The following is a 72,089-nucleotide window of genomic DNA, read 5'->3' as shown; positions in this document are numbered from 1 at the left end:
CTACCTGAGTGACCCTAAGCAAATCATTTACCCTCCCTAAGCTTTAGTTTTCATGTCTGTGAAATAATATTTGTACTGCCTGTCTCATAGGTATGTTGTGAGATCATGCATGTGTAGCAGTGATGTTTGCTATACACTGAACCAGGGATCAGGAAGGCAGGATCTTCAGTCTTGTTTATTCATTCTCACCTTTCTCATGGATCAGCCTACTCCTTCCTTGTGATGGGACTTTCTCTCCAGTCACCCCCTCAGTCCCTCCTTCTCTGGAGCAACGGCTTTCCTTAAAGGCAGGCTGAGGAAACAGTCCCTGCTTGTCTCAGAGCCAACCCAACCAGTCACCAGCTGCCCCAGCAACTGCATCCAACTCACTAGCCTACTGAAGCTCCAATAAGAGAATTCTCTCCACCCTGGGAAGTTGTAAAAATGAATCAACAACTCTCTGTGCTATATTTCTAAGCCCCCAGCCAGACATCCTGCTCTGGCAAAATACCACAGTTCTAAATCTCCCTCTCTCAGCCTTCCCCAGGTGGTCTCAATTGTCCCCCTGCCATTGCATTCAAATAATAATGTACAGGTGGTTAACAGTTTTATACATAATACATATACATAATAATAATAATACAAGGCAGGTGCTTAACAGTTTTATTTGCCAGTTTAAGAGAAAAAGCAAGTGTTTAAACATGAGAGGGTAAATGAACTTTTAAAAAATAGGATATACCTCCAAGAACCCAGGGAAGACATAGATTCAGAGCCTCTCAGAAGAGAGAAAGAAAAAAGGGAAAGGGAAATCAAGGCTCATTGTCATAATGGACTTGAAGTTATGATGGTGTTTCAACCATTCGTCTAGCAGCTGCTGTGGGGGTGAAAAACCAACACACGCCCAACAACAGGAATGCTGCAAGCTCAGGGTCTTTTGATCTGCTTTACTAAGGAAAGTAATGTTAAGGGGTTAACAATCTTACTTTAATCCAGCATACAAATATCATTCACTTAGCTCAGGGGAAAAAGCCAGCACCCTGATCTTCAGAGCAAATACAAGCAAGTTACAAACATCAACAGACAGACCTTGTCTGAATCAAATCTCAATGCATAGTTACGAGGGTTTAACAAAGTCCGAAAATCTGGGTTTACAAGCTGGAGGGCTCTTAACTACAGCTGCCCAGAGTCTCCGCCTCAGCACTCTGCCAAGAGTAAGAGCCCTAAGCAAATAGCTCTGTTCTCTTTTTATGTACTCTTTAGCCTTCATCAAACATCATCTGAGCCATATGAGTGACCAGAACTTAAGCTCTTACTATTGCCTCTGGTCTTAGCAACTCCCATTAGGACCCTGGGGGCTTCACACCCACATCGGCTTAGCACCTAGTAGCTAGAGGTTTTGGGCCTACTTGGGAGCTAAGATATAATCAGAACTCCCTTCATTGGCCCCTCCTGGAGCCCCACCTTAGTTACCAATGCAGATGGATTTCAGCAACTCTACAATGACATATACTGTGCATGGTTTGTTCATGGTGCCTTGGATCCAAAATCCCACGCTGACCAAGGAGTATACTGGGGTCAGCTCGAACTACCTGATAAGAGCCTGTTGATAATTTTTGGTGTGAGCACTTATATCTCAGAAATCAACAAACAATACAAATCAGGCCTTGACTTACAATTTTGTTAGTTGCCTAGTCTCAAGAAAGTGATGGAGAGAAATGTTAATGATGTCGATTAAATTTAATAGTGTGTCATGCCTACTTTTTTTTAGGTGATCCAGTTGTTAAACATTTACCAGCACACCCCTTTCACAAGTCAGGTCTCTTGGTCAGTCTCAAGATCAGGACAAAATTCCTTAGGGAAGTGGATAAAGGAAGATACTGAAGAGATTTCTACCCCCAAGCCATTTCTAATGACCTGATCTCCTTGGCAATGCCTGGAAGAGGTCTGGTCAAGACAACTCTTCACATATAAAGTACAAACTTTGCAAACTTTAAAGTTCTTTATGAATGTTAGCTACTTATGAGATCACAGATCCACCAACATTCCATTTCAATTCAATTTAATAAATATTTATTGAGTATCTACTATATACAAGGTTATCCAAAAGATATAAAGAAGAAAAGGGTATGGTCCTTGCCATGTGGACTTAAAGTTTTGTGATCTGTTATCTAATACAACCAGGAAATGGGGTATGCTAACTAATAAAGAGTTATTATCTATATCAAACACAGATTCCTGGCTTTCAAATAAAATAAAATAAAATACACATGAGCACATGAAAAATGAGTGACTTCATCAATGCTGAAAATTCTCTATATCGGGGCAGTTCACAACCAGCCATGATTTAGTACCTACAAGTGATACTTAGAAATATCAGAGACAAGATTTGAATCCAGGTCTTCCAGATTCTGAACCCAGCAATCTAGCCACTATGTCAAACTGCCACAGGATAGGCAATGAGATAAAATACATTAAATATTGATATTACATGTGATTATAGTATATAATCAAACATAATTTAGTATCTCTGATGAATGAAAAGGCGCTTGAGGAACTTGCATCGACAACATTGATTATCATCAGCACAGTGCCTGGCACAGAGTAAGCACTATATAAATGTTAGCTAATATTACTATTACTGTTGTTTGTTGTTGTTACACTGTAGATGTAGAGGAGGGCCCCTGAACAAAGATTTCTAGATAAAAGTATGCCGCTATGTATGCACCGTTCATCCATAAGCAATACCATATGGGGGTATGTATAAACAGTCTTTCTCCTAAAATGTGATTAATTTCAGCCAGTGTCAACCAGTGGAAAGATTGATCACCAAACTTTCTAAAACTGTTTCCAATTTCTCAGACCAAAGCTGCTGCCTAAAGGAGATCAGGATGATCATAGAACAAATACTGAGGGAATCGCCAGTTATCAATGTAAAGGGTCTCATCTCTGAGGATCTCCATAGGAAACTTAGAGCCCCTAATCAGCCCTAGAGTAGTCATCTAGTAGCTTTATGGTGGCCCTGGGTTAAAGCTAGAGCTTTGGGCAAAGGTGAGGAATTGGTAAAATGTCCTGTGGTATTCTCTGACCTCCATTTCCAAAGGCCTTCACCTTTTCTGGCGTGCACTTGCTTCACAAACTTTATTCTGGGACTTATCCCTGTAGAGCTTTTCTTTCAATTCTGAACTAATTCCCTGCTAAGGTATTAGCTGGTTGTTCCATTTTTATAAGGGTCTTTTGAAGACGAAGGAGTCTTCTAAACCCAAAGGCTTCATTGTCTAATGGGTGCGTTTCTAGCCATAACAAACAGAGCTTTATAGAGTTACATAAACGTCAGCTATTGTTCAGATGACATATACATTGGCATCCAATTTCAATTCGATTCAATAAATATCAAATGGTGGGAGAAGTATTTAGGCAGAAAAGAATCATTCCTTGGTAGGAAATGTTTAGGCAACAAATAATTCTTCTTTGAGTTCCTCCATTTCTGCCACATGGGTGGCCATTTACTTAACCCACCCATAAATCCAACCCCAGTTGGAGAGGGATATAAGGCTCCTTGGTCTCCAAAAGGCCCTTGTTAAAATGGGGTACAATTCCATAAGAATTAACAATCAGGCCTCAACAGGGAATCAATTAAAAGCTGAAGATGGTACCAATTTGGTTCCAAAATTCTCTACATCTGCTCCATAACTTTCTCCAACCTTACGAGTCTTAGGACTCTCTCAATCCCAGCCCAGTACCCAAGTTGAGTGGTATACATTTCTGTTTCTGCATTGCAATATATGTCTCACCACCCTGAAATATTATCCTAAGCAATACAGAAAGGAGAAGAAATAAGTAACAAATACTCGGGGCTTGTTAACAGCCCAGATTAGACCAATTTGTGAAAACATCTTAAAGCAAATTTTCTTCCTAATGTACAGCAAAAACTACAAAAATGCTATACTTCATACCAGAGAAGGCAAGCAGAAAGGATATGTAGTCAGATTCATTGGTAGCCAAGAAGATGTGTTTTAATACTACACTGAGTCAGTCAATAAACATTTATTAAGCACCTACTGTGCGCCAGGAACTAACTTCAGTGGTTCTTTGCTCTAATTAATATTGGTACTGCATCTGCCAATGGAGATCACAATCTATCCATGTCCTCTCATTCTACATGACTCTTATCCATAAATTTTCCATAAATCCTCCACTTGTAGTCCCTATAACATGCTGGTAGTTCTATTGACATTCCATGGCTGTCCCTTGCTCTGACCACATGACTGGCCCACATTCTTTTCCAGTCATACATCTTTCTTTGATGACCTCCTTTATAATGTTTCACTTGTCAGTACTTTGTACCACTTCATGGCCCATTGAGTGACACTTCACCTTAATTTTCCAAAGACTGTACTAACCCATACTAAGAAGACACAAAAAGGAAACAAGGATACATTGGTTAGAGTGCCACAAAGTCTGGAATATATGTGAAAACAAAAAGAGCAAGGAAAATGAGACAGATGATCATGAGCTTGAAAATAGAAGAAAAAGCAACGAAAATTGTGATCCATCCCTAAGACTATGACTCACACAGGAATTTCCATGATGAATGACAGAAACATAGACAAACATTCAAATGGATAGAGAGTCAAGAGCCAAGATATGGCAGCTTGGAGAGTCACTATGGTTACAGAAACTAAGATAACATGGAGGAAAGTCAGTAGATGAAGTGATAACTTAGGGAAGCAACTTTTAACATGACTTGTAAGTTTTCATATGTGCTTAGAGGTTTTACATTAACAGTAGGCACATTCTAGTTTATTAGTCTTTAAATAAAGATTGGATGACCAGTCAGAGGTATTGTAGAAGGGACCTTTTTTTCAGGTATGGATTGGACAAGAAGGCCCCTGAGGTTCATTTCAAATATAAAGTTTTGTGATTCTATAATCTTGTAGTGGAAACTTACTCATTTCCTATACTCGTTTTGGATGTCGGATTTGGAGTAAGCGTTTGAATTCAAATTCTAGATTTGCTATTTGCTACCTGTATGACTTTTGGCAAGGTCTCTAGGCCTCAGTTCCTCATTTCTAAAATGAGGACATTGGATTAGATGGCTTTTAAGGACCCTTTAAGCTTTCATTCCATTATCCCATGTGTTTATTCATTCAACAAATAGTTCCTGCTAACCTGTTCTGTGCATTATTAAATTGTCCTAGGCACTGAGTTGTAGCTAAAGCTGCATCTATACCTAACACTGAATGTGGTGAGGGACAGCATGTCTTTAAGTGATTAGTATTTTAGTGAGTCAATGTGCCACTTGCTTCCAAGGCAACGAAAGTATTGCCAGGGACACAACTACCACTGAACTTGTGATGCAGTGTTAACATTGTGCAACCCTTAGGTGAACTCTGTCTCCAAACCTCAAGCCCCTTATAGTACAAACCAACAAGTGAGACATTCTCATTTAGGAGAACACAGCACCAATACAAAGGGAAAGATAGCCCTACTCCCCACAGTTTCACTACCCTGCCACAATGGGGTCTCATCTAGGTCTCTTGCTCCCTCCTTCCAAAATTAAGCTCAACCACCACATACGGAGCAGACTAACATGGGCCCAGAGGTTAAAGGTCTCCCTACTTTAACATGTAACCTCTGAAGGAGGGAGTGGGGGCAGGAATACCAATGGAAACCGGTAGCCTTGATAAGATTACTGGCAGTAGCTGCTGCTTCTCTGCCCCACAAACTAATTATGGTGTTTTCCTGAGTGTGGAGAAATCAGAGTTCCACTTAGCAATAGACCTTTTCCCTATGACACTGTAATCAGTCCAGCGTTCTAATTCCTTTTTTGCTCATTTCTCTTATTTTCATTGAGACTAGCAAGTTTTCCTGCTGTTTATTTGCATCATCATACAAAAATTACTTAACATCTCTAGCTTGTTTCATCTGCAAAGGACAGATGATTTTACCTATAGCATCTACCTTAGTATGACTCCTTGAGTATTATAGGGACTTAGAAGGAGTTTCTCCAAATGATATAGAATTCTTGGACCAGACCAGGAGTCAACAAACCACAAACAATCTGACCCAATACTTTTTTTGTATTTAATTAATTCAGAAAACAATAATTTAATTAACAATTGTAAATTAAAATGTAAAAACCATTCTTAGCTTACCAGCAGTAGGAAAGTAGGCAGTGGACCATATCAGATTTTAGTCTGCCAGCCCCTGGGCCAGATTGTTCATAGGCTATTAGAAGGGCTTAGTTTGGGGGTTATCATTGTTGTTGTTGTGTGTGTGTGTGTGTGTGTGTGTGTGTGTGTGTGTGTGTGTGTGTGTGTGTGTGTCTGTGTCTGTGTCTGTGTCTGTGTCTGTGTGCATGTAGGAGCGGACCCATTGGCCTTGAGAAATCTCATCCCCGTATGTCAGGACACCAGTAGGGAAGCAGAAGGTAATAGCAAGTTATAAACAGATAAGGACCAGCTTTCAAGAAGAGAGAAGATGGGTTATATAACAGGAGTAGATTGGACCTGAGACCAGGACAAACCAGCAAATGTGATGATTATGGTAGCTGGAGAGAGACATCATTCAATAACTCCTTTCTTTTTCTAGTTTACCTAGAACTTTGTAGCATTTCTCAAATGGTGGGTCGTGACCCCATATGCCGAAATTTGGCAACAGTAAAAGGTTCTGAAAGCGCAACAACTAAAAAATTAATTAAAAATCAAATGCATAATGAATCTGAGCTGTTTGCAGCAGCACTTTCATGGAACTTCACGGCAGCCTTGGTTCTGAACACACAGCATGCGCACTTTGCACTGCGCAAAAAGGGCTTGTGAATGAAAAAAGTTTAAGAAGCCCTGACCTAGAGTACAGCACTGTGGAAATTTCTACTCTAAATTTAGATCTAAATCCCTTTCTTCAGCAATTCTACCTCTGATTGGCTGGAAAGAGAGTGATAAGGAATCAGAAAGAGGTCCCCTTGACTGTGAGCCCTGTCATAATTTTCTATACTTTGTTTAAATATTTATTTTCATTTCTATGTCACTTCAAACTGATAATAAATTACATGGCCATTAATAGTTATGTTGTTGAAGCTGAAAAATCTGTGAATAGAAATTGAGTGAAAGGAAGCTAGCCCATGGATGAAGAATTTTCTCTGGTTTTACTCTGATGTGGGGGTCAAGCTGATTAGAGAGAAGTTCATTTGAATTGACCATTCCTGAGCAGATTTACTAGACTGCTTTTGAGCCCAGAGAGAGAGAATTAATAGAGAGATGAGCCAGTTACAGAAAGAGATAGGGGAGGAAGGTGGGCTACTTAGTACACCTAAGAGATACTGCTCACACCCTACCTTGCTATGATGGTATTATAAATTCCCCCATTGGACTGTAAGTTCCTTGAGGGCAGGGACTGTCTTTTGCCTTTTTTTGTATCGCTGGTGCTTAGCATAGTGCCTGGCACATAGTAGACACTTAATAAATGTTATTGAATTAAATTGAACTGGACAGTATCCAGGGTTGCAACCAAGATAGTGAAGAGCCTCAACACAAACGAACGGGATTTTAAAACTGAGGCTGTTAGGCTGAGAAAACAGAAGATACAAAAAGCAAATGATAGCTGCCTTCAAGTATTTGAAGGATGGACAAGTCAACAAGTATTTATTAAGCACTTACTGTGTGCCAGGTACTGGGGATATAAAGAAAGGCAAAAGAACCTCACGGTCTGACTGAGATGAAAATATTAAGAATAAAAAAACCAACCCTGTGCAAACAAGATAATGCAGAAGAGAGATTATTAGACTTATTCCATTTGTCCCCGAAGAGTGGAGCTAGAAGCACTAGATGAAAATTTCAAATTTAAGTGAGAGGCCAGGAGAAACTTCTTAACAATTAGAGTTATCCCAAACTGGAACGGACCTTCTGGGAAAACAGTGATTACCCCTTCACTGGAGGCCTCCAAACAAAGTCTGGATGAATCCCTGTGGGATATGAGGTAGAAGGAGCTTCTTTGGGGGGAATAGGTTAGACTAAATAGCCCCTGAGTTCCCTCCCAAATCTGAAATTCTTTTATCCTGTGGCATTATTGTTATTATTTCTATCTAACGCTCATCTTTTTTCAATGGGATTTGGATGGAAATGATCCTGGGACAAATCATCCTCCTGCTATTATTCTTTTATATGTTCTATGGACTATTGCACATATTGAAAAAATAACTGCTTTTTTGTAGTTGAATGAAAGTATTAAGATACAAACTCATCTTCTATAGACTCACTGAAAACATCCTTGCTACCACTCTATTAAAAGAGTTCTTATTCCTCTCATTCCCAGTTCTCCTTAATCTTAGTGTCTTGCCTCTGAGACTACCCCCAATTTAGGCTGTATATATCTTGTTCCCATGCAGCTGTCTCCCCAATGAGACTGTGAGTTCTTAGAGGGCAGGGACCCTATTGTTTTGCCTTTCTTTGTATCCTCAGGATTTGGTACAATGTGTGGCACATAGTAGGCACTCAATAAATATTTGTGGACTGACTATTCAGTTCCTACATGATTTTGATCTCCTCTCTTAAAGCTCTGTCCTGAAATCTTTTTGTTCCAGGTATGCACATCTGGTACAGTGACATCTATTTACAATGTGGTTCTTAAGTTGTCATTTCTATTGTCATCTTGCTCTCATTTGTTTTAGATGGGTAGCTTGTGGAAACAATTCAATGACAAATTACTATCCTGATATTATTCTATCTAATTTCCAATTATTTTACAGGTGTAAAAAATAACTGATTTTTTGTAGTTAAATAAAAGTATTAGAATGTAGCCTCATCTTCAATAAGTTCATTGGAAGAATCCTCAGTACAACTTCAGTGGCAGATTTTTTAAAAAAATTAGGACTTTTCTTCACCTTATTCTGTTTCCACATGATCTCGTACTTTGGCCAGAACTCTATACTTTGAATGTTTTTCATTTCTTGTAACTTGGAGATCACGAGTATTTGGGAAGATGTTTGTGAATCTTGAATCAATGGCATCTAAGTGATTGTGGACAAGAGTTTTGTCTACAATAAAGATTCAAATTCTAGTACAGTTTGTTGGGTTAGTTCCCTAGGATACTTTGAGGTCTATGTTTATATGTGGAGTTTTGTCACCTACCAGTCCATGAAAGAGAGCAAACTTCTAAAGTATAATTCCAGTCCTGGAGTCATGCCTTACTAGGTATACAACAGGTATTAAATTTTTACAACCTTAAGTGAAATATTGCAGTCTTTGCCCTTTTCTTGTATAATCAACACTGATCACTCAGTAAAAGCTTCTTAAGAACAACCCTTCTTTAGGCTTTAGGGGTGATGACCTGATCCTGAATGATCATAATAAATACCTCCATTTCCGTGAACAAATCTGCATGACTCAATTATTTGTTCAATGATTCTTTTTGATGTACTGTTGGCTGAATTCATTTAAATGATGTTCAAGGAGGTTCTTTTGATTAAACTCTTAGATCTTAGTGATTTCAGAGGCTCCATCATAATTAAGCTGCTTTTGATTACATTTGGCTGATCCAGTGCCGCATCCAATGATTATCATCACTTACTATTGTTTAATGAAGTAATATCTGCTATTCAAAAAATGTTTCTATAGGTTTTTGTCTTGCTTATTATTTGTTCTAAGAATATTTATCTATCCCCTTCCTCTTTTTTAAAGTGGAAGCATTAATTTTCCTATAGCTGCCTTTGGGTGAAAGATCCTAGGTTTTATTAATATTCTAACGGTTTTTGTCAGGGTTCTTTCAAAATGTGTTATAGTCCATTTTACAATCCTGAAAGTATACTTTAAGACTAGTTTTGTGTAGGTGTTAATTGCTTCAAATATGATCATCCCACTCAGCTTTGATTTCACAACACCACTAAATGTCTTAAGGTAATCAGTCATGGTTTTCTCCTTGGCATCTTTCTGTTCAACATGGCTTGCCTGAAGACCAATGTATTTAAAAGTACCACCCTCATGCATTGGTTCAATGTGACCACTAAATTCAAATTCAGATCATTCAGTCTCTATTTTTCTTTAACATACACTAAGAATTTTACTCTCATTGATTCCAAATGACATTTTGATATCTCTGGAGAAAGATTCTGTGAGATAAAGGTAGGACTTTATAACTCGATGTCATTTACATATGCCATCTGGTTAATAAAATGTTTGGGTTTGACTCCTTTTCTTTGGAAGCCACATTTAGTTCCATTTAGGAGAGATGATAATGGATTGAAGACTAGAAAGACCAACAAAATAAGTTGCCTCCCTGAAAAGTGCCACACTTTATATGAATTGTTCTTGGATTATTGGGTCAGTGGCATAATTTAAATGGAGAATAGTTTTCTATGAAGACATCAAGTATTCTAGCACAGTCACCATCCCTGCATCCATTTTATATCAATATAGGTAGTATATTTATTACAGCACTTTCAGGCAGCTCATTCAATGTTGTTGTTCATTCTTCATTTTTGAAAAGGATCAATGACATTACAAGGTGATGTCTTGACTTGAGCATGAATTGGATTTAAGTGAGGCAGAGTTGTGCAAAGTCATCAGCCTCACTCTTTCTTCCAGAGTCATGAAAGTTCAGTGGCAAGACAAAAGTCAAGATGACTGTCAGTGGCCCAGGATGCAGAGAATGACCTTGGCATCTTCTGTGTCTGACCAAGCTGTAAGGCACTCCACAGTGCCTGCTTCAGCCACCCTCATGACTATTGGAACAAATTGTTCTCATCTACCCATTCTACTGGGGGAAGTCTTCACATACTTGGGCAAGACATTCCCCTAACTCATCAACAGGTTTTGGGCCTGTTGGTTACCCTCAATCTGGTTTAGCCCATCTGCTGAGACAGTTTTACCAGGGTATGGCCAATGAACATACTACAGCTTCTTGGAGCCATGGGTCAGAGTTGGGTGACAGGTAGACACCAAAAGTGGATGAGCAGCTCTGAGATGGGCTCAGCAAGCTCTCCTACCAAAGGTGCTACCAAAGGGTTGGGAAACCTGTGGCCTTGAGGCCACATACAGCTTTCTAGATCCTTAAGTATGGCCTTTTGACTGAATCCAAATTTTACAAAACTTTCTTCCTGAAAACCTTATATACCCTGCTTATTTAATAAGTATCAAATCAATGGTTAAGTTGTTCTTTCTATCTCTGGGACTTTTGAGGATCCTTTTTTTGCTTCCAACCTAATACATTGTTATATTGTGTTTATAGATTTTTTATCATGGTACAATCTACAAATACTTTCTAGTAAGTACACAAATACATAATTGGCTTATATTTAGAGGACTCTCTAGTGTTCTAATTCTTTGGTAATAGCTCCATGATACTTTCTTTGAAGAAAGGTAGATCTTTCATCCAAGAGGGAACTAGTCAAGTTCCATGCTAGTAATTCAAGCACCAAAGGGAAGTCTTTAAGCCAATAATTGTGAATCTTATGAAGTCTCACCATTTTCCAGTTTTGCAGAGAGACTACAGTTTTATTTACTTCCCTTTACATAAGTATTCTGTCATTTATTACATTAATGCTACATGTCATTTCAGTTGCTTCTTTCATCTAACTCCTGTTTTCATTTTCTAGGACTCCTTGTGACCATAACAATGACAACAAATTTTCCTCATCCTCCTTCATCGGGGATTCTGTCTTATCCTTGATTCCTTTACTTCCCAAGAATCTGCAGGAAAGTTTTGGATTGATATTGAATTATTTCTTGCCATCTTTGCATTGCTTTGACTCTTTTCTCACATTTCTTTAACCTTTGCATTTTTTCATTCTCTTGCTAATTAAGGCAACGTAGAATTTTCAATATGCTTTTGTTTTCTGGATTACATTCCATCGGTTTCTATTTTATTGACTTAATTAGACAATGTGGCATTCAAGCTTTTATTGCATGTACCAGCTCGACTTAAAGTCCAATCCCTTTCTACAGATCCTCAGAGGTAAAGAGGAAGAGCATTATAGTTATGGGAGCAGTCAATGAAAAGGCCTGAGAGTTTGGTGATGGAGTACCATGTGTAATGAATAAAAGTGGTCACTACAGTTGAATCAGAGTAGGTGAAATAAAATCAACAAGCATTTATTAAGCACTTGACCTTTGCCAGGCACCATGCTAAGTGGTAAAGATACAAAGAAAGGCAAAAACAGTCCCTACCCTCAAGGAGCTTATACTCTAATGGGGGAAAACAACACATAACTGTGCACTAATTTAATAATTACACATGTGTGTGTATATATAAATGTATATATATATATTATATATATATATGGAGAGAGAGAGAGAGACACATAGAGAGAGAGAGAGAGAGAGATGGAAAACTAGAGGTAATCTCAGAGGGAGGGCACTAGAAGTAGGGGTGGTTGGTAGGTTTTGAGCTGAGTCTTAAAGAAAGCTAGAAAGTAGAGATGGGGAAGAAATACACTCTAGGCATGGGAGGTAGCCAGTGAAAGGCATATATGGTCCAGAGATGAAATGTTTTGCTTGACCATAAAGTACAAAGAAGCAAATAAAAGGTAGGAACCCTGGGAAGGTAAACAGTGGTTAGGTTTTGAATGCCCAACAGATAATTTTAATATGTGACCCTGGAGGTAATAGGGAACTACTGGAGTTTACTAAGTCAAGGAGGGGTGACAAGGTCTGACCTGTACTTTATTAAAATTACTCTTCTTGGACAGCAGTCATGCCTGAAATGTCTGACCTCTACAGATAGGAAGTGTCATTCAGGTCATGCCTTTGGATGCCCCGCGTGGTTCAATGCCTCACTTTTCCCTTAACTTGACCACCTATGTCCCTCTTAACTTTTTGAAATTCAATAAAAATGGAGGCTAGGAATCCATGCATTCTCTGAAAGCTGCCTGTGCCTATTCTGAGGCCAGCTGGTTCAGAGACATGGCCACAACCAGTGAGGGTTTTCCAGGCTACCAGTTGGCTGACTGTCAGTTCCCTGAGTCTCAAGTCCTTTGGTGCTTAAATCTCATTTCTTGAAAGTCATCTTCAAATGCTAAAGCTCAATAGGGGAAATCACAAAACTCACAAAGAGGGAAATCACAAGAATACAGGTTTGCTCTGTACATGTTTAATGAACTCCGATTACTCCAAAAGAGCATGTGACTTGGACAATCTTTGTCTGCATGAAATTGTAGAGTGGTTTGAATAGAGCCCAGATGCCACGGAAAGCAGAAATGGACTTTTTTTTCTCAAATTGAAAACATGTAATGGTTGCCTAGGACAGAGATAAAAACTTGGCTGATGAAGTATCCCAAATTGACTTGTAAAACTCGAGAAAACAAACAATTTTTCATTATGCATCTCGTTTCTCATCCCCAAGCTTTGGCAGGGTGACATTCGCTCTTGGGAGGGTGGGTCCAATGAAGAAAGCTCAGTTTCATGAATACTCTGGCTTATGTTTACTAAATTTAATGGGAAGTCAAAATAAGAAGAGCCTGGTAAGAGTTAACATATGCAGAGACTGCAAAAAAAAAATCCTCCCAGGATTATTAATAGATAGGATGAGAACCTTGCCTATTCTCCACAGAATCTTTTGCTTCAAAGTGAGGCAGAGTTGGTACTGCCAGCAGATGTCAGTGCCATGCAGAGTGGAGATAAATTTAGAGAAAATGATTTCCCAGTTAAATAGGGACCAACAGAGAGTTTATAATAAAACAATTTGCACACAGTTTGGAATATGACAACGGCAATTGTTCTTGTGTTGGAAACAAACCATTAGGGATGTATGCCTAGGGCCCAACAGGATGACTTCTAATACTACCCTGCTTGTCCCCATACAATATCAGGGTATTTGGTCCACTACAAGATGCCTCTGCCCAAATTGTCTGGTAACATACCATGGACCTAGCAGAGCCCTTGCCTCCGGAGTTTGCCATTCAAACTGTAAGCAAGGCAATCACAGGATCACAGAACCACAGAGCTGGAAGGGACCCTAAGAAAGCAACAAGTGCGACTCATATCTGAAAAATAATTCCCTCAAAAACATACCAGCCAAGTGTCCATGCAGCCTTTGCTTAACGACTTCCTGCAAGGGGGGATCCACATCCTCCAGAAGTCATCCATTCTACTTTGGGATAGTCCATGTTAGGAAGTGTTTCTTTCCATCTTGCTTAAATTGGCTTCTTTGAATTTTCCAAATGTTGCTCCTGATTTCACTCTCTGTAGCCAAGAAGAGAAATTCCTCTTCCATTGATCCCTCTTCCATATAGCCCTTCACATACCAAAAATCACCATCATCCCTCTCCACTCCAGCCTTCTCTTCTCAATCCCAGAAGAAGTACAGCTCTCAGTGAAGAACACCTTGGTTATCAGAATGGCATTGGAGGGTTGGTTGGTCTTCTGAACATTTGAAGCTGCTTGAATTATGATAAGGAATCAGAGGTGTTCATAATAGTTTACATCTGTGAAAGATAAATATGCCTCCAGGTTTCTTAGGCCTTGCTCAGCAGTATCATAATGGATACACATACATATCACCCAGCAGACAATTTTTAGAGGGAGATTTATATTTATTAATGGCCCAGTACTGGCTGGGCTCCCTGCTAGACTATAGGTATACAAAAATAAGAAAGGACACTTGTCCTTGACTACCAGGAGTTTATAGTCAACTAGAAGAATGTGATGTACATAAGTATGATACAAGGTATATATAATGGGAACAAAGGAGAGAGCCAAACAAAATGTACTGAAAAACGTAACAGAAAAGAAGAATTTTAACAGAAATGAGAGCTTTTAGAAATGAAGCTGACCTTGAGGCCAGAAGAATCTATTTATAGATGAGTAAGTCAAGGCACAATATCAAATAAAAGCAAAATAACTTCCTTTAATATTTTTCCACACAGTAAGCATTAAGTACTGTGCAGTCTTTTCCTTAACAGGAAATATGGTAGCATTTCATTGCTGTCCTTCAGTCATTTTTCAGTTGTATCTAACTCTTCCTGACTCCAATTTGGGGTTTTCTTTGCAAAGATACTACAGTGGTTTACCATTTCCTTCTCCAGCTCATTTTTACAGATGAGGAAACTAAGATAAACAAGGTGAAGTGACTTGCCCAGCATCACAGTTAGTCAGTGTCTGAGACTGGATTTGAACTCCTAGAAAATGCTTTCCCATAGTGAAAATAAAGCATTGGGAAGATAAACCAAAGGACATGTGAGCTCTATGAAAAATGTTAGCTTCTAGCCTGTTAGAAACAGCACCAACATCTAATTCCAAGACTTCTCTGACTCATAGGACAGTTTCAAAAGGTACTTTAAGATGAGAGAAACCAGTAATGGTGACAAGCTCTAAACCAGAATCTCCAGATATTGTATGACCATGAACTAATAGACATGACAAGCTGAAGAGTTGTAAACACATCGGCTTAAAATCAACTACATCCAATAGGAAAGATAATCAACCTTGTCAACTAAAACTCAAACACTGCTGCTGATCTTCCTCCCCCACAGCAGCACCACTGATCAGATCACTAGACCATGCTGCCACCACCAAGCAGACTTGTCTTTTTTTTCCTAAGTGAAGGGTTGGACTTTAGCTCAAGCCTTTGTTTATATTGCATGTGGCAGGCTCGCTCTTAAAGAGTATTCAATTACTTGTTTGTTTTCTTGCACAGACTTTACATTTTGTTCACTAATTCTGTAAAAACCAGAGCAGAAAGGATTGTATTAATGAGTCCAGTATGCTGAGGTCTTTGTTGGTCTTTGTTCCCATTTGCTTTGAGTTTCTATCCTAATCAGTGTATGAAGTCCAAAAACAAACAAAAAAAAGTACTATGGGATGAAAAGAAGGGAAGAGAGATAATAAAAGAAAAGCAGAACTGACCTAACTCTGTAGAAAAATAAAAGAAGAAAATTGAAAAGACAGTAACAGCATTTATGATGACTAACCTCATACCTTTAAAGGCTGATCATGTTACTAATTGCCAGTCTGAATTCTGTTACTGAAATTGTGTTGAACTTATCCATTCACTCAGTATGTCCTTACTGGGTCCCTAGTGCATGAATATCATTGTGGCAAACAATAAGACAAACCAGAGTGCACATGGAAGGGGCCAGACAACATGGTATAGAGCGTCAAAATCATGCTATCTAAGGATCAGTTGAAGGAATTGGGGATGTTTAGCCTATGGAAGATAGGGTCTGCCTCAGTTCCTCAGTTAGCTAAAGAGCAGTCACTTGCATTAATTAGACTAGAGGTTATACCCATTCCACCCCCAACTCTGAAATCCAGCCAAACTGGCCTTCTCTCTGTTTCTCCCTCATGACACACCATCTACCATTCCCATTCATGCACAGCATTCACTCTCTCCTGACTTTTGCCTTATAGAGCCCTTCTCTTCCTTTATGACGTGACTCAGGTACCTCCTTCTAAATGAAGCCTCTCCAGAGCCCCTCATCTTGTAGTGCCTTCCCTCCCAAACTTGTATTTAATTATATGTGTATATCAAGTCATCAACAAGCATTGATTAAGCATCTATTAAGCATCAGGGACTGTGCCAAGTACTGGGGATAAAAAAAGACAAAAAATAGTAGCTTCAAGGAACCCATAGTCTATTAATAATTTATTTCTGATATATATATATATGTATACATATATATACATATATATATACACATATACATATATATATACATATATCTTTATATGTCCTTGTCTCCCCTAGCAGTGAATAGAGTGCTGGGCCCGGGGTCAGGAAGACTTGAGTTCAAATCTGACCTCACATACTAGCTATGAGACCACGGACAAGTCATTTAACCATTGTCTGCCTCAGTTCCTTAACGTGAAATTCTAACATTCTATGATAATTCCAGGGGCTTATAATGCAATTGAGAAAATAAGGCATGAAGTGGTTAAATAGCAGGTAAGAACATAGGTGATTAAGTACTCAAAAGCATGGGAGAGACATTAAAGTAGATATAAAGCCCCAACACTAGAAGAGCCCTCCCAGGCTATCCAGTACAACTGATACTTGAGTACTCTCTCCAATATACCTTATATGTGATCAGTCTCTGCTCAAAAACTTCCAATGATGAGAAACTCATTGTCTCACATGATATTCAATTTATTTGTTGGAGGACTCCATGTTTAGGAAGTTCTTATACTAAGCTGAAATCTGGTTCTCTGCAATTTCCACTTACAACTCATAATTTGGCCTTATCATGACAAACAGAACAAATCCAATCATCAAATTTGATCAAATTCACAGAGAGAGAGAGAGAGAAAGAGAGAGGGAGGTAAGAGTGATAGAAAAGCAGACAGGTGATAGTTAGACAGACAGAAGACTAGTAGCTAGATAAAGAGAGATATAGATGTAGAAATAAAGAGATAGGTAGATAAATAATTGGAGATAGATGGAGAAAGATAAGTAGATAGATATAGATAATAGTGAGATAGAGAGATGGAGGGATAGATAGAGAGAGAAGTAGGTAATAGATAGAAATAGAGAGTTGAAGATATAGACGTATAGATGATAGCTAGATAGAAGATAAGTATACAGTAGATAGATGAGAGAGTGGTGGAGATGGATGGATACATAGATAGATGAGTGGATGGATAGATATATGGGGGGACAGACAGAGAGATACATAGATTGATATCACATATGTAAGCACTTTACACACCAAAGTACTATCCAGGGTATCTCAAAAGTCTAAGTGCAGTTTTAGGCTTTGACAGCTTAAATGTGCACTAGGACTTTTGGGACACCCTGTATAAACACCAGCTCTCCTTAGAAGTAGTCATAGTGTTCCCTATGACGGTCTTTTAAGTGTTTGTGGTCATTTATGTGTGTAAATACTATCGGGGTCAGAGAAGGGAACAATAAGTGGACATGGATGGAAAATAACAGGAGCAGGCAGTAAAATTCACATACAAAGCACATTTTCTTTATACATAGTGATAATAGCAAGATATCAGTTATAACATAAACTCCTAGAGAGTAGGAATGGTTTCTTTTTTGTATTTGTATCTCCAGCACCTGGCACAGTGACTGGCATACAGTAGTTGCTTCAAAAAAAATGCATATTGTAGGCAGCTAGGCAGCACAGTGGAGAGAGCCCTGGGTTCACTAGAATCAGAAGAGACTGAGTTCAAATCCTTACTAGCTGTGTGATCCTGGGCAAGTCACCTAACCTCTATCTGCTTCAGTTTGCTGTTTAGTCGCTTTCAGTCGTGTCTGATTCTTTGTGACCCCATTTGGGGTTTTCTTGGCAGAGACACTGGAATGGTTTGCCATTTCCTTCTCCAGCTCATTTTACAGATGAGGAAACTGAGGCAAACAGGATTAAGTGACCTGTCCAGGGTCACACAGCTAGTAGGTGTCTGAGGCCACATTTGAGCTCATGTCTTCCTAATTCCAAGCCCAGGGCTCTCTCCACTGTGCCACTTAGCTGCCTGATCTCAGTTTCAACTATAAAATGGGGATCATAATAGCATCTACCACCCAGATCTGTTATGGGGATCAAATGAGACAATATTTGTAAAGCACTTAGCACTGGGCCCAGCACATAGTGGGTGCTTAATAAATGCTTGTTCCCTTCCCTGTTCCACCTCCTTCCTTGCTGGTTGATTGCTTGATTAATGGAGAAAAGGAGAAGATATCCACCCACCTCTCACCTGTGACTCCAAGAAGCTATTTTAGCATATGCAGCATTCAGATCCTGGTAAACCATCTCAGTAGATCAGCTAAACCTCACTGAGGGTAAGTAACAGACCTCAAACCCATTGGTGAGTAAGGGGGATGTCTAAGCCAAGCATGCAAAGACTTCCCTTGGTGGAAGAAGCAGATGAGAACAATTTGTTCCAATGGCCATGAAGGCAGCTGAAGCAGGTGCTGTGAAGTGCTTAGAGCTTGGTAAAGTATCAAAGATGCCAAGGTCATCCGCTGCATCCTAGGCCATCACCAGTCATGCTGAATTGGTTTTTTACTTTAATTTTTTTACTTGACTTCAATAACTTTGAAAGAGAAAATGAAGCTGACAACTTTGTGCAACTCTGCCTCACAAATCCAATTCACATGGGAGTTAAAACATCACCCTATGATACCATTGGTCCTCTTTGAAAATGAACGATGAACAACAACAGCAGTGATGTAGCTAATGACAATAATAGGACCTTTCTTGATGACCAGGGAACCAAGGTGGTTTATCCAAGGTCATACAAGCAGTAAGCAACATAGGGAAGATTTGAACCCACATCTTCACACTACAGAACAAGGGCTCTTTCCACTGTTTCAAGTTTCTGGTGCGTGTGTGATTTCACAAGGAATGACTGATGGAATCCAAAGCACTAGACTAATCACCAGGGCTTCTTTGCCTGACAGTCTTAGACAAAAAGACCAAAGGGACAGGGTCAGGCAGTATTAAAATGAAAGATAAGCTTGATGCCTGGGTAAACTCGACGAGCTTAAGTTCTGAACCTTACTTTGTTTTGTTTGACTCTCTCTCTTAATTCCTCAGTAAAACAATTTTAAACCTGACCTTGGCTTGGCTGAATTTTAAAAATTAGAGTTTCTAGTGCTATATCCCATGAGAAAGGGGAGCTATTTGGGGCTTGGGTCTACGAGAGTAAAAGCCAGAGAGAATGAATGAAAAGAAAAACCTCTCGGGGGTAGTGACTTTGAATTTCAGTGGGGAATAACTGGGACTGGACTCCCAAGGTCACTTCTTCATAACCAGCACAACTGGGGTTTGTCTCTTTAAGAGGGCGAGATGAACAAGGCTTTGCAAAAATCAGTGGCGTTTGCATTTATGAAAAGCATCATAAAATAATAGAGTTGGAACTGGAAGAAGTATTAGAAGTCAACGAGTACAGAGAATCTACCAGTCAATAAGCATTTATTAAACTCTTACTGTGTGCAAGACTCTGTGATAGGCACTAGAATCATATAAAGAAAAGCAAAAACACAGTCCTTGCCCCAAGAAGCTCACATTTTAATGGACAGAGGAGCTCACAAGTGATTTACCAAAGATTATACAGGTAACAAAAGACAGAGTCAGGAAATGGGGCAGCTGGTTGAGGCAGGAAGACCTGGGTTCCAATCTGGCCTCAGACACTTACTAGTCGAGTGACTGTGGGTTAGTCACTTAACTTCTGCTTGCCTCGGTTTCCTCATCTGTAAAATGGGGGTAATAAATACCACCTGCCTCCCACATGAAGATATCTCATTTATGAAGATCAAATGAGATAATATTTGTAAAGTGCACAGTTCCTGGCACATAGTATGTTCCATATAAATATTAGTTATTATTATTATATGACTAATGATAATAATAGCATTTTAAGATTGGCAAAATGCTTTACACATATTATCTCATTTTATTTTTCACAAGAGCCCTGTGAAATAAATGCTATTATTATCTTCACCTTTAAGATAACCAAATTGAAAAGTGAGAACAGTTCTGTAACTTGCCCAGTCACACAATTAATAAGTGTCTGAGAAGAGAGACACAGAGAAAAAGAGACATACAGACCCAGAGACAGACAGGAAGAGAAAAAGATACAGACAGACAGACAGACACAGAAACAGAGAGATAGACACAGAGAGAAAGACAGAAAGAAAGAAAGAGAAAGAGAAAGAGACAGACACAGAGACCAAGAGACAGAGACAGAGGAGAGACAGAGACTGAGAGAGAAGCCATTCTACAGGACAGAATAGAAGTATTGCAATCCAGCCTGCTTACAAAGGACAGCAAAGATCAGCCAGCCTGGAAACAGTGGAGTATTCATTTAGGAGAAGCATCAATAATGAGGTTGGTTAGCTGGGATGAGGGCAGATTGTAGAAGGCTTTAAATACCAGGCTAAGAAGGCTGGAGTTAATCATACTAATAACAGAGAGCCAATGGAAATTTTCTGGGCTCAGATAAGCTGCCCATAGTAAGGAAGGCAAAGCTCTTTAGAAGATTTCCAAGAAAAGGAAGAAGAATGATGGCTAGGAGTATAACAATAGACATTCAAGCTTTACTCGACATCCTTACCTTACCTTACCTTACCTTACCTTACCTCTCCATTGCAAGATCATTCCAACTTTCACATCCAATTGGCCTAACAACAATGCATGAGACTGCCTCACCTTCCATTTTGGCAGTGCATATATAGGGAGACAGTGTTCTACACTCAAGAATCCTCAGCACTTTTGTGAGAATTAGGGTGTGCTGAGGTGATTTATAAGAGTTTATCAATGATGACTTGTGCAACAGAATCCAGGAAGCATCAAAGACCTGTAGATGGACTGGTCGTGTGGCCATAACAAAGGATAATAGAGACGACTTGAGTGTAAAATAGAATGTAAGCTCATTGAGCGCAGGGTTTGTTTCAGTTTTTGACTCTATCTCCAGCACCTTAGCATAACGCCTTGGCATATAGTAGATGCTTAATTAATGTTGATTGTTTGAATGAATGAAAGAATGTTGCACTAGTAACCCCATAATTTTAAAGGGCTTAAAGAAAGACCTAGGACAAGTCATTTAACCTTCTTGTGACTCAGTTTTCTCATCTGTAAAATGAAGGAGTTGTATTTTACAGCCTCTAAGATCTGTCCAGCACTAAATCTATAATTCTATGGCATGACATCTAGTACATTTGGGTAGAAAAAATAGATGGAAGGGTGTAGAGAAGAATTATATGGAATATAATTAAATGTTTGTTAAATGGAATGGAATGAAGAAGGCACAGATGAAGTGCTATCTGCAACAGTAGAGGAAATTCTTATACCATGAGATTATTGATCTACCAAATTATTCTTTAAATTTAAAAAAGAAAATGGTGGTCTTGAAATTCCTCTCAAATACCCATAGGTTTTATCAGATTTTTCAGCTACTGGGGGAGGGAGGGTGGGAAATTACCTATGTACTCTTTTTTGCTAAAAACCTAACTTGATTCTGTTTTCTTATACTTCTTAAGTTCTTATTTCCATAGTATCTCAGGGATTGTGCTCCCTGTCTGTTTTAGGTGGGAAAATGGTTAAGCAGGGACTGTGACTATGTCTGCCCACTGTACAGTGCCTAGCACCCCACTGAGGTTTCATCTCCTATTAAGTAATCATTGTGAAAAATGACAGATCCCAGAATCCTGGTGTTTGTGAAAGAAAATGGAGTGAAAATTATTGATTTTGCCTCTGCCTCGAGCCCAGGTTTGGCTGTCAAAGGACACTGGTCCTAGTCAATTTCCCTTGGCAGTTCTGTATAAACATCATGGTGCTGAAGGAAATTAACTAATCTTAACCAGTGAGATCAAGGGTTCTGTCCTTGCTCTGGTATGGCTAGCCTGGCCTGGCTATGATCTAATTCAGACAGAAAAAAGGGAAAAAACCTATTGTACCAGTGTCTGTTTCTCCCCTCCAGGCTTTTCCTTAAGGCTGGGGGAAAGCAGGGAAAAGGAGTGAGGGTAGGAAAGAGAGAGACAGACAGAGAAATAGAAAGAGAGACATACGGAAAGGAAGAGAGAGAGAGAGAGAGAGAGAGAGAGAGAGAGAGAGAGAGAGAGAGAGAGAATATGTTTAAATAATTCAGAAGGCCCCAAAAGAAGAAAAATAAGGGTGAATAAGCAAAGCAAAATTAAAGCATGATGAAGGAAGTTGAGAGAAGGAGGGCACACAGAAGAGATCAAAATTACATGCTAAAAATAATTCTAAAATGATCATTTGAAATAAAGCTAAAGATGTTTTCAGGTGGGTTAAGCATCACCCCCTTTTTTTCTTCCCTAAATACCTCCTTTGGCACTGTCCAACAGGAGTTGCTATCTCTTACTGAAGTTGAGTGCAATTCATCTTCTAGGCATCTTATTGGTTAATACATCTTCACAATATATACTCTGAAGAGTGCAAAGAACTTCACAGTTGTCTCTGAAGACATAAATTGAGGAGAATTTCAGTGGAAGCTTAGGCACCAGATTGACATCTCTGGGGAGCAATGCCTCCTATTTATCCCAAGAATGGATATCACCTGAGAAACAAACTTGGAAGAATACACACACACACACACACACACACACACTCACTCACTCACTCACTGCTTCACGTTGCTTCATGGAATAGCTTTTCACCCCAAGAAAATGACCATTTGGTAAAGAAAAGGAAAGTCAATCTGTGCCAGCCAATCTTCTGTTGATATCCCTTAAGGAGGGCAATTAGAACCAATGGATATAGGACTATCTCCCTCCCCCAACCTCCTCCAGTAATAGCAAATCAGAGACCACCAACTTATTTCATTTGGGCCAGTGAACAGCCAAATCGGGTAGTAATGACTTCTGACCACAACCAACCTCACTGGATTCAAATGGCTGAACGTCAAATGAAAGCCAGCTTTGTTTCCCATTGCAATTTCCCATTGCCATCTAGTCCCCTGACAGTCCCCTGCATTAAATCAGGTAACACAGTATACTGTAGCTATTTTATCTGGTTCTCCTTAAGTTATTTGAAATGAGTACTCTGCCATCCATGAAATCAAATGAATCTCGGGGACATTTCTATTTATGCAGTGTGAGGGGGATCTTTCAAAAGAGAAAGGAGAAGCATAAAAAAGGATGGAATGTGTCCAAAGACACAAGGAACATGCATTTTACTTCTACCCCGTCCAAAAAAGAAAAAGCAAGTACATTTGAAAAACAGAGGTGCATAAATTAAAGCAGAGTCTTAACAGTGTATATTTATGTGCTGAACTGGGAACCACTGAAGCCGTTCTCATCACGTAACCCTAAAATGAGCAGAGCCCCACACATCCCAGCTATCAGATTACAGTCAGTAGATGTTAGAAAACATATGCTTTGTTTATTTTGTACTTGCCTAAACAATCATGCACAGCTTTCTTTTGTTCCAGGAGTCATTGAAGCATATAATAAGAAGAGTTCCTGCAAGTTGGAGTCTCTTTATTCTGGTTGTTTTCAGGGAGTTGTAAACTGACTGCTGCTAAGTCAGGAATTTTCTTCCATTGTCAGCGAGGATACAAAATGCTTTCCTTTGGATACCCATTAGAAAAGGGCTTCTCCATCTTCCACCTTGGCTTTGAATCAGCCTTTCCATTGGCCTTTGTTAATGTTTCACATTTACTTTTGTGGCCATTTTTAATGGCTTGTATGTTTTCAAGGTAGCTAGAGTGTGGTTTATAGAGGCTGCACCCTTTCTTGGGCTACTCTGTGCTTAAGTGGTATTCCATCTTCCAACACACACCCAAGGACCATGCTTCTGAACATCATCCTTGCAAGTTCTCTTACATCTGATCTCTTGAAATCCTCCATATTTCTCTTGTCATCCCCAACACCTCCATTCATACCTTCCCATTGCCCCAAGAATCCCCCAAATCAGATTCAACTTCAACAGTTATTAAGTGCCTACTGAGTGCAAGACACTGGAGATGAAGAATAAAATGAAAAACATAGAACCCTTGCCTTCAGAGCTTCAATTCTACTAGGAGAGGCATGACCTGCAGAGAAAATATAATGTAAGATGGAGTGTGATGGAGTGGGGGACAGGCAGAAAGGAAGAAGTTTAGACAATACCTTCTCAGAAAATCTGAGGCAAAAGAGAAGACTTTTAGCTGGGAGCAGAAGGGACTTCCCGTCTCATTAATAAAACATAATCCAGAGGCAGCATAGTGTTGTAGATGGAGGACAAGCTTCAGAGTCAGGAAAACCTGAGTTCGAGTCTTGCCCTTGACCCATGTTCTCTATGTCACTTGAATTCTCACTCTTAAATTGTCCCAGACAACACTCTAAGCCTAGAAGCTCCAAGGAAAGTGCAGCGCTGCTTTGGTGAAAGAGGTTACTCCCTAGAGGAAATCATAGATCAAGTAAGTAAATAAATAAACAAGCAAAAAGATGTATGGATGAATGAATGAGTAATAGATAAATGGATGATGATGATAACTGATGGATAACTGAATTAATGATTAAGTGAATGAACAATAGAGATAAGTAATAGATTATTGACAGATAAGTGATAAATTAATGAGTGAAATGAATGAATAATTAAGAGATAGATGATAAATATAGACAGATAGATGATAGGAAGGAGAGAGAGAAAAAGAGAGAGAGAAATAGCTAGACCATGTGCTGTTTAGTGTTTTTACCACTTGGCTTGGGTAAAGGAAGAGAGGACATGCTCATCAAATTTACAGTTGACACCAAGCTGGGAGAAATAGTTGATGCACTGAATGACAGTGTTAGGATTCAAAAGGATCTTGACAAGTTAGAGCATCAGGATGAATTGAATAAGATGACATTCAAGATGGGATAAATGGAAAGTCTTACACTTGGATTCCAAAAAATCAACGTCACTGGTACAAGATGGGATGAGCATAGTTGGGCAGCAGTTTGCCTGAAAGAAATCTGGAGGTTTTAGTAGATTGCAACAAGCTCAATATGTCAACAGTTGTGGAAACCAAAAAAGGTAATGCAGTTTGGGAGTACATTAAGAGAGGCATAACTTCCAGGAATAAAGAGGAGATAACCCTTCTGTACTCTGCCCTACTCAGACATCATCTAGAGTATTAAGTTGAGTTCTGAATGGCACAGTCTAAGAAGAACATCCATAAGCTGGAGGGTATCCAGAAGACACCAAGGATGATGAAAGGCCACAAGTCCATGTTATAGGAAGATCATTTGAAGGCACTCAGCCTGTTTAGCCTGGAGTTCTGTTTGACCCCAAAAGGTACTTCTGGGAGCAGTGGATGGAAGCTACAGGGAAGCAGATTTAATAATAATAATAAACATTTCTATCACACTTTAAGGATTGTAAAGTGCATTACACATGTTGTCTCATTTGATTCTTACAATAACCTATGAGGTAGATGACATTATTTCCCTATTTTATAATGGATGAAACCAAGGCAGACAGAGAATAAGTGACTTGCCCAGGGTCACACAGTAAGTGTCTGAGTCAGGTTTTGAGCTCTGGTCTTCCTGACTCCCGGCCCAGCTCTCTACTGCTCCACCTAGCTTCCTCTTTAGGCTTGATAGCTGGAAAAAAAAATTCCCAACAGTTAGAATTATCCAAAAGTAGAATAAGTTACCTCAAGGGACTGTAGGCTCCTCCTCCTGGGAGAGCTTGAAGTATGGATTGAAAGCTCACTCGTCAGACACATAATAGAGCAGGGAATTCCATTTGTGGAAGGGTTAGATCAAATGGCTACTATCATGAGCTATCATCATTGGTAATTTGTACAGAGTGAGATCATCAGTACAGGGAACTCCCAGGGAGGAAACTCCCTCTATCAGCATATATCAACTCTTATTATTCTAACTGCTCCACAGCATATAATCTTAGAGTCAGTAAGTCAATAAGCATTTATTAAGCACCTACTGCATGCCGGGCATTGTGATAAGTGTTGAGGATACAAGCAAAGGCAGGACAGCCCCTGCTCTCAGGGAGCTCACAATCTAATGAAGGGAGCTCATGATCTAGTTGTCTGGAGACTGAGACATTAAATGATTTACACAGGGTCACACAACTAAGAGTTGGACTTGAACCCAGGTCTACCTGGCTCCAAAGCTACCATTGTAGCTTTGATTAAGTGACCACTGCCCACAGGAAACTAACTCTCTAGAAAGAAAGCATGGCAAACATACAAATACCTATATAGAAAAATGGTATGTGCAAGGGGATACAAACAAGCAACTACGAAGGGTCTGAGGGAAATTAGAGAGGAGGACTTCAATGGAAAGCCAAATGAGAACTGAAAGAATAATAACTTTCTGATCCTAATTATCAAGTCAAGAACCAAATCTGTTGCTTCTTTTTGTCCCTGAAAATGCTCCAAAAACATGAGAGTTCTAAGAAGTAATTGACAAAGAAACAGTTTTGCAAAAGGAAAATGACCTGAGCCAGATCCTTTCTTCCTCTCCACCCCCTTGATAATCATCATTTGCATGGAGAGGTCTCTCAGAAAGCAATTTTAAATTATACATGAAGGAAGGAAGGAAGGGGAGGCCAGATACTAAGAATAGAAGATGTAGCCCACAGTGTTTTCAAGAACCAATTTCATTCCTTCCAGGAAAGACTGGCACATCCCCATGGATTCAGGCAAGAAAATGTTCATAATGCCATGTCAGAGACCAAATGTTAGACAAGAGAGATCTTTAAAAGGGTAGTTTATGTTAGGGAAATAACAAAATCCTTGCAAGCCTATCATGAGTTCATACAACTACACAACATTTACATTGAAGAGGGCTGGGTAGTGAGGGGTGAGCCAAGAGAGTGTGGCAATCAGTCAAAAAGTATTCATTAAGTACTTACTATGGACCAGACACAAAGAAAGACAAAAATATCTAAAGGAATTCACACTCTACTGAACCACAAACAATACAAGAGATACACAGGTAAGTTAGAGGTGATCTCAAAGGGAAGAAGCTAGCAATTTAGTGAGAATGGAAAAAGCTTCTTGCTGAGTCTTTAAGGAAGCCAGAGAAACCAGAAGGTGCTGGAGCAGAGCCATGAGAGATATCTAGTGTAAAAGCACCAAGATGGCACATGGAATGTTGTACATGAGGAAGAATGAGGAGGCCAATGTCACTGGAGTATAGAGTTTGGAGAGAGAAGTAAGGGGTCAGGTTTTGAAAGGCGGAAAAAACCAAACAGAGGATTTTATATTTGATCCTGGCAGTATTAGGGAGCCATTAGAGGGATGATGGGAGGGAAGTGTCATGGTTGTACCTGTGCTTTAGAAAGATGACTCTGACAGCTGAGTGGAAGATGAACTGGAGTGGGGGAAGACTTGAGGCAGGAATATCAAACAGCAGGTTATTGCAATAGTGTGGAGGTAAGGTTATGGGGGCTGGCCTACACAAGATTGGTAGCTGGGTCAGAAGAGAGAAGGTGTCATATAAAAGAGATGTAACAAAGATAAAATTAAAAGTCTTGAGAGAAGATTGTTCATTGTGAGATATGGGGGGAGTGGGTTATTAAGAATGTCAAAGACGGCACCTAGATTGCAAGCTAGGATGACTAGGAGAGTGATGATTACCTCAACAGTAATAGAGAAGTTAGGAAAAGGGGAGGAGAGTTTATGGGGGGAAATAGTGAGTTTGGTCTAGGGTACCTGAGAGGATGGTGGTAGCCTTGACAACAATTGGGGAGCTGGGGAAAGGGAAGCATGTGGAAGGAAAGATTCCGTTTTAAGCATCTTGAGTTTTAGATATCTATGAGACCTCAAAAAGGCATTTGGAAATTCAAGACTGAAGGTCAGGAGAGGTGAAGGCTGGATAAATAGATCTGAGAATCATCTGTACGGAGACAATCCTTGAACCCATGAGAGTTGATGAGATTACCAAGAAAGCTAGCGGAAAGGGAGAATACAAGATGACACAGGACTGGGACACCCATAGTTAGCATGACCAGAATGAAGATCTAGTAAAAGAGAAGGAGAAGAAGGGGTCAAACAGGTAGGAGAAGAATGAGGAAAAAAAGCAGCGGCATGAAAACCTAGAAAAGAGAGACTATTCAGGAGGAGAGAGTGATTAGCAGAGTGAAAAGCTGAAGAGGGGTCATGAACAATGAGGACAGAGAAAAGGTCATTAGATTTAGCAATCAACTAACTTTGTAACTTTGGAAAGAGCGGTTTCAGTTGAACGAAGTTGGAAGCCAGATTGCATGAGGTTTAGAAAAGAGTGAGAGGAAAGGAAGTGGCAGCACCAAATTTAGACGTCCTCAAGGCATTTAGCTGTGAAAGGCAGAAGAGATATAGGATAATAGTGAGGTTAGAAAAATCAAAAAATTTTAGAGTAGTGGAGGCATAGGCATGTTTGTTGGCAACAGCGAAAAAACTAGTAGACAAGGAGATATTGAAGATTAGTGAGACAGTGGGGGTTATAGAGGGGGTGATATTCTGAAGAACACTGGATGGAATGAAATTGCTTGTCTATGTAGAAGGGCTTCAAGTGAGACAAGTGAGACTTTCAGTGAAGTGTGCATGAGCGCACACGTGTGTGTGTGTGTGTGTGTGTTCAGGCATCCATATTTCTGTGTGATCTTTCTGATAGAATCTACCTTTGCAGATGGGTGGGGTTTTTAAAAATTACTATTCTGGCACAAAACTGACTACTTGCCAACATCTTTACTACCTTGCCCACCTATTCTCTCCTTAGAGAAAGACATTTCTCTGGAGAGTAATTCCGTGTCAGACAAAAGCTATCTAACTGTAGATAATTTGGAGAGAACAACAAGGCAGCGACAATTTCAAATGTGTGGCATTAAGACAGACATATGCCCAAAGCACACAAAATACCCCAAATTATGTGACTTGCATGTAAAAGTCAGAATCTCTCTTTCTTCTTGGTATTGAATTCTTCAGCTTAACCCCCAGACTCTTCTCTTCATTCATTCCTCAAATTCTGGTCCCGCCCTTCGCGTCTAATCCGGACATATCCTTCTGGCTCTGGCTCCTCCGTTCATCACCTTGTGTCCCTAGCAACTGATTCTGACCATTTCATTGATTTACCCATCTCTTAGTTCCTGGAGCCTTCTCACCCTGGAACTTCCTTTCCCCCTCTCATTGCCCTATTCCACTAGTGAGTTGCTCATTGGGCCTCCATTTTAGGTAAGGGCATAAGCCAGGTAGCCTTGATTCCCCAGCTTGCTCTGCTTCTAACTCACCACTCTACCCCCACAGAGGTGTCCTCCTCACACACCACTCCCCTTGCTTTTCAGCTATCTCTGGTGTGCTGACTTCCCCATTTAAAATGTAGTCTCCTTGATGACAGGAACCATCTTTTTTATTATTGTATTTGTATGACCAGTGCCTGGCACATAATAAGAGCTTAATAAATGCTTCTTCTTGTCTTGCCTTGTCTTGACTTCCTAGAGTAGGGACTTTCCAGTCACATCCTTTCCATACTCCCTGGGAAAGTTCAGCCTGAGCCAAGGAAGGTTCTTCCTAGTTCACATCCAGTGTCAGCCAAAGACACTTCTCATGTTAAGGCCAGAACAGACAATATACAACTCATATCAATTTTACCTCAAACCCCAATTTTCAATCATTCTTGTAAATCCTCTGCAGCCTGGCTTCTGACCCTATCATTCACCTAAAACATTTCCCTCCAAAGGTAATAACTGCCAAGTCTAATAGCCTTTTTTCAATTTTCAACCATCTTGACCTTGCCACAGCCTTGGACACTGTCCATTGCCTTCTCTTCCTAAATAGTCTTCTCTCTGGGCTTTCATGAAACTTCTTTCCTGTGAATTCCTACCTTCCTGTTTGTCTGCTCCTTCTCATTTCCCTTTGCTGGATCTTCGAAGATGTTGCTGCCTCTGACCCTACAGTTTGGCCTGGTCCCTCATCTCTTTTCCCTCTATACTATCTCAGTGACCTCCTTGGTTCCCATGGATTCAATTGAGGTGAGGGTGCCCCCCCCCCCACACACACACACACATGGAGTCAGCCTCAGCTGAGCCATCTTCTCTTTCCTCTTTATGCCATTGATAAATAAGCTCGACAATTCACATGGGCTCAATTATCATCAGGGACTTGCCCCTTCAGTTAGCATCTCTGCACAGGTGATCTAGAGATTCTGCCTTTGTCCCTCTCCTAAGCCCCAGTCTCACTTCCAGGACTTCTAGCTAAACTTCTTGAATTGGATGTCCCTTAAACAATTCAAACATGATACATCCAAAATGGCACTTATTCTCTTTCACCAAAACCCTCCCCCTTTCCCAATTCTTCTATTACTATTGAGGGTACGATCCCCATCTCAAGCACCACTGCCCTACTTCAGGACATTATCACTTGTTGCAATGATTACAAAAAACTTCTCATTTGTACCGATGACATATCTCTCCCCACCCCAATCCATTTTCTACTCACCTGTCAGAACTTTCCTAAAGCAGAGGTTTAAATATAGTACGCTCCCTCCCATCCCATGTCACCTTCCGGTCTCTTAAACTCCAGTAGCTGCCAATTACCTCCAGGATCAAATATAAGTTTGGCATTGAAGCTCATCACAACCTGGCCTCTTCCTCCCCAACCACATGTTACTTCTTAGATGGTACTCCTCTCCACTCCTTCCTTGACCAAGTCAAACTGGATCTCTCACTTATTTCATTTACCATCTAAAAGCATTTCCATTAACTGTGCCCCATGCCTAGAATGCTCTTCCTCCATTTCTTAAACTCTCTGCTTTCCCTCAAGCCTCAGCTCAGACACCACCTGCTACAGGAGGCTTTTCCTAGCCCCCCCAAGTACTACAGTCACCCCGTCTGAGATCATCTTCCATCTACTCTGTATCTTGTATGTATCTTCATTAGAATGTGACCTCCTGGGTAGCAGGGAAAGTGGTTTTTTTTTCCTTTCTTGATATCCCCAACACTTAAAACAAAACCTCCAAGTAGTAAGTGATTAATAAATGCTTGTTGACTAATTGTCAACCTACCTTCCTCCACATATTCTTGTCCTCCCTGCCCCCATGAAACTTTCATACTAGGAAACTCTCATTCCAAAATAAGCCCTCAAAGACTGCCAAGCACTTTTAATGTTGTTCCAGATGTTTTCATTCAATTGTTCATTCAACAAATATCCAAAAAGTGAGTAAAGAATCATGAAATATGGCACTTGAAACTAACCCTCTAGTTGAGGAAATAAGACAAACACATGAAATGCTAATACAAGAGTCCAACAAAAGTGGGAGGGAAGTCACAAGACAGCGTATCATTGAGTGTTGCATCTGTGATAGGCACAGTAAGTGTTTCAATTGAGAAGTCACTGGGTTCAAATTAGCAGGGAAGGCTTCATGGAGATGATGAGAATGAGTTGGGGCTTGAAGAGAAGGAATAAGGAGTGGGATAAGCAAAGAAGGAGTACAAGTTGGATAAGCAAAGTGATAAAAGGAACCTTTCAGAAGACCAGACATTCCAGAAGCAATAAATAAACCATTTCGACCAGAGCCAAGTACTTCTGTGGCAAATGCTAGGAATGAATGCTAGGAATGTAACTTGGGATCATTTTGGATCTTATAATGAAAAAAGGAAAAGGAACCTAGCCAGAATTACCTATGTCAGAACCAGAAAGGATCTTAGAGGTCACTCAATCCAAACCACCCTACCCACTCCCCATCCCACCATTTTACACATAAAGAAACGAAAGACTACCAAGAGATTAAGTGAATTTTCTTAAAGTCACACAGTAACTGAAAAAACTGGGATCCAAACCCCAGGTTTCTGACTTCAAGACCAGGACTCATAACAATATACATCATAATCTCCAACTCCCGGAGGCCCATAGAGGTGAAGTCTTGCCCAGAGCCTCACAGTTGAGGAGAAGAGCAAGACTAGAACTCAGTTTTTAATGTCTTGACCCCATCCAGTGCTCTTTCTTGGACACCAGGCAGCTAATTCTGCAATTATTAGTATCATTTTATATTTTACAAGTCCTTGCATTTTAATTACATAATAAAAAGTTATGTAACCCTAGGTTAGTCACTTACCTTCTCATTACCCCTCTGGGCAGCTCTCTAAGACTATTGACTTTCAAGATATGTGCCAACCAGCATTGGTAGAAGAAATTTTCTCCCTGGGAATTCTCTAACCCCATAAAAATACATCTAGTCCAAAAAATAAGGAGCTTCATAATCTGAAGACTAGGGAAATCCACTGAGTCATATGTAGACCCTTACTTTTGTTGTTCATTTTCATTTTCAGTCGTGTCTGATTCTTTATGACCCAGTTTGGTTTTGTTGGGATTTTTTGGCAAAGATACTGGAGCGGTTTGCCATTTCCTTCTCCAGCCCATTTTATAGATGAGGAAACTGAGACAAACAGAGTTAAGTGACTTGTCCAGGGTTACATAGCTAGTAAATGTCTAAGGCCAGATTTAAACTCAGAAAGATGAGTCTTCCTGACTCCAGGCCCAGTGATCTGTACATTATGGAGGCACCTAGCTGCCAGACTCTTACTACCTGCATGAATTTAGACCATTCCAACCCCAATCCAAATTAAAAGAGGAACAAAAGCTAATGACAATACTGAGCCACAGCAAATTAGAATATTATATTGCATCTTTATCAATATCTTTAAGGAAAGAGACTGACAAATGACTAGGCAACAACAAACTTTACGGTGAGAAAGCACTACCAGTCAAAAGCTTCATGTAGAAGGCAGTGTTTGAGCTAAGTCTTAAAGGAGATGGGAGTTCTCTGAGGCAAAGTTGATGGAGAAGAGCATTCCAGGAATGAAAGACAAACAGACAATTAGAATTGACCTCAGTTTGCTTAGTTATAAAAAGAGGAAGCCAGAGTCAGAAGGACATGTCCCGATCAGGAGCAAAGGGTGGCACCAGAATTTGAGGAATGAATGAAGAGCCTGGGGGTTAAGCTAAAGGATTCAACACTAAGTAGAAAGAGAGATTCTGAGCCTCTAAATCCCTTCCAGCTCTAGAGCTACGATCCTAAGACCCCTGTGACCATCAATATGCCCTTTTACAAGGTCCTAACAGCTCCTGACCCTTGCCTTTTATTCAGTGTCCTTAAAGACAACCTGGCCCAAATATTAAGCATATCCTAAATATAACCTTGAAGTAACTGGAGTTGGAACTTTGGCCTGGCCAACCATTTCTCAGATGTTGAATCAGCTGCCAACTGAAACCTGGAACATGGAGTCAGCCTCAGCTGTTAAGCTAAAATGGAAAAGTTATACATTTAATACCTTCTGTAACTGCTCCACTTTGTTTAGAACTCTTAAGTGCCTGGATCCTTTGGGCCTGTTACCCTATAAATGCCTCTTGCTGCTATCGATAAAGTGTTCGCAGATTCCTTCTACAATCCCTAACATATTTTTTATGTTACATTTATTCTGGTTGTTATGAAAACAAGTTTAAACAGCATAAAATAGACTTCACAAGACTTGGGATACTACAGCTCCATGAATTAGTGTGGACAGTAAAGTCCCCTGAAAGTACCCAATGTTCCCTTATCATACCCAAATATCAGCCTGAGGAGACGGAGTCTTATGGCTTTCTCACACAAATCCTTTCTCCATAGCAGATTTATGAACCTTTGTCGCACTCCTGAGCGAGCAGTGGAGCATTCTAAGGCCAAATTTGGGCAATTGAATTATTTCTCTCACTATGGTTTTCAGTCATTATTTCTGTCCCTGTAAATTGTCTTTTCTTAGAGATAATCAAAGTACTCTAGAAAAAAACGAGGCTTAGGTTTTTGTTGGGTTTTTTTTTCTTTTGGCATGTGTTCCTTAACTTCATCACTCTGCACAGAGGGGGAGAAACGTATGTCTCTTCTTTCTAAACACTGCTCATTTTCCAAAGCTGAGAAATTGGAGAGTATGGTCGCCATGAGCATGTTTGGGCCTGGAGGAAAGTAGTGATAGAGATTAAATTCTTAACTAGGGATCCATGGATAGATTTCAGGGCATCGTTTAATTTGGATGAGAAAAAATACGTCTTGGTTTCAATATTACTGGTTTCCTTCATAATCCTATGTACTTTATGCAATTAAAAGCATGATTCTAAGAAGGGGTCCATAGGCTTCATCAGACCATCAAAGGGGTCCATGACCCAAAAATGTTAAGAACCCATGCTGACTAGACAATGTTGCTTAATGCCATCTGAAAATTTAATAAACTTCACCCTTCTGCCTTTAACTTGTCTTGAAAGGAACATCCTTCTTCTTAAGACCATACTTATGTTCCTTGTCCATTTGCTCTTTTTGATAGTCAGTGCAGTGGATAGAGTACCAGGCAGGCATCGGATCAGGAAGACCTAAACTCAAATGAGGCCTCAGACATTTACTAGCTGTGTAACTCTGTGCACACTTAAATCACTTAAACTCTGTTTGCCTTAGTTTCCTCATCTGTAAAACAGAGATCATAACACTTGCCTCACAGGGTTGTTGTTGTGAGAATCAGATTAAGATAACATATACAAAGCATTTTGCAAAACTTAAAATTCTATATAAATGCCAACTATTGTTACTATTAAGCTGTCCTAATAGGAGTATAATATGCAAAAGGAAATAGAAGGGTGACAGTATTGTCATGCTCTTCCCTGGCCAGCCTGCATTGGGCTCACTTCTGGGTGAAACATTTTAGGAAATACATGAATAAACTGGAGCATCCCATAAAAAGGTAACAAGAATGATAACGGACTGGAGGCCATCATGTCTGAGGATCAGGTGAAGGAACTTAGAATAAAGAAAAGCCTTAGGGAAAACATATAGGCTGTCTTCAAAGAATTTGACTTTTTCTGCTTGGCCTCAGAAGGCAGAGCTAGGAACAGAAAGGCAGAGTTCAGCTCAACATCAGGACAAATGTCCTAAAAATGAGAGGTATCCAAAAATACTACACGTTGCCTCAAAGGGTGTTGAGTTCCCCTTACTGGCGGTCTTAAAATGGAGACTGAATGACCCCTTCCCAAGAAGATTATGATTCAAGTAGGGGTTGGAGTAGACAGCCTCTAAGGTCCCTGATTTGGTGATCCTGAACCTTGGACAAGAGCAGTTAACAGCATGGATTTTGCAGCATGCTTCTTGGCTTGGTTAAAGAGGGAAAAGTCACATCCCCAAAACCACTTCCTGATTTGGCTTCAGTTATTGGCACTTTGGTCTCATCACAGAAAGCAGATATCGAACAGAACTAGGAACCCACAACCTGCTTAGATGATGTCCTTACAAAGCACACCAGGGGATGAGGTGATGTTGGTAAATTGATACCGCCTTCCTTGGCAAACGCCAAACAAAGAAAAAGTCCACCTCTGAGACTGTCAGTTTGGAATCTCTCCTGGACAATGAAAACTTAACAAAAGTCACCAGTCTGAGCCACCTGATGACAGGAAGGAAGTTGGAATTGGCATTTCATTTTCTGAATAAAGAATCCTCAAAGAATAAAAGGCAAAAAGAAAAGACAAAGGGAGCCAGAGTGCTCCTAACATCTCTTTTGAAGGCAACAACATCTTCACATTCATCCCGAAAGACAGTTGAGGCAACAACAGAGAGTGAAATCCATGGGACTCAGATTAACCATCACAGTGTTCATTTTATTTTTTGATTAATTTTTTTCATGCATAGCTGAAAAACACTAACAGAGTGAAAGGCGAGATACAGTAATTAGACCAGATTGCCCAAGGCAAGGAAGAGAGAGAGAGGCAAATGCCGCAGTTGAGCTTCGAAGTAGCATCCTCCACGGCATCGAGTTTCTTCGTACATTTTTTAATTGGTCTTTTAAACTTTTGCATAGATTCATTGAAACTAGTGTTTCTGCCAAGAAGAAAAAGGGGAGATCATTTGGCAGCCATCCCACTTTGCAGAAAGCTTTTTTTTATTTTAAAATATTCCTTTTCTCTATAATATTTGAAAAGATCCGGTATGGGCAGAAGGAGATGGGGACAAAATGAGACAGAGACAGAGAAACAGAGGGAGAGAACAAGGCAAAGAATTAAAGTAACAGGAAGAGAGAACACATATATTCCATGATTATATGGCTACATTATTGTATGGATTCAACTGTATCTCTGATGAAATTACAATTCCCAGAATGTATACATGTATGTATATACATATATATCACATAAATTGAATCGACCAATATTTATCTAGTCCCCACTCTGTTCAGAGAACTGTGTCCCAGATACAAAAATTCCTAAAATTAAACACCATGTCTGACTCATATGGGCTGTGGGAATATAGTTATTTAACTTCTCAATGTTCTAAGAAACTATGCAAGACTCTAAGTGGCAGAGAAGATACTGACATGCATTGGTAAAGGGAGCTTCCTCATCTGGGAGTTCCCTATACTAATAAAATAATAGATCCAGTCCTTATCATCTTTTTCACTAGCGAAATGCTTTTTGATTAACAAAAAAAAATCATCTAAGGATACCATTAATGGGCAGGATAGAAAAATAAAGAATGGGCAGTGATAGGCACGTAGACTCATACCTGTTTAGACAACTACATTCAAAGAGATAAATGGATCCACATCAACCTAGAGGTCTCCAGTGGAATGCCACGAGGCTTTGTCCTTGTCCTTGTCCTCACCCCATTTAATATTTGTTTGATCATTTCGATGAATACACAGAAGGCACGCTTATCAAATTTTCATGTAACACAAAGCTGGGAGGAATAGCTAATATTGTTGAATGATGGAATCAAAATAAAAAATCTCATCAGACTGGAAGGATAGAGTGAAACTAAAATTAAATTTAACAGAGATGACCCAAAAAGCAATGGGGAGGTAGATGGTGGGTTGCAGTTAAAATAACTGTAGCATAATATAGTTAATAACTACTTCTGCAGAAACAAATGGCATAAAAGATGAAATGAATGAAATGTATGCTTGGAGATGCAGATGAGCTGGGCACATATGGAGAGTAAGCTTCTCTGAGTGCTACATTTGTGCCCATGGAATGATTGGATATCTTGTCCCCCTATGGAGGAGTCATGAGAAGATATGGACAGGAATTACAGAAGATAAGATGATAATATTTGAACATCCCCCTTCTCTCTGCTCACACAGCCAACATCCTGGTGCAGGCTCTCATCACTTCATGCAATAGCCTTTCAGTTAGTCTCCTGGCCTCACATCTCTCCCCACTCCAGTCCATCTCAACTCAGCCACCAAAATCATTTTCTAAAGCACAGGTTTGGCTATGCTCTCCATATTCAATAAACTCCAATGGCTTTTTATCACATCCATAATTGAATATAACTATCTTTATTTGGAATTTAAAGCCCCTGGATAATCTGGCTTTTTTCTGCTTTTTCACAGCTTATTTATGCTCTGGACATTCCATCTCATGAATCTTTTTGCTTATGCCTGGAATGTTCTCCTTCCTCACATTCACCTCCTGGCTTCTCTGACTTCTTCAAGATTCAGCTCAAATCCCACCATCTACCATATATGAATTTTGTAAATGTTTTCTGCATGTTGTCTCTCTCTTTAGAGGTTGAGGTCCTTGAGGATAGGGATCATTTTTTTTTGCTTTTTTTGTACTCATAAAACTTAGCACACTTCCTGGAGCATAGTTAATAATAAAACTTAATAAATGCTGACTGACTGACTGGGTGAGATGTATTTTGACTCATTCAAGGGAGAATCCACATTTAGGATGATATGAATCTACTGAAATATATCAAAGTAAGTACTTCTTTTGTTGTAGCAAAGAATTGGAAACAAGAGGGGGTGCCAACCAATTGGGGTAGAGAAAATTATGGAAATTGTAATGAAATATTTTTGTGATATAAAAATGACAATTAGGATGATTTCAAAGAAACAAGAAGATTTGTATGAACTGATGCAGAGTAAAGTGAGCTGAACCAGGAGAACAACGTATGCAAAAAGAACATTGTCAGGAAAAACAATTTTGAAATGCTTAAGAACTCTAGCCAACTATAACTCCAGAGAACTAATGTTGAAATTAGCTACCCACCTCTTGACAGATAGGTGATTAAATCTAGGTGCAAAGTGGACATATATTTTTCAGTATGTGGCTAGTTTTCACGAAGTCAGGATGTGGACAGTTTTTACATAAACCATATGCAAATTTATTTTTCTTGATTATGGTTAACTATTACAAGGGTTTTGTTTTTCTTTTTTCAATTGAGAAGAGAGTTTTGGAGTGTGAGGAAAGGGAGGAAACAGTGTTGTCCTCCCTCTCAAAAAAAAAAAAGAAAAAAGAATCAAGAAAGCATTTGAAAGAAAAAGCATAGAAGAAAACCAACGGAAGTTCAGAAGGAAACACAAACAGAGAGTACAGCTTTAAAAGTAACATGTTGAATTTTATGTATATGTGTGTGTGTGTGTGTGTGAAATGTATTTTATATATCATATATATACATATATAGCAAGCTATCCACAATTGAGTTTCATGTTTTCATATGTAATCTTTTTTTTCCTGTTCTGCTTTACATATGGAAATGCTCAGGTTGTGTGTGTGTGTGTATTAAATGCAGAATGGAAAAAAAAAATTTAATATAGAGATATAAATGTAAAATCTTACACTTGGGTTTAAAACGCAGCTTCTTGATTGTAGGATAGGAAGATACCTGGTTTAACGGCACTTTGTGTGATAAAAGCAGGAATTTACGTTAAATTTGATATGAGCCAACAATATAATATAAGTAACCAAAAAAAACTAAGACAAATTGCTTGCTTTATTTTGTTTGAGACCATACTTTATATTGTTTTGGACTATAATTTTACTAGTATATGGAATTTCCAGTAAGAAAACAACATCTAGTCATACAGATTTGCATCTATGATGAAATTTCTAGTCATAAAGTACTACCTGGAGCACAAAGACACTAAGTGACATGCCTAGAATTAATAGAAGTTGTTAGAATCAGAGGGTGTCCAACATGAAAGGCAGACAGGTGTGCATGAAAACCATAGATACACAACACCTGCAATTGGAAATTACTCTCTAGATTATAAAAAAATCCAAAAGTTCTCTTGATGTTAGTGAGCAAGATTTAGTATGACAATACAAAACCCTTTCCACGCCAGCATATCTGAAGGAGTTCAAAGGAGACTTACAGAGATAGGGAGACAGAGACAGAGAGAGACAGAGACAGGAAGAAAGACAGAGAGGCAGAGACAGGGAGAAACAGAGAGAGACAGACAGACAAAGATAGAGACAGAGCCTTCGGCTTACACCTGGATTTATTTTCTTATAGATAGAGCGGCTAGGACTGGCAGAGCTCTCCACGGGCACTGGAAGACCTGAGGCTGGCAGCACCTGTGGGTTCCCGTGAGCTTCACAGAATGCTGAGTAAGTCTGAATGGGTATCACCAGTGATACAATGGCAGGAACAATTAAAGTGGCTCCAAATACTGATGGCTAAAATCTTAGAGCAATAAAAATGGCTGAATCTGTGTCAAGTTGTGCCATATTTCCCATCTCCCCCCCCCCAAGTCGCCTCCCCCCACCCACCACATTCCACTGGAGTTGTTCCTTATCCCTCCCCTGTTTCTGGGAAGAGTGGGGTTGAAGTGGACTGAGCCTTCTGGAACATTGAAATCTGTGGGTCACAAATTCAGCCTTACCTCTTGGTAACTGAACAGCTCTGACAGGGTGCAGGCTCTGAAAATCCCCTTGAACTCTCCTTGAATCTTCCCACCTGATCTGGCATTCACCTGAGGCATCCCAGTAATCTTCTAACTGGCCTTTCAAGGTTTTGCCATCTACCCATCCCAGTCAAAAGGCCTTTCATTGTCTGCACCTGGCCCCACCCTAGACCTCCACGCCTTGATCCTATCTAAGACCCCATTCTCTTGGTTCCACTGGCCATTCCCGTCAGGATCCTCCCTAGACCCTTTCTCCAATCACCCCAGGCTCCTTGGCCAACCGTAGATTGCTCCCACAGTCTTTCTGTATATAAGATCCATCTTGTTTCCCTGAAAGTGCTCAGATTCCATCTGGCCCACTTAACATCAGATATATAAACGTTCATAGTCCTTAAGAGTCAAACCAATATGGCGGATCTTTAATAAACCTTGTTTTTCTTTGGGCAGGACCCAAGTGTTGCTATTTTGGGGTCCCAGCACCCCTAAACTTCAACAGATCCAGATGGCTTATGTTAGAGATAAACCAGGGGTGCTTTAATTGGGGAGAAAAAGCCACTGCTACAAAGTCACCAACACCTTGGAGGGAGACATTTGACAAACCACAGAGAACGAAGGATCCTACCGTGGCCATGCCATGCCTTAGTGTTTGAACTGGATCAGACCTTGAGGAATGGTGGGGAGATTTTCTTTGAAATGCTGAAGCACTGGCCAAGAGTGTTTATCAAGGACCTACAGTGTGGCAGGCAATGGGGACAATGAAGACGAAAATGAAGCAGTTCTGCCCTCGAGGGACTTACAGTCCAACAGATAAATTGAGTTTCAAGATTACCCTGATGAGCATGACGGAAATGTTCATCCCATTGGATGTTAGATTGTAAGAGAAGACACGAAAATCTTTGTCTTTGTAACCCCTGTGCTTGGTACAGAGGGAGCCCTTAAGAAAGTAATGCTCATTGATTACTCGATTAATTGACTTGCCTCAGCTCCTGTTCTCTTGTGGAGACCCCGATCATTTAGCATTTTGGTACAGGTAGTGTGCCTGTAGTAGTGACAGAAAACTCTGGGGATGTCCCTTACTAAGCCTGTGCTCAGAGAGGCCCCAAAAATTGCCTGTAACAATGAGAGTTCAGATCCAAGGGCAGTCTGCTAGCATCAAATATGAGACCCTGGAGCAGAGGGAAGCAGTACAATATCTTGTTGGCCCCAAGGAGGTGATAACCCTGAATGTCAGGTAATCCCCAAATATGCTTCAACAAAGAGAAATAGGGGGCTTATGTTTTTGGTGGCATTCAGCAACAGATCACTTAAGTGCCTGCCACCAATCAAAGAATGTGCCAAAGGGCAGCTTAAACTGCAATAAAACAGAAGAGAAAACACCCAGGATGTAAAAAAGCAGTTGCAGAAAGCATTGGAGGCCATGGAAGGGAGAAAAGACAGCCAGAGAAAGGGAGGGAAGAATCGAGGAAGGGGGAGAGAGAGAGAGAGACATAGACATAGAGAGAGGGAGAGAGACCGAGACAGAGAGAGGGAGAGAGACAAAGAGGCAACAGACAGACACAAGAAGTAAAAACTGTTTGGAGAGGGCAGAGGTGGAGAACTTTCTCCCAGAGCCTCCGTTTAAGGAGGGCCCCTTGGTCAGGCATCTCTACATTGCCCACAGAGCTGCACTTCACCATCATGCCCCTAGAATAAGTAATCCCTGCTCTTTGCCTTTTCTCAATTCTCTTTCTTTTATTATTGTTTTGTTTTTCTAGCATGTAGCACAGCACACAGTAGGTATGTTTATTGACTAACAAAATTCGAAAGGGATACTGCATATAAAGCATTTTGTAAACAATATAGAAATATCTAAGATTATTCTTGAGAATGGAATGAGCCACTTTACGTAGTAATGTCTAGCAACAGAAGATTTTAAGTAGAGGCCACATGATCACTTTCAATTCAATTTCATAAACATTTAAGTGCCTCTTATTTTCAAGAGAATGGAAAGTAATATAAATAAGGGTGTTTTAAGATAAAGCTAGAGTGACAATAAATGGATGAGAAGTGGAAAAGATCTATGTAGATTTTCACATTTTCCCGAAGAAAAGACAGTGGAGCCACAAGATTTGGACACTTGCAGTCCTGGATATGTCGCCAATGTAAGTAGAAATGGTGCTAAAAATAATAATAATAATAGAATAGAAAAACATCTGAAATAATAATTATTCTTATACTTTAAATTATTGTAATAACTTTCATTTATATAATGCTTTAAGGTTTGCAAAGCACTTTAGTGTCTCATTTAATCCCCATGACAACCCTGGGAGGTAGATGCTATTATCTTCATTTTTAAGATGAAGAAACTAAGAATTTAAGTTACTTTCCAGGGTCACATAGCTAGTAAGCACGATTTGAACTTAGGTCTTCCTGACTCCAGCTCCAGCATTCCAACTATTGAGCCACCTACAGAGGAGGTCCATGCTGAAGGTAACACGAGTTTGTGGACATTGAAGGATCAATTCTCAAGTCATATGAAAGTGAGTATTAAAAAAACCTGGAGAAAAAAAAAAAACTTCTGACCTTTTTATTACCAAAAACTGCTACTGAGAGAATGTCGGTAGCTACCAAGTCATACGTCAACTTTCCTACCTAGGCAAACATTTGATGGGAATAATCTGCACATACTCTCATCCTTGATGAGAGAGGAATGGGGCAGAGCAGGCTCTTGCGAGTGGTATTTACAGTAGACCAAAACTTTGTAATGTCACAATTGACTGGAAAGTACAAGGGAATCGAGATCCTACCGTGATTACTGTTGGCTGACTATAAAAAAGTATTTGATAGAGTAGGGCAAAATGCTGCCATAAAAGCTCCCCTCCAAATGGTGCATACATTAAAATGATGTAGGACTCTTTGAAAGATATTACCAAACACACTGGCCACTTCATTTGATGACTTCCTGATCATGACTATCAAGAGAGGCAAATGATGAGGCATAGACTTGCCAGAGGTGTTTGCCGCTGTTGTTGAAGGAGATCTAGGTCAAGAGGAATTATGGGAAAATGATGACGTCCTCCAGATGTTCCTGTTTTCACATGACACTACACAGCTTGCAGCAAGCCCTGGGATACTGCAGAGTCTCCTGCAATCAGTAATTACTCAAGACAGTTTGCTCTATCTATACAAGAAAATGTAAATTTTTAAACTGTCTATTGTCCAGATTATGCTATGAAGTCAGATGGACGATCCATAAAGCAGAGGTTCTTAACCGTTTGGGGGTCATGGACCCCTTTGGCAGTCTGGTGTCATTTATGAAGCTTTTCTCAGGATAACATTCTTACATGCATAAAATCCATAGTGGTACAAAGGAAACCAATTACACAGAAATGCAATTATCAATTTAAAAAAAGAACTAGTTCATGGACCCCAGGTTAAGAAATCCTGCTACATACAAATTAAATTAAATTTTAATGAAAAGAAAATAAAAGAGGCAATTCCTCTAGTGAGAAAGAAGGAAGGAAGGAGGGAGAGAGAGGGAGGAAAGAGGAGAGGAAGGAAGGAAGGAGGGAGGAAAGAGAAAGGAAAGGAAGGGAAGGGAAAGGAATGGGAGGAGAAGGGAGGGGAGGGAGGGGAGGAAAGGGGGAAGGGAAGGGGAAAGGATAGAGTCTTTGCTTTAAAAATTTGTCTGTCAGTGAAAATATCTGGAACCAATGTTACAACTGGACAATGAGGTTGGCCTCATTGAACAGTAGGAACTGGCTTCATGCATAGAGTGATAGACTCAGAGACCAAAAGACCTAACTTCAAATCCTACCTCAGACACTCACTAGCTGTGTGACCCTGGGCAAGTCATTTAACCTTTGCCTGAGTTTCCTCATCTTTAAAATGGGATAACAATATCCTCTCATATCCTCCTCCCCTCATAGCATCGTTGTCCAGGACAATGAGATAACAGCACTTTGCCAACCTTAAAGCAGCGTATAAATTCAGTGCAGTATGAATCAGTGTATAAATTATTATTATTGGAGGAAAACAGGCAGACTGCCTTAGAGAAATCCACAGTTCCTTTAATGACCCCAAGCTTCTTCCTGAAACAAGATCCCATCTTTTGAATTGTCAGTTTTCTTCCAGTGATCTTGGATACAGCATCATATAGTATAGTTCCATAGTCTCTGAAGAACAGAGGTGAAGGATCACACAAAGGGCAATGAAACAATAAAAATAAATTAATGATAGAGAAAGATTATACATATATATATACACACATATATATAATATATATTGAGTATGCTCATATGTAATGTATGATATATATGTATATATTTGTATATGTATATGTGTGTATACAGAGAGAAAGGAGAGGGAAAGGAGAGACAGAGACAGAGAGAGAGAGACAGAGAAACAGAGAGAGAGACAGAGAGAGAGAGACAGAGAGAGAGAGAGAGAGAGAGAGAGAGAGAGAGAGAGAGAGAGAGAATCGTTATTAAGCCAGGCACTGTATTGGGCACTGAGAATATAAATACAAGCAAATAACACAGGCACAGGCTCTGTCCTCAAGGACCTTACATTTTAATCAGAGCAAGAAAGGATACAGAACTTGTGCAAAAAGCCATGAGGTGAAACAGGTCAAGAAATGGCATGGAGGCATGGGTCTGCATGATAATGCAGAAGATAACCTCTGAGAGCTGAGAGACTCACGGGCCAAGAACAGGTTACTGCTACTGAGGAGGCAATTGATATTCAAATTCAGCATGATCAGAGCAGGCAAGTGGTAGGTGTAAAGGGACTACACTCATTAAAAATGACCAACCACAGAGGAAATAATGTAAAGCAGAGGGGTCGTGGTTTGTGGCCCCCACTTCTACTTGAATTGACACCAATGATATAAAGAATATCATTAGAGAAATTAGGCGGAATTAGGCAGAAAAAAAAAGAGCTGGTAACACGGACAACCTGTCTTCTCTATTAGTAGCCACATGTCAATAGAGGCAATATGAAGAAAGACCCCAACATGCTGGGTGAGCCCCCTGTAGTGAATGTAAGGGAGAACCAAGATGAGAGGAACACAGAACAGTCAGGCACGGACAGGTCTGCGTTGTTAGAGGGAATATCTGCCTTGATGAGATCACAAAACCATTGGAATATTAGAATGTGACCAAGGCCTTGTGCTGGGCCCTATGGATACAAGGAAACAGCACCTACCTTCAAGAGGCTGACATTCTGCTGAGATATTATGGAAGTGATTCTTATAATGAGTGTTCACCCTGTAATGATTCTTCTAATTCTCAGATTCTATGACTCTATACAATTATAGTCTGTCTTGATTCTCAAAACTGGTGTTATAAAAAGCTGTTCTTATTGCCAAGGAGATCAAACTTAGACCATGAAGCTGTCAAAATCAAACAAGATGCAATAAGAAGGTAGAAAAATTATATGGCATTATGGTGAAGACTTCATGTAGCTTGTAACATCTAGTTATGGCATTTGTGTAGCTAAGGCCAGATCTCCATAGGAAACTCAGAACAGAGGGAATCCTGGCTTCCATCTTTCCCAGGTTTCACAGGCCTAACTCACCATGGGTGGTAGAGAGGCTATAGTTTCTTGGACCAGTTGCCCCAGTACATCAAAAGGGAAACTCTCCCAAGTAGGAAAAACTATATGATTTCTTCTGTGACTAATCCCACAATTCTGTGCATTATGCTGGGATTCCCCCAAGACAGCAACTATCTCATGTGTCTCCTCAGGAAAATGGATTAAATCGGCCTAGCCCTAGGCAAAATTATAAAATAAGCGAAGTTCTAAAAGACAAAGGCAAAGTTTAGAAAAGAAATTGATAAGTTTATCTTCAGCATACTACTCTTTGCCTTTCAGATCCCTTTCCTCCTGGAGGTGCCCTGTGCTTTCCAGACATATAGAAAAATAGCTAATAAACTAATTCACACTAACACAGGAGAAGCCAATGTTTAATCCAAAGGGACAAAATTCTAAAGATGAAATTTCGGCCACCCTGTAAGCTGAGGAAAGCGATTCAAGACCAGGGGTAACTTCCCACCATTTAAACCATGTCATGCAGGTGACTTGTCTGGTCCTCCATCACATCCATTCTACCTCCATAGCATCACACATTCATCCCTTTCTCTTTAATCACCAAGCTTCTACCTCTGTTCAGGCTCATATCATCAATCTGCTGAATTATTACAGTAGTCCGCTAACTGATCTCCCTGATCCATTCTTTCTCTCTCCAATTCAACTTCCACACAGCTACCAAACTGACATTCTTGTAACACAGTTCTGAACATACCGCTCTCCAAATCAAAAACCTTCAGTGGTTCCCCATTCCTCCCCAGTATGGCATTTAAAACTTCTCACAGTATGGCTCCTATGAACCTTCCCAGTCCTATGTTATTCCCTCTTAAGCTCTTTCCCTTCCGATGTGACTGACCTGCCAGCTGTTCTCTATAGATAGCATTCCACCTCCCACCATTGTGCCTTTACAAAAATGATGCCCCTTGTCTCAAATGCTCTTCTTTATTTCCTCTGCCTCCTAGATTCCTTCGAAGTACAGCTCAGATACCACGTCCTACACAAGGCATTTCTTGATGGTTCCTCTCTCCCTCTCAAAATTATTTTCTGTAACTTTGCAGATAATTTGTGTGTGTAAGTTACATCTCCCAAACAAAATGTAAGCTCTTTGAGGACAAGGACTATTTTTTTTGTTTGTCTTTCTATCCATAGTCCCTTACATACTGCCCCTAGCACATTGTAGGCAGATAATGGGTCTGTCAAGTATTATTGTCTTCATCTGTTTTTCAATCATGACTTCATAACCCCATTTGGGGTTTTCTGGGCAGAGATACAAGAGTGGTTTGCCATTTCCTTCTCCAGCTCATTTTACAGATGAGGGAACTGAGGCAAACAGGATGAAGTGACTTGTCCAGGGTCACATAGCTAGTAAGTGTCTGAGGCTGGATTTGAACTCAGGAAGATGAGCCTTCCTGACTCTGGGCCAGCGCTCTATCAATTGAGCTCCTGTAAGACTGACCCTGGAATAAAGTGTATACATTACTCAGTACCTGGTTTAGGGTAATTCTGGCTATCCAGTTAACCTAAAAAAATTATTCAGACCATCTGCACACCCCTAGCTGGGCCATGGAGATCATCTCTCATTAGCAAAGCTATCCTACAATAAACAGGATGTTTTTACTTCAGTTACAAAGACACAGACTCATTGTACTTCTGTATTTGTAACTGGAATTCTAAGACCTAAAGGTCATTCTAGTCCATGAGTCTGTCTGGATATGTAAAGTTCACAGGCCATTGTGAACTGCTATCTTTTTACGATCATCCTCCTTGGGATAAAAAGACCTAGAATCTCAATGAAACATTTAGCTAGTTGAGCTAACTTGCCCCTTGGGGGATCTGTGTATTTGTCATCCTCTAAAAGTTATATTTCCTTATTTAAAAAAAAATCAACTCCTTAGGATAAAAGGCAGTTTAGAAAAGCTAAATGTATGCCTGGAATCTTTGGTCTTTCTTATTCAAGGCATCTTTACTACTATCCAGTGTTTTGTGATTGTCTGACAAACTCCAAGTCAAGGACCTTGCCCTTTTATGTTTTGTGTTGTGTCAGGGACACTGAGTACACTATAAAACTAATATATTTATTTATGATTCTTAATGGATGGATCCATTGCCCATTAGCCTAGGGGCCTATTTACCATTCATCTGAGGAAAAAAAATCGCTATTCTCCTGTCTTGTCTACTCAGAACTACATGTTTGAGCAACACCAAAAGCTTAACACACAAGGAAATACTATCATGAAAAGGCCATTTCCAAATTTAACAAATAGAGATGGCTTAGGTAACAGCTTAGCCCAAGGCTCAGTTTTTTCTTCAAGCAAAACCAGGAACAATGTTTTTTTTCATTTGTGAGCCCTCATTGGCCACCTCTCTGGCACAGCATTTCAACTCTGTAACTTAAGGAGGGACTTGAAATGTTCACCAATCCAGCTCAGCATCTCCTGACACTTCTGAAGCATGTTAGGGATAAATAACCTTGACTACAGTATGGTGCTGGTAGAATTAGAGGGGCCAGAGGTATCAGGCGCTCGAATGGCCCCTTTCTCAAGGCTACTAGTCTTGTGAAGCTGATAAGCTAATTGAAAAGTTCACTCCATTTATTAATCACTTACTGCATGCTAGCCACTGTGCTAAGTATTGGGGATGCAGAAAAAAGGCCAAAATATTCCTTTTTCTCCAGGAACTCATGGTCTAATGGGGAGGGGAGGATACACATTTGAAGACTACGTACATACAAGATACATTAAGTATAAATGGGAGATAATCTCTAGGGAAGGAGGGATGTGGTTGGTAGAGAAGGGAGAATTTAAGGAAGCCAGGAAAGAAAGAGGGACAGCATTCCAGGCAGGGAGCATGGTCAATGAAAAAGCATGAATTCAGGAGGTGGATGTAAGTCCTGAGAAATGCTGGATCAGAGAGTACATGAAGGCGAGGAAAGTGTAAAAAGACCAAGATTAGGAGAGGCCAGGTTGCATTCAAAGAGCTTTTTTTTCCTTTTACATACACACACATTATACATACATACATACATATACTATATTTTATCTTTGCCCAATTATATGTTAAAACAATTTTCTTTCAAAGAGCTTTAAAAAAGAGCTCAGTAGAAATTTAGGAGCCCAATCTAGGACCTAGACATACATTCCTTTCTTAATTCAGTTAACAAGCATTTAGTAAGCTTCTACCACACATCCAGACACTGTACTAGGAGCCCGGGATGGGGGAGTGAAAGAGGGGGACAAGACAGGCCTTGTGGAAGGGGTGACCCTTGAGCTGAAACTTGAAGGAAAAACCAAGAGAGTGGGCAGGAGGAAGTGACAAGACTATTTCTCTGTAGGGTCACTCAGTGTCTGGTTTCCAAAGTTGACATGGGACCTGATGACTTTTCAGAAGGAATGGAAAATCCCAATGTCTTCAAGCTACAATTTGCCATCCCAAACTACCCAGTCCAATGGAATCCAACAAACATTTTCTAAGCATCCAAGGTGTCACAGGCACTGTGGGAAATAGTTTTTTTCTTCAAGAACCTTACATTCTATATCCACCTAACTGGCTTATATTTCCTTTCTTGAAATAAATGTGATAGTGGGCAAAGGGACATTCTAAGGACAAACATTGGTTTTATTTTTAGGACTAGCCTTTGGGGTTAGGGTTTTGTTTTGTTTTTTGGTGGATTTGTGTCTGTGAGTGTGGGCATAGGTATATATTCGAGAGGAGGAAGGCTGCCAGGTGGTACAGTGGATACTGTACCACCTCATCTGGAGTCAGACAGACTTGGGTTTAAATCCAGCCTCAGATACTTAGTAGCTGTGAGAGCCTGGGCAAGTCTCTGTTTGCCTCAGTTTCTTCATCTGTAAAGTGAGGATGATAAAAGCACCTACCTTCCAGGGTTGTTATGAAGATCAAAGCATTTAGCACAGTCCCTGGCATATAGTAAGCACTATAGAAATGTCAGCTATTATTTCTAAACACTAGTTGCAAATCAAGGGAAGCTAGGTGTTACAGTGGATAGATTGTCCAGCCTAGAGTTAAGAAGGCTCATCTTCCTGAGTTCAGATACTTTCTAGCTGTGTGACTCTAGGCAAGTCACTTAACCCTGCTTGGCTCAGCTTCCTCATCTGTAAAATGAACTGGAGAAGGAATGGCAAGCCATTCTAGTTTCTTTTCCAAGAAAATCCCAAATGGGTTCAAGAAAAGTCAGACATGACTCAAAAACAACTGGACAACAACAACAAAGTATTAATCATAGCATTAAACCCAGGAGTATTCTTTATGCAGCAAACCCAAATCTGTTCTTCATTTAACTTGTTTAGGAGAGGCAGGTTAGCCTAATGGGTTGTGTGCTAGGCTTGGGAGGGAGTGCAGCTCAGTGGTTTAGGGACGAGAGGACCTGAGGTCAAATCCCAGCTGTAGCCACCAGGGTTCAAGTCCCAGGTTGAATCTTATTTACTTTCTCAGATCCCAAGGTCTTGATTTCTATTTTGGTAAAATGAAGACTAGATGGCCTCTAAGCCTAGAGCCTAAGACCACAAGTTCCAATGGAACCTCTTACCCTTACTAGCTCTGGGACTATGGGTTCATTACTGACCCTCAATGTTCTCAGCTACAAAATTGGAGTTAATAATATATAGTACCCACCTCAGAGTATGGTTGAGAGGCTCCAATGAGATTATGCACTTAAAAGCATTTTGCATACTTAAGGTTGCCATGTAAACATCAGTCGTTATTTAACCTCTGAATATGAGAAACATAAGCCCCACCAGTAAACAGACTGACAGTTACCTTTTCTAATTCATTTACATGGTGATGACATCGAGAAAGACGAATAATCCTTCTAAATCACAGTAGAACATATCAGTTGTCCAAATATAAACATTTTTAGCAGAATCATGCCATTTCCTGGTCTGCCTATTCATTTGTGTATTAGTTATGTCATTCAGCTGTTTTAACCTGAGAAATTATCTTTTGGATTATTCACAAATCCCCATAGCAATACCCTAATGTGGAGGTCAACTTTGGGACAAAGTCAGGGCAAGTGATGGGGGAGGGATTCTTTTCATTGGTCTTTAGGTACATGAAATGTCACCAAGGGTCACAGTTATACCTTCGTCATAGCTTGTTGTTGGTCTTTTTTTAAATTATCATTCCAACTAATCCTCTAACTCTTTATTAAACATTATCTTTACCATCTGCTCTGGTGAATGCTCAACACCTTGAGAAAGTACATGGGGCTGATTGGTTTTTATGGACAGCATGATCTCTGTTTTATGCACATACTCGGGATTATCTAAAGGACAAAGAGGATGAACAACCCATTAACTATAATAAACCAGCACACAGTTTAGTGTTGCTCCACCACCGACATGATTGCAAAAGTAAGAGGTGAATCAAAAGGTATGGGCCTGAAAATATACCAAAAGCAGCATTGCTGGGTCTTTTTTTTTCTTTCTGCATGCTCTGATGAGCAGTGCTGCTGGAAATCACAATGCAGGCTCTGTGAATCAGCTTTTCTAGCCTTTAAATCTTATTTTAGGATCTGCCACTGAAGAAAGAAAAAATTCCTTTTGAATTCTCGTTTTCCTGATGATCTGCAGACAACATACACACACACACACACACACGCACGCACGCACGCACACGCACATACACACACACATCCTCTGACTCTACTTGAAGGGGAACTGCATCTGACTGGCCATATCTAAAATTCTTTGGTTGTTTTTGCTTCTTCGCTGTTGTTCATTCTTCATTCTCAAAGAGAACCAATGACATTGCAAGGGTAATAGATGAGTAATTTCTTTGGTTAATGTTAGCATGGTTTAAGTCCCAAAAGACAGCCTAGCACAATGAGTAAAGAGACTCCCTTAAAGTCAATAATATCTGGGGTCAAGTCTTGCCTCTGACACATAATGACTGTGGTTACCTGGATACATCATTTAACATCTCAACGTGGCCGATAACAGGAACAGTTAGGTGGCACAGTGGATAGAGTGCCAGGCCTGGATTCAGGAAGACTTCTACTCCTGAGTTCAAATCTGGCCTCGGAAACTTATGAGCTGAGTGACCCTAGGCAAGTGATTTAACCCTGTTTGCCTCAGTTTCCTCATCTGTAAAATGAACTGGAAAGGGAAATGGCAAATCATTCTAGTAATTTTGCCAAGGAAACCCCAATGGGGTCATGAAGAGTCCTTCATGACTGAAAAATGACTGAACAGTCCCAAATAATTCTCTAAGATTATAAGGTACATTTGAGTTGTGGCTCATTTGTTTCTGTTGAAGGAGTTTATATACTGGAAGCTTCTGATACTTATGAAATCACTGTCCTGTACCATCCCACCATCACCATCATCCCCTATGCAAAGAAATAGTCACAGGATTAGAGTTTTTCAGATTTAGAAGGAATGGTCATGACCATCTAATCCAACCTATTCCTGACAAAAGGTGATCTATTCAAAGTCTCAAAATCATAAAAAATTAATAATGACAATTTAGTCAAATATATGGCATTGTCGATTAAAGGCTAAGCTGATTTCAGGCATTAAAACGTTATTATTATTAATATTTATCTCAATATTTATTTCATTATAGAGCCATCTACCTCATTAGTCTGCTGAGTCTAAACATCAAAATTATGATCAAAGTTTTTGTTCTCTTGCTCGTCATAAGAATCCCTTGAAGAGCCCACCCTCAACCCCACTCTCACTATCTTAGTGGTTCCATAGGAATGGTCGTATCATTGGCTGACCTTTCAAACCAAGGTATTTACTCTTCCTGTTACCATAAAGCTTTATAGTCCCGCAATGATAACAATTATGACAGCCACTGATCACACCATGTGTATCAATGACAAGAAACACGTGGCCACATGTCTTCACAGCTTACTGATCTCATCAATGAGCACCATCAGTCCTCCCCCTTGTAACTTGTTCTTTGGGGTAATTAAAAACTAGCTTTTTTAGCAGTTTAAACTTTGTTTTGCAATGAATTGGAAATATCACATGCCACACAAAGAGAGAACATATCAGTCACCTGCTCAGCTTTATGCAACTTGAGGTGTGAAAACACACACACCCTCAATAACATAGATACACCCAGAGTGAGGGCCTTCAAACTCCTGCCTGCTCCCCCCTCTTGGACTTCTGGAAGCATAGGGAAGGACCATTAGAAGGTAGAACTCAACACCCCCAACTCTGATTTACATGTCAGATTTGACAGTGGGTAAATTTACTCAACATGGCAGCTGAAGGAGGGGAACAGGAAAAAATCTCCAGAAAATATACCTGCAAATTACATTTAATGGGACTGGTCTTGTCCTAAAAATGGAAGCTATGAGCAGATCACAACACATTATCAATAGAGTAGAATCATGGATCATAGGATTGTAGCAAGCTGTAATAGTAATTAAGGTGGGACTTTTTGCTGTTGACCTTTTTAATGATTCTGGCCTTTGTTTGAATGGGGCAGATAAAGTGGGATATTTTTGTATTTCTCAGCACTGAAACAATTGGGAGTCACTGATTTGTATCTGATGTGATATTGGGGGTGGGGAAGTTTTCCACGCCCAGCCTGGGTGAAGTGGGGGCCCTCGGGGCCCTGAACAGGATATATAAGCGCAGAGGTTAGCTTTCTCTCTCAGAGCTCTGAGCCACAACAGGAGTGGCGTGTGACTCTGGGCCAGCTGTTGTAATGAGCTCCCTGGCTGAAGACTCGGATGTTGATAACTATGAATTGTATTTGGTCTGTAATTCAGGGTGCTGGTTTTTTCCCTTGAACTAAGTAAATGATATTTGTATGCTGGATTAAAGTAAGATTGTTAACCCCTTAACATTGCTTTCCTTAGTAAAGCAGATGAAAAGGACCTGGACTTGCAGCGTTCTGTGAACCAGTTGTTGTTGGCTTTACACCCCTCGTAGCAGCTGCTAGCCAGATTGTTGAAACACAAGCAGCTAGGTGGTGCCATAGAGCACAGAGCGCTGGGCCTGAGTTAGGAAGACTCATCTTGAGTTCAAATTCGGCCTCAAATGCTTACTGGCTGTGTGACCCTTGGCAAGTCACTTAACCACGCTTGCCTCAGTTTCCTCATCTGTAAAATGAGCTGGAGAAGGAAGTGACAAACCATCCCAGTATTTTTGCCAAGAAAACCCCAAATGGAGTCCTGAAGAGTTGGACACTTGTGAAAAACAAACAAAAACAGAATTGTTTAACTAGAGTTGGAACATTAATAATAAGAATAATAATAAAAAACATAAAAATAGATTTAAAACTAGAAGAAATCTCAAAGGCCAACCAGTCCAAAGCTCCATTATACACACTACACACACACACACACACACACACACACACACACACACACACACCACAACACACACATTTAGCAGATAAGGAAATGGAAGTGCATAAAGGTTAAGGAATTTGTCCAAGGTCACATAGGTAGTAGGAAACAGAATCAGGATCTGAGTCTAGATCCTCTGACTCTGACTTTCTTTCCAGTGTAACACTCTGCCTCAAAATAAGAGACTTGCCTAAGATCACACATGTAATAAGGATCAGAGGTAGGATTTAAACCCAGGTCCTCTGGCTCCAGAATGATTGTTCTATCCTTTGTACCACCCAGTCTCACTAGATAACTGCCAAGTTTCCTTTGGGTTTTAAATCCTTCAAAGGTATTCCCTTATCTGCCACCTGAACATAGGGCAGGAGAAGAGCTGGAAAAGAAGTCACCAGAGAAATGGCTGAACAGGGGGAACTAATGGGTCAGTCTCACATACTGAGAGTAGACAGCCTGCCTTTTTCCTTGATAATCCCAGTGTGCCAGGAGAATTTAAAGACGGTCCCCAACATGGTAGAAGAACCTATTGGGGTGAATTTATGGCAGCAACTTGACAAGAGAACAGGAAGAACAGGCATGGATGGATTATCAACTACATCATTGGAGGAAGCACCCACTTAGATTCATGGGAGTATTAAAATACTGGAGTATTTATTCCAAAAATATCACCAGTTCTCACCTTAGGTAAAATAGTGGAGGAAGTAAAGTTTGTTTTCAAAATCCCCTGTCTGTGGAATATGGAAACAACGTGAGTGGGTCATGCAGCACAGTGAAAGGAACACTGGAATTACAATCAAAGATGGAGATTTGAATTCCAGCTCTGCTACCATGCGAGTCCCAACTCCCATGGGCCTCTGCTTCCTCATATATGTGAAATAAAAAAATTAACTAGGTCATAGATTTGGAGCTAGAAAGTATCTTGTAGGTTATCTAGTCCAGCGGTGTCAAACTCAAATAGAAATAGATCCCTGTGGGCTGCTTTTTGACAGAGAAAACCATAAAGTAACATTATCTATGTCATGTTATTTTTATTAATTTTATTAAACATTTCCCAATTTACATTTTAATCTGGTTCAGCCACACTAGGGAGTTTTGCTGGCTGCTCTGGCCTAGTCCAACACTCTTCTCTCCCTACCACTCATGTTATCTCTACACCTGGGAGAGACCTCAAAGCCTATTTATTCCACTCTTCTCATTTTACAGATGAGGGAACCATGGCCCAGAGAATCCAAGGTCACACAGAGAGTAAATGACAGAACCATGAAGAAACTTGGATTCTCTGACTCTGAATCTGGAGCCCTTTCTACCCACCTACTCTGCCCTACTAGATAATCTCTAAAGGTTCTTTCCAGCTATAACTCTCATGCCCTTTTCTCCCTGGTGCCTCCTACCACCCACGTCCCTCTTCTCTGTCAGTAAATATATGGTGTCAAGATGGGATTCTATTGGTTAAGTATAAATAATAGATAATAAATAAAAATAACTTGTATTTACAGGACATTTTGCAGTTGGATGTACTTTATATAATTCCCCGCCCCCCCCCTCACCACTGGATCTTCAAAACAACTCTTTGAGGGAAGTAGCATATGTACTCATTATTTCCATTTACAGCTAAAGCTGCTAGAGATGGAAGTAGACCATTTGCTGATAGGAGAAAACATTCCCCACCCAACCAGATGCTGATACCTTGTCTACAAGGCCAGCCTAATTCTTACCTATGAATTAACGAAATGAAAGAATGGATGGAGAGGAATGAATGGACAGATGGATGAATGGATTAAAAGCATTCGTTGAGTGCTTACTATGTACCAAATGCTGGACTAAGCATAGGAGATACATATAACTGCTTCTCATAGGGTTCATATAAACCCATACATTTAGTGCCTATCAAAAAATATTGGACCAGGCAAAGCCCTGGTCACTATGAACTAATTACAGCTCTGATGGCTTCCATAAGAATTAAATCTTTCGTCTTTGAGTTCTTAGTCAAACCAAAACTATTTATCTCCCCCTATTTGCTGTGGTTAGTAAGATTTGTGTCTTCACCATAGAATGACATATTGCTAACCACATGAACTTGCTGGTTAAAAGGACTGTGTTTTCGCATTGTGAATGTCTATTACATACTCAAGTAATTATAACCCAGCTGCAGGAAATTTGGCTTAGGGAAACCCTGCTTCCCTTTCATTTGTAATAATTGTCAACATCTGGTTTAAGAAAGTTCTGCTCTTGGCCTTTCTATGAAAATGAACCATGAAGACCGAATCTCATTTCTCAGGACAAAATGTATGACAACCTGTTGTATCATATACAACCATTTACCTCTGAAACAGTAAAGATGATTCTGTTTTAGGTGATGTTTCTGATGTTGTATCAATCAGCCTTCGAAGTTTCCCAATGAAGATTGTTCATCTATGAAGTCATTTGGGTTTTTATTTATTTGTTTATTTGTTTGAGCTGGATCTATGATTTCACCAATGTGGAAAATTTCCAAAGCAGAAACTTCCATTTATGCAGCTTTGCAATTCCTCTACAACTGATTTCTTAAGAGTCACCTTGGGTGCTGAGGGGTTAAACATACCCAAAGTTCCATAGCCAGGGTGAGTCTTCTGGACTCATATCTTACTGACTCTACTGATTTTATCACTCTAACAGGACTTCTAGACATTGAAACTACCTCTACCAATGCAGATCGATAACCTACCTATGATGATAACTCACCTATGACCAATGCAGATCAACAGCTTGCCTATGTCTTGAGGAGTTACCTGAGGCACTGGGAGGTTAAGTTGATCATATTCAAACAGTGGAAGTCAGAGACAGTCCTTGAAACTGGCTCTTCCTGATTCTAGTCACCTCACCGTAGGCTTCTCATCATTATCATCGTGTAAGTTGGATTCAAAAGAGAAACAGAAACAATGCAATAAATAACAGAATATTGTATCAAGGGAAATGATTGAAACTAACCTCTACAGAACTGGAAAGAAGTGGGACTAAGATAAGATCCATAATTATTGGCTCACGTGCTTCACAGTGACACATTAATTGATAACAAAGCACTTTACCAGCTTCTTCTCAGATGCAAGCCTAATTTTGTATATACAGAGAGAAGGTATCACTCATATATTACCAAAAGATGAGTATACCAGTGCCCCATCCGACTATAGGCCAATTATGTATTTATAGACTTTTTTACAAAGAATTCACAATGTCATCACTGAAAAAGAAAATCTATAAACATTTACAAGGAAACAAAGTATTGGATGCTGGACCATTATCAAAACAAAATGTCGCCCACATTTACCCAGACAAAATATTGATTTACAAAACTTTAAGAGCATTTAAATAGATGTTTCCGTACCAAATATTCATAGTCTTCAAAGTAGCAGAAGAAATCAAAATCATATGTGAATTGAATGACGTGCATACCATCCCCATTATCCTGTCTGCTATGGGAATTGTACCAAGGATGCTTCAATGAGTCTACAGAGGAGGAATTTACATCTTAATGCTTTTATTCAATTACCAAAGGCAGTTAATTTATCCATCTGTGCAGCAGGTCATGGAACACGAACTATAAAAGAATAATAGCAGGATAGTGACTTAACCCAGAATCATTTCTTTTTAACCCCATCAAAAAAGGTGAGAATGAGAGGATAATGATAAAAAATAATAGCTATCTTTTATATTGTATTTGAAGTTTTTCAAAGTGGTTTGTATACACTACCTCACTTGAACATCACAGCCACCCTGTGAGGTACGAGGTAGGTGCTATTGTTATAAAACCAAGTGGATGAGGTATTCTATTGTGCAGGCTGTGACGTGCAGTTGGCCAGTCAACTTACCAAAATGCTCCATCAGTATACATATCTTGGACAAGTGCTGTAGATAAACAATGAGCTAGAGTTGGATAGAAGGAAGAAGAGGGCAGCTTGAGTTACACTTGAGAAAAGGAATAATACTTGTTTACAATGACTCCAAGTCTCACCTTTCAACAAAAATCCATCTTTATAACACTAATATTTTCTCCATGATTCTGTAAGACTGAAAAAAACCTTGGCCCATTAGTGAGAAACTTCAGGCATTTTTAATATTTGAGTGGAAAAAATACGAGATTAAATTAGTTTTGGTTTTGGTGATGGTGGCCATAGTGGTTTTCAGAACTGGCTATCTCTATCTTGCCCAGGCTAGAAATGAAGTGGCTATCCATGGCCTCAATCCCAGTACTAATTGGCACAGAAGTTTCAATTACTCCATTTCTGATCTGGGCCAGATCACTACCACTTAGGCAACCTGTGCCTCCCCACTCCTGAAGGCTCACCAAATTGGTACTAGACATTACAGATACCATGTGGGATTGGCCCACTGCCACTCAAAACTCTTGAGCTCAAGAAATCCACCATCTTTGGCCTTCCCAGTAGCAGGGATTTTAAGCACACACCATTGTGCTTGCCTAAATTAGATTATTATTTGCCTGCTTTATCTTTACAATATAATTTTGAGACTTCTTAGATACAACTCAATCCTATGTGCAGGGTCATTGGGGATGCTTACCATCATAAGAAACAAAGAAATAATCATTTTAAATATACTTGTACAGGATAGCAATCCCTGAAAAAAAGAATCAGTGAAGGAACGATGAATGAAAAAGCATTTACTAAGTTCTTGTTAGATGCAAGGCACTGTTGTGCTAAGTATAGCAAGAATGAAATCTCATTTGACACATTAAAACCCGAGTTTATTCTTTGTAGGACCATGGGCAATCATCCATTCATTGCTAGGCGTGAGGTCCCTAGTTTTCAGATGACTTTGGTGAACCTGCCTGAATCACAGTGATGTCAGTGAATCAAGTACTCCCTACCAGAGAGAGGGACATCATCTAACCAATCCCCAGTGTACTCTGAGAATGTTAACAGAGAGGGAGAGTGTCACCTAAATGCTGTCTGGCCAGGAGCTGGAACGCAACTAGGGAAGCTGAGTGTGCATCAGTCATCTTGAAGTCTCATAAAAGTAGGGAAATTGTATTTGCAAGTCCAATTTTTGAATGTTTGAGGATGCCTTGCTGGAGCACTGCAGTAAGGAGTAGAAATGAGAACCCGGAGAGGAGATTTGGGTAATATAGTGAATGTGACTCTCAGCAGAAAAGCATGTATATGCTTTCTACACTAATTGGATTACATTCTCAGATGATGCAGGGAGATTGACAGAAGCTAAGTTCCCACTCAAGTTGTCCTATCACCCTACATATGAGCCAGGGCACAGAGTTAAGAGTGCTGTGTCAACCTTAACTCTGGGTTTCCTGACTTTTATGGGTCTAAGCCAGAATCAACATGTTTTATTAATGTCAGGTTTTGGGGATTCAGTATTCAAAATATTTCAAGCAAGAGATATGATGGGTCCTGAATGCCTGGTATCTGTTCAAACTGACAGGTAGTAAAAATAATAATAATGATAATTCATTATTTTAGGCAAATCATCAAAGAACTAACCACTTAGAGAACTTGGTGACATTTTCCTTTTTTAACATAAATGGTTTACTTAGAAAAAATGAAATCTCTAAAACTCTAAAATATTGATTTGCAGCGATCACATACGCTATGGCATATTTTTTAAAGCTTTTCTTCTGATGTTCTCAGTTTGATCATATCCAGAGAAACTTGGAGCAAGGAGATTAGTTGGGGCATAAAAAAGTGAAGTTACACCTGGAAAAAAATCATGCTTGAGTCCAAATGAGATGAGATTCCAGATTGATGGTCTTTTCCTATTATTAACATCACTACCTGAAAGAAAACAGAAGAAGCAAGACCTTTCACAAAATTCCATGGAAGTGTTGTGTATGATTACCTCAGACAACATTTAAAAGAAATATCAAGCTTCATTTCCCATTAATATTTTGGTTTCTGTTACTCTGCAAGGGAAGAATGATGAACTTATGTTATATGAATTTGTCATATTTCTACATTTCTTGCCAGGAGTAGGAAATAGGTAAGTGACTCGATTCAACTCAATAAGCATATATTAAGTCCCCACTGTGTCTAAATACTGTGTTTGATGCTGAGTATATAAGAAGAAAAAATAACCAGTGCCTGCCCTCAGGGAGCTTACATTTTACTGGAGTGCTCATGGTTGTCAATGATGACGCCAATATTTGAGATCTTGGTAAATAGATACTCACCCCAGAAATATATTTAACATTGAACGCTTATGTAAACATAACTTCCATGTTGAGGAATTTTACCCGAAACTGAGATACAGATCATTGAGACTTACTTTCCAATAGGAGGTAAGCTCCTTGAGGGCAAAGACTGCGCTGTACTCTATCATCAAATCTCAGTGCCTTTAAGATGGTAGATGTTTAGTAAGTGTTTATTGGTTTGCTTAATTGAATTGGGACTTAATTTCATCTTCTTAGGAGATGGAAGAAACCTTAGAGAACATCTCTTTAACCTCAAAGGATGTGTAAAGAAATACTTTACATCTTTGTTACAAAACCTAGAGATCTATATATCAAAGGTAGAGAGTCCAACATTTGTTATATTGAACTTGAATATGAATATATATGTGTATTTATACATACACATACACATATATATACATGTATATACATATACACATACACGTATACGCATGTATATATGTGTGTGTGTATATATGTGTATATATATACATATCTATGTATGTATACAACTTACAGTATATATACACATATACATATGTGTGCGTATACATATATATATATATGTATGTATACTGTAAGTTGTAAACCCATTAGAGATATTGGTAAGATTATATGAAAATTTCTAAATAGCTGGTGAGATGGGGAGATAGGAGTCTTAGAACAAGGAATGTGAAAGTGATAATTGCAAAAAGACCATCTTAGTCGCAATACCACCCCTCCCCCCAGCTTGCACTCACAAGTTGAGTTCCCTGGAGAACAACTCCCTCAAGTTCATGGGACCTTAGAGGTTAACAAGTCCAACTCTCTCATGTGACGTATGAAGAACGTGAGACCCACAAAAGTTAAAGAGCCTGCTCCAAACCAGAATTAAAATAGTGATCTAAAAATCCCAAAAGTCTTTGACTCTGTCTTCTTTTTAAATATATAATTCCGTTACATATTTAAATATATGTATTTAAAATGTATAAATATATTTTTAAATCTTTAAATTAAAATATATTTATTTAAAACTTATAACTGTATATTAAATAGTTTAAATAAATAATATTATATAGATAGATTTTGTTTTCATATTGATTATTTTTATATGTATGGTTATATGTATATTTTATATATACATATATACACAGATGCATATATATATCTTCCCATCTTCCCTACCCATGATCTTTCCATTATAAAAAAGGGGATAAATAAAATCAGCTCGTACAGTGGCCATGTCTGACAGTACAGACAAGATTGTATCTCCATGGTCCCCCAGCAGTCACCCAAAAGAGGGAGGTACATTTCCTCATTTCTTCTCTGGTGCTAAAATGTCACCTGTACCCTCTTCCTGCATCTGAATAAACCCTTTGACTCTCAGAACTTTCCTCTAAAGTATTATTTAACCCTCCTTTCACTGAGCCTTTAAAGCTGAGCTCTCTCTCCCTTCAGTGGGCCAAGGACAAAAGCCTCGTGATATTTTTAGTTAGATTGCTCCCATTAACAAGCATTAACACCTTTTCCTGGTGTTACTGCTGTTTTGCCACAGTTACTGCAAACTGTCTTCCCCCTTTCTTGGTTCATGCGCCATGCTCACATGTTCAGTGGGGGATTTTTTCCCCCTGGAAGCTGCAGATGCTGAGTGAGTTACAGGCTTCCATATTCATAAAATGTAGTACTGGTGCAGATTAAAATGTGAAAAGAGATAAGCTGGTCAAAAACATTTTTATAAAAAGAGATACATAGGTATCACCAGAAAAACCTAAAGCAATTGTTTATTCAAAAAGGAAAGGACCCAGATTCTGTGTTTGAATGTACCCACTGGCCTACATAAACAGCTCCATTGACTGGTGCCAGGGATAACACTGAGCCCAATTTGGTCTAATTTGTCCAGACTTGTGCCGCTAAGAGAAATCAAGACGGATTGCTAGAGACTTTCCATGGGGGCCCAGGAACCTGCATTCCATTTCTCAAGACTTCAGTTTCCTTCATAAGGCCCAAAGCCAGTGATCCCACTAGAAAAGTTTAATAAGTGCCCAGGTGAGAAATACCTGCAGTGTAGTTGGCATCCATGCTCTGAAGGTTGCCCTTCATTTTTGTGTTGGTGGCCGCATGATAGGAAATCTTGAGATGGAAGGGATCTCAAAAGCCACCTAATCTATTCCTATCATTTTACAGATAAGCAAACTGATGTCCAGAGCCTTTATGTGATTTCCCCACATCCATAGAGACAGTAAGTGTCTGAGGTGAGATTAGCATTCAGATCTTGTAACTCCAAATCCTGAGTTCCCCACGGTCTTTGTAAGGCGGACATACAATCTTAGATTTAGAGCCAGGAGAACATAGAAGAATACCTACTCTAACCCTCTTATTTTATAAATGAGAAAACTAACTCTTGCCCAAACTCACAGTTAGTAATCGGGAGAAACAGGGTTTGCACCTATGTCTTCTAACTTTAATTCATTTCAGCACCCTTTCCCTTGAGGTTACTCTGTCTGTTTAAATCATAAATCGCTAAATTAAAGTTTCGAAATGTTCATACCTTGATAAGCTATATCTCAAAGACACTAGCATGGTAATATTCCATGTTGGTGTTTTTCACTCATGTCCAATTCTTTGTGACCCCATTGGAGGTTTTTCTTGGCAAAGATAATGGAGGGGTTTGCCATTTTCTTCTCCAGTTCATTTTACAGATGAGGAAACTGAGGCAAACAGGGTTAAATGACTTCCCCAGAGTCACACCGATAGTGTCTAAAGCCTGACTTGAATTCAGGAAGATGTTTCTTCCTTGACTCCAAGCCCAGCGCTCTATACCCTGTGCCACCTAACTGCAATTCCATAGGAGGCCCCTAAATCCCAGGATGCCAATTCTTTTACGAAAGTCAATACTAATTGAGAGAAACAGCCAAGAAATAATCTCCACCTAACCCCCATCCTCACAGCTGGTACAGTACATGGTATATGGATTAAATTAATAAGGCCTGTCTTTATATCAATAATGTCACCCTCCCCACCCTCCCCAACCCAACTTCTTTCTTCTGTTATCACTTCATGAAGCAGATCAAGGAACTTTGGCAAAAACTTTGCAAGTCAATGTAAAACCAAAGAACCATGCACAGCCAAAATGTGCTTCTTGAAACCAAATGGCTCTTCCCATTCCTAGTAGGTACAAACTTAGCTCTTGGTGTGAGGGCACCTTTGGTAATATTAATTCAATATCTCTTGATTGGAGGAGTGGGAGTGTTACTTGGCAAAATATATAGAGGTGGACATGGAGTTGTGAAAATCTAGTTTTGAATCCAGGCTCTTTCACTTAGTAGCAGTATGTCACTTAACCCCTCTCAGACTCAGTTTCCTTACATTTAAAAGGAATAGCAAGTTGTACATAATAGATTTGCAGTTTCATATGCAATCATCCTTTTTATTCTACTGTGTTATGAAAATGCTTGCTTTGTTTCATAAATTAAAAACAAAATAAACAAAATTTAAAATGAGGACAATAGCACATACCTTGAAGGGTTATATGAAGATCAAATGAGAACATATAAAGGGCTTTGTAAACATAAAGCATCATACAAATACATAACTATTATTAATGTTTGCAAGGCAAACCTGAGAGTCTAAACTCAGTCTCTCTGTGGCATAAACTAAAAGGTATAGAAGCTTTTCCATAGTAACGTGGCTAGTGTCAGAGATAGGACTTGAGCCCAAGGAAAGACTCATAGATTTAAGCTGGAAAGGACTTTAAAGGTCATCAATCCTCCTATTCCTCAGAAAAAGAAAATGGTGGTCTAGGAAGGTTAAATGACCTGCTCAAGGTCACACAATTAGTTATGAGGTTCTTTGACTCTACATCCAATATGTTTTCCATTGCCTCACAATATCTCAAAGGCCTCTCATTCTGTTTCACTCACAAAAATCCCGAACGGTTGACAAAATCCTGGACATAAGGGGAGTCTGCCTTGTGTGAGTTATAACACAAAAGCTGCCTGGCTGAGAATTTTTGAGAAGGTTTCAGATTCACAGATCACAGATAGGGTCAGAGAACTTAGAAATGGAAGGAATCACCCTTAGGGTGAGCTAGTCCAACCTTCTTAAGATTACATGGGTAGGGTGCAGCAGCAATGAAATAAGATTAGCCATGTTGGAAGAAAATGTAGAATCTTTTGATTCCTGATCAGTAACTTTGGCTTAGTTTTTAAAAAAAAAAAGTCCCTGGGTTCTAGCCATACTCTCTGAATGATTAGAAGAACATAAACCAACATAAATGGACCCTGCTCAAAGATAGGCTTGAAGTCTTCTAAAGGATCTACCCTGTGTTAGTCAGAGATGTGAACAACTAGCAAACAACCCTGTAGGTGCTCTTGGGAAAGTCACTCAGCCTCTCTGGGCCTCAGTTCCTCCATCTGTCAAGTGAGGAGATCAGATTAGGTGACCAATAGGGTCCCTTCCAGCTCTAGACCTACAAATTATCCTACGATTCTTCCACTACTCCCAAATTTAGACTCCCCACCGTTTAGGGGTGCTTCCTTAGCTGAGAGGAAAGGGTAGCCCTAACTGGGATGATTTCATATTTCTATATTTAAATGCTGGAAGCTTTGGGGATTGTGCTGCCTCCTGGAGGGCCAGCCCATGGCAGCCTGGTCACAGAGTAGATATGCCCTACATGGGGCATCTGGAACAAAAGAATTGAGGCACAGGCAATGAACTAAGGAAACTTTCATTTCCCTGGGGACAAAGTGGGTAGGCTTGGTAGGATCCAAGTAAACCCTGGGGCCTCAAAACCAGACCATTTATAAAATACGGTATAATATGCCAAGAATATCATTTACCAGTTTCTAAGAGGGTTTTTTTTCTTTCGCTTGATCTAGATCTGTGATTTCCTCTCTGTAGAGAGTTCTTGTTGTGGAGAATCCCTCCACTATGGTTAATAAGTATTTATGTAGGGCAGCTCAGTGGCACAGTAGACAGAGCAGTGGGCTTGGATCAGAAAGACTCATCTTCCTGAGTTCAAATCTGGCCTCAGACGCTTACTAGCTGTGGGACCCTGGGCAAGGCACTTAACTCTATTGGCTTCAGTTTCCTCATCTGTCAAATGAGCTAGAGAAGGAAATGGCAAACCACTCCAGTATCTTTGCCAAGAAACCCTCAAATGGAGTCATGAAGAATCAGACATGACTGAAACAACTCAACAACCACATTTATGTAGGGCCTCTTATGTGCCAGACCCTCAAAACAACCCTGTGAAGTAGGTGTTATTATAATCATGTCCATTTCACAGATGAAGAAGTTGAGGCAGAAAGAGCTCAACTGACTTGCTCAGAGCCAATAATATAATGCAAAGTTTGAACTGGGATCTTCGTGAGTCCAAGGATAACCACTCTACCTATGAGATCACCTCTTTCTAGGTAACCCCGAGTTTTACCAAGACCATAGACCTATCATACTCTATCATTGAAGTTTACATCACATAATTCCCATCACATGCATAATTTACATTACATGCATGGACCAGACAATTTTACTCTATACCCTATGGCACCCCTGGTAGAAGGTTTGTTCAGAATGAAGGTTGAAACTACTGGCTAAAATGAGGGAGGCTAAAGTCATACCTTTCTATGGTACTTTAAAGTTTGCAAAGCGTTTTATACGTAATCTCATCAGAGCCTCACCCACATTTCTGAAAGATAAGGATGACTATTATTTTTATCCCTGTTTTATAGATGTTGAAAACTGAGTCTCAAAGGGGCTAGGTGACTTGCCCAGGGCCACACAGCCAGTAACTGTTGGAAGTGGTATTCTATTTCTGGTCTTCCTGACTCTAGTTCCGAAACTCTCTCTATCCACTATGCCAGGCTGCTTTCTGAAGCTCTGATTTTCATTTATGCCTACCATCCCATGTCAAGCCTCCTTTGCTTCAGATAATCAAGAGTTGGCTATATAGTGCCCATGCATCTGGCAGGTTAATAAATACTCTGTGATGAGGGTGGCAATGGTGGTGTTAATGGCACCATATATAGAGCTCAGCTTGAAAGGGGTGACAGACAAACTGCTCTCTTTTCTTCTCTTCTCTTCTCTGAACTTGCTACTTAAAGGTGAAAAGCCAGGCCTTATTTTTTCTAACTGGCATGCATCATGTTGGTTCATAGCAGGATAGGAATAGAGCAAAGTCCACGGATTTAATCATGTCCTAGGATCAGGTCATTTGGTCCAAGGTCAGAGTAAGCAATGGACAAGGAGTCCAAGAAGTCAGAAAGGGCTAAATGTATCAGATAGATGTCAAAGATCAAGATGAGCAAGTCAGGTCAACAAGCATTTATCATGTGGCTACTATGTGCCAGGCATTGTGATAAACACTAAGGATACAAAGAGAGGCAAAAGACAGACCCTACAATCAAGAAGCTTACAACGTAATGGGGAAGACAACATGTAAACAAATACATACAAAGCAAGCTATATACTGAATAAATAGGAAATAATTAATAGATTGAAGGCACTGGAATTAAGAGGGGTTAGGGAAGGCTTCCTGTAGAGAGTAAGATTTTAATTAATACCTAAAAATGTCAGTAGTCAGGAAAGCGGAAGAAAAGTGTTCCAGGCATGAGAGATAGCAAGAGAAAATTTCCAGAACCGAAAGATCAAGTGTCTTGTTCATGGAACAACCAGGAGGTCAATGTCACTGGATCGAAGAGTATGTGTTAGGGAATAAGGTATAAAAAGACTGGACTGGTAGGAGGGGGCTTGGAATTATTATTTTTATGAAGGGTTTTGAATTCCAAACAGAGCATTTTCTATTTGCTCCTTGTCGTGTGTTTGTCCTTCGTTCTCAAAGAGGACCATGACATCAGGGAAATGATGATATGACTTGCAGTTGACATTGATTTGAATGAGGGAGGGCTGTGCAAGGTCACCAGCCTCACTTTCTCCTCCAGAGCCATCTGGGGCCAATGGCCTGATATTCACCAGGACAACTGGAGGTGGCCCAGGATGCAATTGAGTTTCCATTAAAGTGGCCATCCCTTGATTAACTTCATAAAGAGGCCCATTCACTGAATGGGCCTTACCTCACTCAAAGTGAGGACCTGAAAAGACCTTAGCCTGAAAGGGCCAGGGTCTCACAATTTGCTCCTAGAAGCAACAGGGAGCCACTGGAGTTTATTAAGTAAGGGATCACATGGTCAGACCTGTTTTAGTGGCTGAATGGAGAACGGGTTGGAATAGAAAGAAACTTGAGGCAGGCAGACCTACCAGCTTCTTATTTCAATTGTCCAGGCATAAGGTGAAGAGGCTCTGCATCAGGAGAATGGCAGCGTCACAGGAGAGAAGGGGGTGTATTGGAGAGACCTTGCAAAGGTGAAATCAGCTGGCCAAACCAAGGCAGTTCAACAAAAACTTATTAAGAAGCCCTGCTTGCTGAGCACAATACTGGGAGCTAAAGCTGGAGATAAAGAGACACAGAGATACTTAAAGGCAGCTGTAAGTATTCTGATCTGTATTTGGCTAGGACCTTCTTACCAATTGCCAAAGGCATTCCTGCCCTGCACGGAAAATTCCCTTGAATCCTCACTTCTCTGGGGCCATTTCATGCTCAGTTGCTTTCTCTTCCCACTGATGAACTCAGGTAAAATATACCAAAAAAAAGCCTACAACATTTCTGTCTGCAAATACAAGTCAAGCTATAAATGGTAATTTCCGACATAATTAAATAGCAGTCTGGGCTCAGTTATTATATGGTATCGCTGAAAGTTATGATTGACAATTTCCCCATCTTTATTTGTTCTCTAATAAGCCTCCCTGCAGTGGGTGAGCGCTGCTTTAGATGAATGGATGAGAAAGTCAGGCATTTGCTTTATCAGGTTGTTGTGCTGGTTTGCCAAGATTGGTGATTTGTATTCACACCTGGATGTTCTTGGTCAACTCATCAGGCGCATCGGGGACTCTGAGTACTATGACACAATGAAAGCAAAGCTGCAATTAACTGCTGTATTTTATCAGCGGCCATGACCATGGTCATGGCGTGCAAAATTATTAGACCTTTGCCGTAAATGTGTAAAGTCCATTTTCTGCCTGCTTCTTAGGCTTATTTTTCTCCTTTTTTATCCTTCCCTTCTCTCCTCTTCTCTTCCCCAGACCCAGCCCTTTTGGAGAACAAAAGAGTCACTTCTGCTTGACTAGTCAAATACTGCCCAGTAGATTGTGATGTCACCAATGTAGATATTTCCTCTTTCGGGACAGATTGCAACTCAACCATGCCTTCCCATGCCATGCAACTCTTGTCCATGTCCTCCATTATATTGGCTAGAAAGGATCCATCTAACACTAAAGACTTTCCTCTATTTCTTTTGACATTATGAGGATACCAGTAAAGCATCCAGGATGTCCATTGGTTATCCCTTACTTTTGTATCTTCTTTTTCACTAATTCATCTCCCTGATGATACATTTTACCCCCATCCTCCTCAAAGAAGAGTGTTCATTTAAAGAGGAAAGATGTTTTAAATCAGAATTGTGACAAAGTTTTAATAATGCAGGGGCTAATTATTATTCAGGTCCTAGACTGTTGATTATTTTTTCTTTCCTTTCTTCTTCCTGCTGCTCCATGTTTTGGCCATTTCAGTCCTTCTTAGCTGTGTTCTGGGCAGATAGAATAAAGGAAAATCAAATTGGAATGTTCTGGAATATCTATGAATTCCATTTAGCTTCTCCTCCTTCAGGCAGACCATTCTTAAAATTAATTGAAAGTTAACCATTGTGAGTTGAATTAATTCAATTTAACAAGCATTTGTTAAGTGTCTCCTATATTCTGGGCCCTGTACTAGATACTGAAGGTGCTGCTAGGACAAATATGAGCCAACAAAAATTATCATAGGAATATTCTCTCCCCTTTGCCCCACTTTGTGGAGGTAAGGGAAGAGGGTTGGGAAAGCATGAAGTGCAGCAGTTAAAAATGTCAATTTAATTTTAAAAAGTATTTACTGGGGCAGCTAAGTGGCACAGTGAGTAGAGCACCAGCCCTGGAGTCAGGAGGACCTGAGTTCAAATGTGGCCTCAGACACTTGACACATTTACTAGCTGTGCGACCTTGGGCAAGTCACTTAACCCCAATTGCCCTGCCTTCCCCCCTCCAAAAATAAAAGTATTTGTTAAGAATTTCCTAGATACTATTAATGCAAATACAAAAATTAAAAGCAGCCTTTGCCCTTAAGAAGCTTACATTCTACTGAGAGATACAAGATATAAACAGATAAGCAAACAAAATAAGACTTGAGAAGGGAGAAAGCACTAGTGCATTCCTCTGTCATGGGGCATTGCTATTTATTTACATCTCTTCCTGGCTACTGAAGGCCTGGGGTATCCACAATTCATTGTGTGTGTTTGTGAAAGAGTGTACTGCCAGTTAGTGGGGACAGGGTGAGGTGGAGAGAGAATATTTTGTAGTTATTGCTATAAGTATGCCATTTCAGTTTCAATCTTTGCTTCAAATCAATCATATCACCACATTGACTATTAAAGGTGATTGCACCAGTGGGGGCTCATGAGATATAGCTTTAGAAGTGCAGATCCCAGAGTGAGTTCCCTGAACTTTGGGTCATCTCCTCTGGAACCTACTAGATTGGTATATGAGTCTATCCCCAGAGGGGACACAACTTTAAATAAATAATATACTTCTTCATGATGTAATTCAAAGCTCACTGAACTTGGAGTCAGGAAGACCTCAGCTCAGATCCAACCTCACATACTATCTATGTGACCTTGGGCAAGCCACAATCTTTTTGGGTCTCAGTTTCTTATCTGTGAAATGACTTCTAAGGTCCCTTTCATCTCTAAATCTATGAGGCCATGAGAAATTTTCTAGCCACTTTTGTTCAGTAGTTTTTCAGTCATGTCCCCCTTCATGACCCCATTTTGGGTTTTCTTGGCAAAGATACTGGAGTAGTTTGGCAGCTCATTTTACAGGTGAGGAAACTGAGGCAAACAGGGTTAAGTGACTTAGCCAGGGTCATACAGCTAGTAAGTGCCTAACACCAAATTTGAACTCAGGAAGGGGAGTCTTCCTGAATCCAGGCCCAGCACTCTATCCACTGTGCCACCTACCTGCCCCTTCTAACCACTGTACCTTAGCAAATGGGAGCAGAAAATCCATCAGATGACCTTGAGTAGCTGAAGCCCAACAGATAGTGGTAGAGAACACAGGGACCATGAGACCAGCATGAACACTTAGCTCAGAGTGGGGACAAGATGCACAGCCCAGGATAGCATGATGTCATCACCAAAAGCCATTGGGAGCTCTACAGTATCAAAAACATGTGCTGTCCTGACCATACATGCCTCCTAATATGTATTCCCTACATATGTGCCCTTCTTGAATTCACTCTAGCCACTTGGGCTCCTGGCATGTGCCCCTACACACATGTTCTCTGACTACACATGTTTCTTCCATGAATTACTTCTATGTGTGTTCTCTTATTACAAGCATTCTCTGTATTTATGCCCAATCCCACTGGTGATGTGGTAACCCCATATGTAGATGGGTGAATCTTTTCTTGTCACTTTCTTTGCTATCTAGTTTGATTAAATGCCTTTTGTATTGAACTATTATGTACTTTGGATAACTAGTAAAAGAAAACACTGTGTATATTTCACTACTTAACAGAATGATGCACTAAAAATTAACACACTATTTTTATTTAAAGTATAAAAGAATTATGCTTTCAAATCTGAGTGTTTACCAATATGCAAAAAACAAGAAAAAATTATCTCCTGTTTGTAAACGCTTCTACCCAAATGAAAGAAAAAGACTCTGAGTTTGGGGGAGGGGGCGGAAATCCAGAAATCAGCTGGGTTTTCTCTTATTTCTGCCAATACTTTGGTCTATGATTGGTTTCCAAATATTGGAAAGCCAAGTTTTTGTTTTTGTTTTTGTTTTTTAAACACACACAGGTGTGTGTCTCTGTATATAATATGTATTATGTATATTTTCCAACCATCTCATCATTGGTTAAAAAAAATATTGCCTAGGTACAGGTGGGAGGGAAAAAAAACCCTTCAGCCTTCAGGGTTTTGTGGATCTCACAGCCCCATGCAATTAAGGCGCCATTGTTAATTTTCAAATTGTCATAAATCCATTTGAGAATTTGAGACAATTCAAAAAACAATTATGACTGAATGAAAAGTGAATTGGGCAATCAACTGAGATGAAATCCAGCCCCGAGAAACAAAACGTGGGGAGAAAAAAACCCTTCAAATATGTTGGAAGAATAAAAGGCATATGGAGCTGACTGATTGTGTGGGGATGGTCTTTTAAGACCAAGGTTACTTGACAGGAAGGTAGTGGGCTCAGCTCTGCTCTCAGAGAGACTTGGTTGTTTGGCGGAGTGCGGCAGATATTTTTGTTGTGTTAAATTGCATAATAAAAATATTGAAGCTTACCCAGATGCACAAAGATCAAGCTGTATGTTGTTTACCTAAGAATATCAGCGAACCGAGTAGCAGATCAGCAAAATCGGCCTCGGCAGGCATCGCGGAGCCTTCTGCCAAAAAAACAGAAGTCTGAAGAAAGTCATCTGTGGTATAGATAAGTTAATTCTTATACCCAAAGTCAGGAGTTTTCAATCATCAAAACATGGCTCTGTGATTTCCCTAGCACTCATTCTTCAGATTGAAAAAGACCTGGGTGACAATGTCATCAATACCACAAAGCATTAAAACACTTAGATATGACCCTGTATTAGGATGTCACTCACTTAGCAAATGTTTACTGAATTTTGGCAAGTTGCAAGGCACTGTGCTAGACGCTGGGGGATGATAATGATAAATAAGTCCCAGCCTCCCCTCTAAAGGAGCTCATAATCTAATAGGAAGCTGGTGGTACAATGTATAGAGTACTAGGCATAGAGCCAAGAAGATGAGTTCAAATCCAGCCTCAAACACTAGCTGTGTGACCCTGGGCAAGTTACTTAACTTCTCTCTGCTTCAGTTTCCTCAGCTATAAAATGGAGATAATACAAGCACCTACCTCCCGGAATGGTTGTCAGGATCAAATGAGATAACATGTGCAAA

The sequence above is a fragment of the Trichosurus vulpecula genome, chromosome 4, assembly GCF_011100635.1.
Source record: "Trichosurus vulpecula isolate mTriVul1 chromosome 4, mTriVul1.pri, whole genome shotgun sequence".
NCBI lineage: Eukaryota > Metazoa > Chordata > Mammalia > Diprotodontia > Phalangeridae > Trichosurus > Trichosurus vulpecula.
The sequence above is the reverse complement of the archived record's forward strand: the minus strand, read 5'-3'. Positions refer to the sequence as shown.